The 72089-nt window shown below is 38.4% G+C and overlaps 2 long non-coding RNA genes across 2 annotated transcripts; both read right to left on the minus strand.

Annotated features, from left to right (window-relative positions):
• Positions 1 to 16089: 16089 nt before the first annotated feature.
• Positions 16090 to 22527, minus strand: LOC140712087 (uncharacterized). Its single transcript, XR_012093540.1, has 2 exons — positions 20816 to 22527; positions 16090 to 16353 (listed from the first exon to the last, which is right to left on the minus strand). It is a non-coding gene; the product is annotated as an uncharacterized lncRNA (long non-coding RNA).
• An 11970-nt stretch (positions 22528 to 34497) lies between these two features.
• LOC140712088 (uncharacterized) lies at positions 34498 to 54225 on the minus strand. Its single transcript, XR_012093541.1, has 3 exons — positions 53957 to 54225; positions 35723 to 35780; positions 34498 to 34964 (listed from the first exon to the last, which is right to left on the minus strand). It is a non-coding gene; the product is annotated as an uncharacterized lncRNA (long non-coding RNA).
• Between the last annotated feature and the right edge of the window lie 17864 nt (positions 54226 to 72089).

Raw genomic sequence — 72089 nt, forward strand, 5'->3', positions numbered from 1 at the left:
AACTTATTCATTGATCCATGCAATAAGTTATGAAGCATCTACTGTGCACCCACCTAATCCTTAAAGCACCAGATAATTCCTTACAGTTCTTACAGCTGAGCATATCAGTTGTCATTCTGAATAGCTCACCATAAAGTGCTTTACCAGATTAAATGCAGACTTCAATTTATTGTTTACTTTTGCTCACATTGCGAGATTAGAGAAATGTGATACATATTAACCTTCAAGGTTTAATAGGCCTCATAGATCTGGAAACACAGGGACCAGGATTTTATTTAGAGATACATAGGTACAGAAAATGTTCAGGAGAATTGAATATTCTCCAAAAGAAAGGCGTAAAGATACTGATATCTTACCATGTTTTGGTTTTCCCTCTCTCTCTCTCTCTCTCTCTCTTTTTTTTTTTTTTTGAGACAGGGTCTCACTGTCTTGCCCAGGCTAGAGTGTAGTGGTGCAATATCAGTTTACTGCAACCTCGGCCTCCCAGGCTCAAGTAATCCTCCCACCTCAGCTTCCCGAGTAGCTGGGACTACAGGAGTATGCCACCAAACCTGGGTAATTTTTTTGTATTTTTTAGTAGAGATGGAGTTTCACCATGTTGCCCAGGCTGGTCTTGAACTCCTGGGCTCAAGCAACCCACCTATCTCAGCCTCCCAGAGTGCTGGGATTACAGACATCAGCCACCGTACCTGGCCTCATGTTTTGGTTTTACACAACAGCAGAAGAACCAGTTGAGATGAGAGCAGTCAAGATTTCCCAAAAGAAGCTTGGTCCTGCTCAAAGGTTGGAGTGAACTCACAGATAGGCTATGTGTGGAGAAGCTGGGCCAACTAGAACACCCCAGGATAATCATGAAGAAATTCAAGTCAAAGTTAAAAGGAACTATACAGTTGTACAGGTGGGGTGATATAAGTAGGAAAAAGAATAATGAGGTTAGAAATTGGGAGTATCTGAAGGTGCAATCTAAAATACATAAGTGCAAACGATTCAGGGCTAAGATTAAGCAAAAATGTTTGAGACCCATTTTATGAGTATTGAATACTCATAAATACTCAATCTCGCCTCTAAAGGTGAGAGTCTGGAGGCTTAAAAACATGATAGGACACGACAAGGGTTGCTGATAAGCCCTATGTATTGGCTCCCTATGGCTGCTAAAACAGATTGCCAAAAAACCTGGTGCCTGGTGGTTTAAAACAACAGATATTTATTCTGTTATAATTCTGGATGCCAGAAGTCCAAAACTGGTTTTACCGGGCTGAAATCAAGGTATTGGCAAGGCTGGGCTACCTCAAGAGGCTCTAGATGACTTCTGGTGGTTGCCACATTCCTTAGCTTGTGACTGAGCCTTTCAGATCTCTGCCTCTGTGATCACATTGCTGCCTTCTCTCTGTGTGTTAAATTTTCCCCTGTCTCTCATTTAGTAAAGACACATGTGATAGCACTTAGGACCCACCTAGATAATCCAGAACAATCTTCCCATCTCAAGATCCATAACTTAATCTGTAAGGCTTCTTTTTTCCTATATCAGGTAACAGGGATTAGGACATGAATGTATTTTGGGGTACCATGTTTTCAGCCTACGACATTCTGTAAGTTTCAGATGATGGAAAAACCCAGATTCGATTGGCTCAACGGTAGGAGAGAGTTCCATAAAACTTTACCCACTGAAGATATTTCACCTTACTCCCATTTTATCTCCTCTCACATCTCCCAGAGGTGAAATGTGGAAGCCAGATAAACAATTACAGCTATTTACTGTGGCGTCTTGTCATGATTGTCATTCTAGGAAGCTTCTTAAAGAAAATTCTAGAGTCATGTTTAGAAATGTAAGTTGAAAAAGGTCTTGTGGTGGAGAAAAGGGGGTAGGGAGGGAGAAGAAGAGACAAGAATAGAGAGGAGGAAAGGGAGGTGATATGGTTTGGGTCTGCGTTCCCATCCAAATCTCATGTCAAGTTGTAATCCCCAAGGTTGGAGGTGGGGCCTGGTGGGAGGTGATTGGATCATGGGGGCGGATTTCCCCTTTGATGCTGTTCTCATGATAGCACGTGAGTTACAGCAAGATCTGGTTGTTTAAAAGTGTGTAAGACCTCCCCCTTTGCTCTCTTCCTTCTGCTCTAGCCACTTAAGATGTGCCTGCTTCCCTTTCACCTTCCGTCAGGATTGTTATTATCCTGAGGCCTTGCCAGCCTCAGGATAATTCCTGTATAGGCTGTGGAACTGTGAGGCAATTAAATCTCTTTTCTTTATAAGTCACCCAGTCTCATCTATGTCTTTACAGCAGTGCGAAAACGGGCTAGTACAGGAGGGCAGGAAGGAATAAGAACTATTAAAGGGCAGAGTAATGCAGGAGATAGGAAAGGAAAAGAGGAGGATCTTATACTTTCACACGAGTATTCAGTTCTTAAACCAGAAGTTTTAATCATTTTGATTGAATTACACAGCCATTTATAATTAAACATTAATTAATAACATTGTTTGTATGGATTTATGCATGTTCACACAGCCTGAGTAGAAGAATCAAAGGCCACCTCCTCTCCAAAACGTCCTTTGAATTCCCCTGATAGAATTACTCCCTCCCTCTTGTGTTCTGCAGAGTATTTCGTACATTCACTCGTAGCACTGCATTGTGACTATGCATCGCGTAGCTTTCTCTCTATAAGATTATGAGCTTTGTAGGAGAGGAACTAGTCCATATAACTAATATTTATTGAGCACTTTTTATGTGTTAGGCATTTTGAAAAAGACAATCCTATAATATAAATATTTGTATTCTTATTTTAAAGATGATAAAACCAAAGCAATGAAAGTTAAGTATTATCACGTTCACAGAGCAAAAATAAAAAGAGGTAGAGCTGGGATTTGAAGGCAGGCAGTCTGATTCCCAAGCCTTCACTCTTAAGTAATCTAATGTATTATCCAACTTTGTACCTAACACAAAAGACACTTTTTACTTGAATTGTTAGTAGTCAAATTCTTTAAAAGTTGAATGAGCTATTTTCTTTAAGATGTTACCTGACTTTATACTTAACTGGAGTTTTTAAAAGCATTTATTAAAGGAAAATTGTGGGCTAGTCTCTCTCTCTCTCTCTATACACACATACACACACACACATATACACATACATATATATACGTATGTGTGTGTGTATATATATATATGCCATCTCAGGTGAAGTGAAAAATGCCTCTGATTAGATGCATCAAAGAATGAAGCTGTAAGCCACTGTGATAACTTCAAACTTCAAGCAGCTTCCATTGGTGTTAGAGTGAGGCAAGGACGGGTAAAATGAAGATATCATTTTAAGTTTATTTGTTAATGGGCATAATGTATTTTGCACAACTAAAAAAATGGTCTCAGAAGGTAGAAATATACATGTAATCTGTATAGTGAATAAAAAGAAATGAACAAAGTAGGGTTTGTGGGAGGACTGAGCTACTGTATTTAACTCATTGCTGTATTCAATAAACATTTATTGGGTGCCAATCTGTTTAGAGGCCTCCAAGGGGAAATTCCAAATGTGAGTCACTGAATAGTATCTCTACCTGCCTCTACACCATCAGGAAGTCTGGGAATGTCATCCTGTAGTTTGAACTTTGTTTGATAATTTTTTTGTATAACATCTATTTTTCTTAGAGAACCTAATAGCAACTTGAGGATAGGGATTGTGGCTCATAGTTTTCCTGTCTTCTGATGATGTCTACAAAGACTGTTCTCACAATTGTTGGTTAATAAATAGTTGCTGAATGGATGAATAAATGGGGGAATCAGTCAATCGACAAAGCTTGTTTATTCCCAGTTTAAAAAAAAACAAAAAACAAAAAAAACAGCAAAGGGTAGAAAATGTTACCAGGCTGAAACATTGATTTGATTCAAAGGTTTCAGGTATTGTCAAGGAATTCAAAATCTCTCTTCATCTTACCTTCATTACTTGTCTTTCTTTTTTTCCTTTTCCCATGTTTTTCCCCTTTTCTATTTCTCACTTTTTTCTTTCTTTCTCCAGCTACTAATAGTTCTCCATGATCCCTTTCGTTAACTGAATAGATATGTGTGTTTATGCGGAAAGGAATGAGATTTTAAAATGTGATTCGATTTTAGATTATTTGGGTTTACGATACAAGTGAGGTATCAGAAAGTTATGATAGGGAAACACTAATTCACAGGGGGTGGAGCTCTTACATAGATTTGGGATTTATCTACATGAAGGTAATATTTGAAGGTGTGGGAGTAGGTGTGACCACATTGACTTAAACATGGCACCAGAGTTTACTTTACTCTGAAACACTCCTTGTCCTATTTCTATCAATGCTTATAACAACAAAACTGTTAATAGCAATTACTATGTCTCAGACATTGGTTCTAGTGATACAGTTATTTGCTTCTCAAAGCAATGTTGATACTGCGATCTGATCTTGCAGTCAGCTGGTTATTTGTAGTATTTGCTGAATTGTTATTAATCTAATTTCCTTTTTTCAGATTGTGTGACACAGGATAAATTGTTTAACTTTTCTAATATATATAATTTTCTGTTTGTTTGACTTGATGTTCTTCATCATTACCATTAATAAAAACTATATTTGGTTACTTTGTCACTTAATGTTTATGCATAATAATAAAAACAGAGATCATTAAATGAGTGCTGCACTTTCTCTCTAATAACCATTATACTATGCTTTTTAGGTATACATTTATCTTCTATAAGCCTCGTAATAATCATATGAAAAAACAGAGACTTATTGAATATTGTTAATTTGTTCAAGATGGACAGCTAGTGAGGTAGAATTTGAAATAATGTGTCCGGTTACAAATACCTTGCAATTCACCAGAGGTCTACTTTTCCTGATGGTACTGTCTCTTCTCTACTTTTTTCCATAGCCTATGAACATATTTAAGTCTCTTGCATTATAAAAATGACAGCTTCTTTACTCTATTCATTCTTTTGTTTCCATTCTTTCTTATGACTTATTTTCTTAGCCAGACTTCTTGAAAGAACATCCTGCAGTCACTTATTACCTGTACTTTCCTTTCCCACAGCACTTTGGTGCCCCTCCCACCATTCGACTTACCCTGCTTTGCCAAAGCTTTCCAATGGCTAAATCTAATGTTCACTTTTCCATCTTTATGTCTTTCTTCATATGCCTCTATGACTCTCTTTTTTGAAAAGGTTCTAATCATATGGTTCCTTGACAATTTTTCTTCATTCTCCTACCTTGGACTCTACTTGCAACTGCCAATACCCAACATTATTTTATAGTTTATGATAAATCACTATAAATACTCCCTATGTGATCTATTCACCTTTATGATATTAACTATTGTCTCTATATTGATGACTTCTAAATTGATATATTTGTGAAATTTCCTCTGAGATACAGATTCAGGCTGATTTTCTTCTGCGCATATACATTTGGGTGTCTCATGAACACTTAGGACTAAGTCTAGCTTGATTAATCATATTTCTTTTATGATCTGGTCTTCCTCTTGTGTTTATGATCATAGTAAATAGCAACACCATCCATTCACTTATCCAGACCAGAAACCAGGAGTCATTCTAGATCCTTCCCTCCATCAACTTCCACATTTTAAATGCATCATAAATCAATTCTATCCTCTACATTTTGTATTATTCAAATTCATCTCTCTAGTGTCCTGTTTTGCCCTTATCAACCTATCATTCATGCTGTTGTCAGGATTTATTGGTAAAAATTCTTCACTCCTGCATTTTCTTTGTTGGTTTGTATTATGTGTTTGGTAACTCCAGTTTACCACGTGGTGCTATGGTGTTCTCTTCGCACCATAGTATAGGCTGCATAGTATCCCATGGTGTATATGTATCACATTTTCTTTATCCAGTCAGCCATTGATAGGCATCCTGGCTGACTCCTTGTCATTGCTATTGTGGATAGTGTGGTGATGAACATACAAGTGCATGTGTCTTTTTGGTAGAACAATTTATTTTTGTTTGGGTTTATACCCAGTAACGGGACTGCTGTGTTGAATGATAGTTCTGTTTAAGTTCTTTGAGAAATCTCCAAACTTATTTCTACAGTGGCTGAACTCATTTACATTTCCATTAATGGTGTATAAATATTCCCTTTTCTCTGCAGCCTTGTCAGCATCTGTTATTTTTGACTTTTTAATAATAGCCATTCTGAATGGTGTGAGATGGTATCTCATTGTGGTTTCGATTGGCATTAGTGTGAGAACGTTTTTCACACAAACTCATTGAGGCCTGACAATAACTCAGTGATGGGATTGTAGGGACCATCATCTCCACTTGCTGAATGAGGAAAATCAACCTCAGAAAGGTGCAGTGCTGCTGACTCACACCTAGCAACTGGATAAACTGTGGCTTGACTTCAGGTGTTCCGATTTCATTTTATACTGCAACACATATAAGAAGTTTTGGTGTTTTGGCTACTTCTGGGATTATCCTGAAATAGTTTCTAGAAACTTAATAAAACATCTAATAATTGTTAATTTTTTTTACATATTATCACTTGTTATTCAGAAATGTTGGGGTTGGAAAAAAATTAAAAAATATTTTGTTTTAGAACAATGGGCAGTCATCTTTATTGTGAGTACTTTTTTCAAAATGCATCAAAATAGAAGCTATTCATTATAAGTAGGTATTATCCATTTATTTATTCATTCAGCTTTATTGAGGTAAAATTGACAATAAAAAATTATATGTATTGAAAGTATACAATGCGATGTTTTGATATATGTACAGGTATACATTGTGAAGTGATTACCACAATCGAGCTCATTAATATGTGCATGCTTTTATTTATTCTGGTAAAGAAGAGTCTTGGGTTTTAGCTCTGCTAATAACGTAGAGTGTGAACTACCTACCCTTTGTGCTTCAATATTATCTCCACCCACACCTCAATTCTCACCATCTGAGCCATCTGAGAATATTTACTTAAGACAGACAGTGTGTAAAAATTATTTTCTCTAGCCCAAAGCTCATGCTTTCTAATAATACTTTTGAATTCTTTTTCAATGAGAGGAATTTAAAACAACGACAACACTTATTTAAGGAGATGTATTTTGTACTGTTGCAATGATATTAAAATATAGTCACTGACATTGTCTAGGGCCCACTTCATGTCAAAATAAGAAACTCCTCCCCAACTCTTCAAATTGTTCAACTCCTAAAAAAAATTTCAGCTTGATATAGCTATTTATTTTTCTCATTGGTAAGAGCTTATCTATTGTCTACTGCTGTATAAAACCACCCAGATTTAGTGGTGTGAAACAACAGCCATTCTAATATCTTTATGGCTTTTGTACCTCTAGCATTAGAACTGGGCATGATTGGGATGACTTGTCTCTTCTCCACCATATCTGGAGCTCAGTTGGGAAGATTAAATGAGTGGGGCTGGAATTGCAGAGGTTTATTTGTGTACATGTCTGGTTCTTGGGCTGAGATAACTTGGATCTTGCATTCAACTGGGCCTTGCTACTGCAGTGTCTACCCTTGGCTTCTCCCTGTGGCTTAGGCTTCTCCCAGGTGGATAGCTGGGTTTTGAGAGGTACATCTCAAGAATGTTCAGAGAGCAAACACACCAGGAGAACTGCATGGAGACTCTGCACAGACTTTTATAACATAACCTCAGATGTCACAAACTCCTTTTTCCACCATACGTTAGAGGTTGAAGAAGTCCCAAGCCTGCCCAGATTGAAGGGGAGTGGATACAGTCTCCACATTTCTGTGAGAAGCATGTCAAGAAATTTGAGAGAATTTAAAGAAAAAGAACACCACAGGTGTTATGGAGCATTGAATTTCAAAGCAAAACCCTAACTTTTATCAGTATTTTGTTTTAACTTCTTCCTTTTTCTCATCACTTATAAATGTGTAGTAATGTTTACCTCTTTCTACCTAATACCATTGAATCAAAATATCATTGGACTATGACATGCCCAAGAACAAGCAAAAACAAGGCCTGAGATAATTCACAAATGGGAGAAGACATATTCTTTTTCATTCACCAAGATAAACAGAGAACTGAAGACTTACTTTTTTTGTGGGATAAAAGATATAAGACAAATTGGGACTCTTTTTAGACTTAATTGGAGCAGGAGGCACAATTATCTAATTCTTTTTATATATTAAACTTTTCTACTTGCACTTAGCTTGACCTATGAAAACTTTGCCTCCACCTGTCTTTGTTTCTCCACTTCTCTTCTTCTGACTCTTTGTAAATTATAAGGAGAACTAAAGAAGTATCTTCTTTATAAAAAATCATTTCTATTTCCTGATAATTGCTCTCCTCTTTCCTTTAGGTGTCATTTACAAACTTTCTTCCTTTCATTCTTTTCCTTTCTTTCTTCCATCATTCCTTTCTGTCCTCTTTCCCTCCTTCTTTCCTTCCTTTTTTCTTTCAACAAGATCCTGGAATCTGACAAGAATGTGGCTCTAACGGAATTTGAACCACTATTTAAAGAGAATGTCAAAGAGCTTCTGTGTTTCCCTTCCTGGGTTTCACAGTGTCAGTGTTGGGGACTGCCCTTGGCTCTTCCTTGCTTTGCCTCTGAGAGTCTCATGTTACCGTTGCCCCTCATGATTCACATTATCCCAAGTGCAAATCACTATTAACTAACAAAGAGGTGCACATCAATTTCTAAGGGAAGGAAGTAAGAGATCCGTGTGGAATCTGACCAGATGGTACCAGGCAAACACCCCAACTCCACACCAGTAGGTGGAAAGAGGAAAGACCACTGGAGGGTTTTTCATCATGGATTATACTTTGCTGATTTTTTCCCTCTTTTTTCTGCTCACCCTTAGTCCTCCTGATTTTCAAGGGCTCAAGGATCATATCTACCAGGATTTCCAGGTTGAACTTTAGTGTTAATTTTTCTATCTTCATGAAGTTCCAAATCTTCATTTATAATTGCCTTTGGGCCTTGCTTTCTATTTATCAATTTATATAATATTCCATATTGATCCCAAAGGATTTATGGAATCCTTTCATGATATATCTTCATGTGAATTTCCCTGGAGGCCCCAAGACTGTGTGTCCTAAAATGTCTTAAAATAAATTCTACCATTTATCTGCTCCCCGTTTTATTATTGTCTTTCTAGTTATTGGGCTACAAACTCATTTTTAGCTTCTCCTTTTTGATCAGTCTCCCTGTCCAATTGATTATCTTGTTCTGTTCAAGGCTTGCTTACTCACTGTCTGGATTTTTGCAAGAGCTTCTTGATTATGGTCTCTGCCTCTACTTCTCACCAAGATCTCTACTTCTCACCTACCCTATCTCTGCCACCAGATGCTCTTTTAAAAACAGAACTGCATATATTAGTTTGCTGTTTAAAATCTTTCAGTGGCTCTCCCTGGCTTACAGAATAGAAAATATATTTAAAGTTCTCCACAATGCATGCCTGCACTTCATAACTTTAACGTTTGCTAAGTGCTTCCTAAATATTTAACTGACACAATTGTTTTCTACGTGCTAGCTGATTTAATCTAACTGATGGGGCAAGAACTACATTATTCCTATGTTAGAGTTGAGCAAATTGAGTTACAGAAATGTTAACTAACTTGCCAGTCTTACAGCTAACAAAGTATACGATTTTTTAGTTGATATGTTTTGCTGATGTTTACATTCACTTATTTGTTCTTCCATTTATCAAACAGAAACTATTATTTATTTATTTATTTATTTATTTATTTGAATAGCTACTTTATGTTAGGCATTATGCTAAGCTTTGAGGAAGTAGAAGCATTCAGTTGCCCACATTAAAGGGGTGTACAATATAATGTAGCATGATAAGTTTCTTGATAGGTGCTCATGGGTTCTTAGCCCTGTATCCTGTTGGATACAGGAGAGGAGAGATCCCAGAGGCATCCAGGAAAAAAATGGCATCTTTCAGAATCAAAGCAGTTGTTCAGGTAAACAATGGGGAAAATAGTGTTCTACACTAAGGGAGGAACATATGCAAAAGCATGGAGATGAGAAAGTATGGCCTGCTTAGAAAACTGGACGTCAATGAGGTATCAGGGGCATAGTCTGGAATGGGCAGAATGGAGACACATGTGACTCTCAGCTGTGCTCAACTGCAGTCAGCTTATTGTGGGCATCTTCTTTAACCCTAGAGAGCTCAAACACTGTTCTGTATGTACTAAGGAGAACAAAAGAGAGGAATATTGTCATCTTTATGTTTCATAGGATAATTCTAACTGCAGTGTGTAGAACAGAGCAGAGTAGATTAATACTTGAGACTGAGGTAATGTGAATAAAATTAGGTTCTTTTCATATTGTTTGAATTCTAATTTAATTTGATGAGATCTATTGATCATTTTGAACTCCTAATCTTATTTAATGCTGACTAGCTGTTACACCCATGAAGTATTTAATTTGGTCAAATATTTCAGATAGGGTCAAATCTCTCCACTGCAGTGAAAAGGAACAGAAAAGTGCATAATACAAACTGATCGAAAATGTCAGCTAGTTAATTATAAAAGAATGCATATTGTTGACATCTATGTTTTGACTATTTTAAAATTTAGGAACTTCAAAACATTTTGAAAATTTGTTTCCAATCAAACAACAGAGTGGCGGTATGGAGAAACTCTAGGAGAAGCTAAAGAAGTGTCCTATTGTTCCATGCTGATCCTGTCTTTCCATAGCCTTCCTCTGCCAGATCTAGCCTGGAAATTGCTGTTTGACTTCTCAAAAGGGTGCTTAAGAACAGCTCTTTCTCACCTCCTTCTGTGATGAAAATATACTAAAAAATTGCAATCCCCACCCACTTTTTCTCTACAGAACATGAAGTAAGAAAGCAGAAACAGAAGATATCAAACAAATTAGTCAGTGTTATCAATCCTCTAGGCAAGAGCTGTACATGGATTTATAAATCTTTATCTGTACTTCTAAAATCCAAAAATCTCTGAAAAAGTAAAAAGTGTTTTTATGGCTAATTGGGCAGCAAAACCTGACTAAACCTGAACTCATGTGGTCACAACACCTGACCCAAGCTGACAGGTGGCTTTTTATCATCTACATTTCACTTGCGTGTGAATAGTCACACACTTTGCTGAAGAAATATTAATGTGTTTGACACTGCTTGGCGTGTTACATAATATGCCAGATATGCACTTTTTAAATGTTATTGCCTGTTAAAATTTTTCCCTTAAAATGTATTTTGAGAGAATTAGATTCACATGTGGTTGTAAGAAATGACCCAGAGACACAGTATACTCTTCACCTAATTTCCTCCATTGGTAACATTTGCAAACTATAGTACAATATCGCAACAAAGACATTGACATTGGTAAAATTCATGGACCTATTTGTATGTTTTACATACACTCACTTTGTGTGTGTGTGTGTGTCTGTGTGTATTAAAATTCTGTGCAATTTTGTCACATGTAAACTTGTGTGACCACCACTACCATCAAGATGCAGAACAGTTTCATCACAAGGATCCCTTGTGTTACCCTGTCGTAGTCACAGTCACCACCTTCACTACCTCTCTCCCTGATGCCTGACAACTATTACTCTATCATTTGATACTTCAACAATACTGGATAAATGGAATCGTACATTATGGAACCTTTTGTGATTGGCATTTTTCACTGAGCATCATTCCTTTGGAGATCCATACAAATTGCTGTGTGCCTTTTAATATATGAAACATCTGAACTCCAAAACACATTTAGTCCAAAGGTTTTGGATGAGGGGCTGTGGAGCTGCTCTGAACGTCTGCCTCTAGCCTGCCTGCTCTTTGAACCATTGAGGAGTGGGACTGGCAGGAGCCAGGGGCTGTTGTTCTTATCAGTGAATGTAGTGTGAAACCCAGTCTTCAGTGTCTGGTGTGAATGCACGGCCTGCTGCCACGTGCCATGTAACAGTTGGATCCTATTGCAGCCTCCTTATTCAATATTCATAGTCATCTGCTTCATTTGCCTTTGACTGGGTTTCTCCTGACTGCATTTTCCTTCTGGGCCCAGATTCTAGCTGTAATGTGCTCTCTCGTTTCCCTAGTCTATCTAGTTGCTCCCAGCCCCATTACCTGAGACCGCACCTGGCTTCCTAGATCACTTAACATTGACTCAGATCAGTATGTGGATCTGTGACTCAGGGCTCAGATTTCAGCACTTGCCTGCCTCAGGCTCACCTTTGGGCCCTCTGATTCCCAAAATTGGCTACAGGGTTTTCCTTGGAGAGCTTTCTGGTATGTATAGTCCTCATCGGTAGAGTGTCTTGATGTCAATAAACTCCAGCCAAAACTATGGTTACTGCTAATATTTTCCAAAGTGAAATTTGCCCCACTTAAGCTGACATTGTAGTTCAAAAGGTACTTTGGTAAATTCTATAGTGGAAATTGTCACTAAATGTAATAACTTAATCTTCTCTTATTGACATTTGACTTAAACACATCTCTGAGATGCGTGTGTGTGTGTGCGCGTGTGCGTGTGGCGAAAATTGCTAATAATGTTTAAGGCAGAGAAACATAGTAGAATGGTGCAAGATAGGGCATTAATCACACCTGTCCTCGCATCCCGATTATCTTTCTTGCATCTCTACCTGCTGTGATGAAAGATATAAAGATAGTTAATGTTATAATACTATTGTCCCAATCAACCTTGGTTAGTTTATGTCTTCCTCTTGGAGAAACTGAGGAGGTCATTGTAGGTTCACTAAGACATTCTTTCTAGCCCAACAACTGTTATAAAAACACACATCCAAGTGGAAAGCAAAAATTTCGTTTCTAATAATTCAGATAATTTGTTCGGGTGAAACAATTATCCAAGAATTTCCAGATGTTTAAGTGTTTCACTTTTCCATCTGGTGCTTGCTGTTGTGTACAGCAGTCCAGAGTTGCTTTGTGATACTGTTGGTTAACACTGACTTGCCAGAAGCTTGTCCTGGGACTATCAATAGGATCCACTGACTCCCCGAAGAAATCAATTAGGAATGAGGAAAGAAGAGAAGAGGAAGAGGCAATATTTAACCCTTACTTATTTTCTCATCTAACACATTTTCAGTCCTCTTCCTGAAGAGAACAAATGACAAGGCTTTGGCAACTAAAACAGAAAATGATGGAAAATTGAAAAGTATACTGTAGTTTAAACAATCTTTTAAACATTTGTACAAAATAAATGAAAAAACTCTGTATGAGAAAGTTATCTATTTTTTAGCTTACATGGAAAAAAAAGAAATAAATAATTAACCAGTTTTTCCCCATTAAAAATGTTTTCTTTAAATCTTTTTGTCTCAATAAGAAAACTTTTTGACAATGAAAATTGTCCCATTTTTTATGAAAAGTTTTCTGGACTAGCAATGCACTCAATTCCAATGCTTTTTACCTTAAGTTTAAACCATTATTTTCTTACGCAAAGTGCTTCAGCACTGAAGAAGCAGCCATATTGATAGGCCTCTGCTTTTGATTTGCAAGTCAAAACCACTTCCTGAAAACTAATTCTTGTTCTACTTTGTGAATCTTTCCACAGTTGAAAGAGTCATAAAACACATAAAACAAAAAGCACACAAAAAAGTGCACATTTCTGGCTGGTTGCCCATGATGGAATGGCGAGGATAGGGAAAATAGACAAAAAATAGAAACTGTCCGTCTATATTTTTTACTCTAAATCATATATATATTTTATGTATATGTATTTTTATATATATGTTGTTACCATTTGTTTATCTTAAATATTTAAATCACAACTTGAAATTGATCTTAGAACTTTACCACAATTGGATGCCCAGAGGAGTGACTGACACAAAAAGTGGGTGTGAAATAAATATCTATTCCCTAAATGCATGCATGAATGAAGATTTTTGCATTTATTTTCTGTAAATTCTTATAAAATATTATATGACAACTCCAGAACCTGGACCAAAGCAAGTACTAATTTCTAAGTTGGGGCCTACATTTTAAATTATTAATTTTGTAAAGTGTTTGAAAATGCTTTGCTTATGGAACGTTAGTTGCACATAATATAATATCAGTCTTTGTTTTATATCTGCAAAAATAAATAAAGTTTTATGCTATCTGGTTTAATTATCTCAGTAGAATGTAGTAAGCTATGTAGAGGCTGCCCTCTGGGGCTCATTAAGCCAAACTTCCCCATCAGTGTTAGGAATGTTTCAAGTGAAGAAAATACATTTTAGAGCCGAGAATGTGTTGTTGCTGAAAAGTCATTTAGTCCCTACCATACTGCTTGCGAGGAGGGAGCGGGCCTTCGGGCCAGATGGCGGGCAGGTACCTGAGAGGATTACATGGTGTGCAGCTCTGTGCTGCAGAGCAAGAGATCAGCTTACGGTGCTGGGACCAGACCCCTGTGGCAGCCGGTTTCTGAGTGTTGATGTACAGGGTCAACAACCTTAGTCTTTTGAGCTGGCTGATCCCAGTTTTACTGAAGACATGGGCTGAAACACAATGGTCTTTGAATTGAAATCTGAGTTCCAACAGAAAAATGCAGGCTCCTTACCACGGCTGCAGCAGCAACAGCATTTGGTGCTGGTGCTGGGAAGTGTTTTAGTCTTCGGGGCTTGGGATTGAAATCTGTCTACCAGATTGAAAGTCTCATCGTTGTTTGTTTTTTGTGTTTGTTTGTTTTTGTTTTTTTAAATAAAACATACAAAGCCACACGTCCTTCCCATTTAGTTATGCTGGACAATGAATCACATTAATTTGCAAAAAGACTGTATAACTTGTGTTTTATAAACGGAGACTTTTATTCTCTTTCTGTGTGTTTTAAACTTGTCATTACCATGCCACAAACTTCTTAATCTGAAAACAAAGGAAGTATTTTGCACCTGAATATGAAATGCCACATGTCTTGATAATCTCCCAGTGTGCCACTGTCTTACCAAAAGGCCCGTTCTACTCTGTTGAGTTAACGTTTTCTAACCGTAAAATAAGTGGACTCGTCAACAGATACTGCTCCAAATGACTGGATTTTAAAAATCCTGAAGAGATTTGTCATTTTGATGTTCCTGACTGTATGATATGCAGCTATATGAAGGCTCTTTTTATCATATGAAATGGTTTTGTTTAGTGAGGTTCTTGCTAAAATAAAGTGCATTTCCATGTGAATTTACGGTGGTTTGCAGCCCCAAACTGGGACTGCCTTCCTCGATTTTGGATTTGCTATTGATTCCTTTTATTGGCTTTTGGCAAGTTGCTGAGGGCATATGTTTTGCACTTTGCTGCCAGATTTGTAAGATTCTGCTGACATCCAGGAAAGTGCCACAAAAACCTGTTGCTCATAGCCAAGCTTATGTGTTTTATGGCAATCCACTGAGCTCAAGTTTCTTGACAACAAGTCTTATTTATGGAGTAACAAACGCAGGCAGTATTTTGTGGAACCATACTGCTCTCTTTCTGGGAGTAACGTTTGGCATTTCTATGCAAAAGGACAAACGTTATTTTAAACATCTCATATTTTATGTGTGGTGGAGAAAGCGCTCCTCTTGCTGCTGCTGATAGACCCCATTTGTTGAGCACATGCCATACGCCGAGTAATACACGTTGGCTTATCACCACAAAATTGCAAGGGAGATGCTATTGTCTCCGTTACAAAGACAAAGAAACTTAGGCTTAGAGAAGATAAACAAATTTCCCAGATTTTTACAGTGGAGAAGCTAGGATTTTAATTAGTCGTCTCTGAAGTTTATGTTTTTCTCAAAAGAGATTCAAGATACAAATATTGCCCTTAAGTTTTGAATATAGAAAATTCTATTTTGTAATTTTCATTCTATTATATTACAGTTATTAAGTTTATACCATTTAGAGTGTGGTTAGTGCCGTGGAGATGCAGCAATGACTAAGATATCATTCCTGTTCTTTAATGACTCATAGACCAGAGCAGTGGTTGTCAGCTGGGGGTGATTTTGCCCCTCTAGGGAACAAACATTTCCCAAGGTCTGATGCCATTTTTGATTGCCAGTTTGGCTGAGTGAGTGCGTGTGGAGCCTACTGGCATTTATTGGGTAGAGGTTAGAGATGTTGCTAGGCACCCTGCAATGCACAAACAGTACACACAACAAAGAATTATCTAGTCTAAAATGTCCATTACAGTAAGTTGCAGACACCTTGGTCTAGGAAAAGAGTCAAGACACCAAAAACATGGTGGGATTTATGGTGTACCTTTAATGATGGTGTGGTAGATTGTATTCTTTGTTCAAAATGCTTGCTGATATGTTTTGGAGGTCTAGGAATTAGGCTTCCTACTCCATTAATGCCAGGCTTGGCCATTTGTTTTGCTTGGCTATTTGTTTCATTTACAATGAAACGTATGTAGAAGCTCACAGAGCCATTGTATAGTTTTGCCATCAATTTTTTCTCTCTGTCACAGGACCATCAGATTCCAGGCAGGGGCTCCTTCCTCTGGGACCTGAAATGAAGACAACATGAAGTTGAGAACTGGTATCATAACTAAGAAACAAGTATTTGCTGAAATCCACTGAGATTTTGAAATGATTATTACTGCATAACTTAGTCCATGCTGACTAACTGGTGTGGTTGCTATTTCAACAGATGAGGATGAGGTAGAATTGTAGTAGGAGGAAAGATTGGAGCCAGTGTATACTGGGTTAGATTTTAATTTTATGTGTGGAAAGTTTCGCAGGAGTGAGAAAGGAAATTACTACTGAGAGCAGAGGGAAAGGGACAGATACAGAAGGCAGGGGAACAGGGAAACCAGTTAAACTATGATAATGGAGTCCCAGTGAGAGAAATGAGAACCTGTATATGGGCAGGGCCCATATAAGTAAAAACTTGGAGGCTTATGCAAGAGCTATTGGGAAAGAAAAAATTACTGGCCATGAAAATTTACGTGATGTGGACAATGATAAATTGACTCAAGGATGACATTAAGATTTTGAAAGTGATTATCTTGGAAGATGATATCATACAACAACATATTTTGGAATGGATATGGTACATTCCTTCTAGAGCCACTGAGCTTGAGATACACATGGGCCATGTAGAGAGAGATATTCAAAGACAATTAGCTGTGAGGGCCTGGAAAATGGGAATTTTGGCTCGATTTACATATTTGGGCATCATCTGCATATGAGTACAATTTGGACAATATTATCTAGGGAGAGTGATAGGAAAGGAAAGAGAAGGACAAAGAAAAGGAAGTCAGAGTTTGGGCAAAGAATGAACCTGATAATAGGAATGTCAGGCATTTCCAGTGGAGAGGCCATGGCTGCCTGGTAAGAAGCAGAGGTAATCGTGAGTGTAAAGGAGGCAAATTAATGCCTACTCCTTGGTTAACTGCAAATAGGTGCTTAAATCCCATTGATATTACTCTAAAGCAGTTAAGCCTTGGTTAAGAAAAAAGTAGTGCACAATTATAGGGTCAGGAATTTATGAACACTCATTATAAGAGTATAAGTTCAAAGTTTTCCTCAATACAAAATGAACACCAGAATAACAGTAGCAATTATTTGGAGGTAAAAAAACCTTTAACTTATGCTTCAAAGTTTATAATTTTGAACTGTATTTTTATGTCTTTGCTGTGCCTATTAGTTTGAAATGAGTTTACTACATTCTTTGCTTATTTATTAGTTATGCTTTTAAATAAAAATATATTCTTGATTAGATCATGACCTATTAATCTTTCTTTCTCATTTCCATACTTCAGGGACATCTACCCAGATGATGTTTACAATCATAACTGAAGGGCTGAGCTTCCTGTCCATTTCCTGCCCTACTCTTCTAGCTTCACAGAAAACATTCCCGTGACTTTTGAAGTTTTGTCAAGGGCTGTTCCATGGGTGAAAAAGATCGGTGAAATGCTGTATCCCCTAAGAATAAGTTAGAACACCACCCATTTTTCCTCCCCTGTCTTCACACTTTAGTATGTTAGGCTCCTGGGACATTTTGTTAGAGAAATGTTCACTTAGCAGATCAACATCAACTGGCTAGTGGCTACAGGAATTACAGAGGCAATGCTTAAGAGAAGTCACAGGTATACATGATATTACCCAGGAAGAGACAGCATTAAACATGTTAGTGTAAAATGTCACTCATCTGTGTGAATGTAACTTGCCCCTCTTCTAAAAACAGTACTAACCTGAATGATTTCATCTGGAATTTAATTTTCTTCCATTTCCCTGTCTAATCAATCTGTCAGTTTGCATTTACCTTAAGATCTTAAGGCTTTTCTCAAACTTAAGAGTTTAGGACATAGTCTTCTTCTAGGCATTTATCAAATGATTAAATAAGGCCAATTATTTGGAGATCTAGCTGTGTACACCAGAGAAGGCTGATTCTCTAATCTTTTATTTCCTCTGTCTAAACTGCCTTATCATCATCAGTAAAGCATCTTCTGATCGCACAGTGAATTGGAATGTTGGAGTTTAATTGTGGAGACTCGTGTGTCCAGGTCCTGGATAACAACACTCTACCTCACCTCCTTTGTTAGGAGCCCAGCATCCTCATGTGCCTCAGGCTCCTTCCCTATAGCGCATCCCACATTTTGCTTCAGGTTCCTGACCTTTCGTGTTCCATCTCTTTGAAAGTTTTGTATTCATTGTCACATAGTCACATGGCAATTCGTTGACATTCGTGGCAGACTGTTAATTTGATGAGCTAATCGCTGGAATATATTACTGAGAGTGGCCATCTTAATGAGCTTCTTTTTTGGTTGTGCCTTTTCTGTTAATGGAGGTCATTTGGAGACATAAAAACTTAACCCAAATAACTGTCATTAACAGTGCCATGTTCAGGAAAGTGGAGGAGATATTTCTGAGATGCCTGTAGGCCTGCTTTTAATTACACCACATTAGTAATAAGCTCTTTTGCCGCTCCATGATGTATGTGTGAACAATGAAAACTAAATTCCATTTTGAGCAGAGATAAGGCCATGACCCATTATTAATATTGTGGCATTTTAATTAATAACTAGGGCTAATCAGATGATTTAGTTTCAGGCAGTTTTCTAGATTCAAACTCTTCTATCATAATTGATATTACAAAAACCTTCTGAAGAAACTGCATTATTCACAAGACTCAGTTAAGACAGCCAAGGAGCCCCCTCAGGGTAGGTCCTGTGAGGAGAGTGGAGTCTCTAATCTTGTTTTCTTACTAGTGATCATCATTGCTTCTCTACACTGGTGACATAGTCAGAATGATATGGCAAGCCATCCTATGAGTGGTGGTGGAGTGGTGGACCACTCTAATATTTAGAATGAAACTAGAGAAAGTGAGGATAGGAAGATGAGGATAAGGAAAACGAAGGTGCTATGGGTTCTAACCTCACAGCTTTTTTTTTTTTTTTTTTTTTTTACATTCACTCTATTTGTTAAAACTACATAAATACTAATGCTTCAAATACTAAAGTATATCTAGTGGTATTCCTTATGTATCTTCTCTTTCCTAGGATGTACACACATTATGGGTCACTCCTGTGGTGGCTGGTATAGACCAGACAAGGATTCTGTGCCAAAGGCTCTGCATGGAGGTTTTAGGTCATCAGGCTAGCTGGATAAGGAAGCAATTTTCCTGTGATACTGACAGCATTACAATGGAGAGAATTAGTATCTTGGTTTAAGAATGAATCAGAGCCAAGTGCCAAATCTAAGAAAAATCAAAGCAACCGGAAAAGAACTTTCTCAGACTCACCAACCCATCTAACCGAAGACAGCATCTCTAGTGTCATCGCTTGCCTTCCCACTTGCTTCCATGGATGAACTTCTGTGTCCTCACTATGACCAATCTCTCCACTTTTTCACTAGATCACATCAACTCTTATCTACCAAAAAATCACTTCAGCAATTTTTTTTCTTGTCTTTCCTACATTATCAAGTTTTGCTCTCTACTGATTCTTAGCCGCAATCATACATTCTATTATTGCTCACATCTTAAAAAAAAAAAATCTTCCCTTGACCCCACTTCTACCAGTGGTTGTGCATTGGTAGCAACATTTTAAAATTCCTTTTTTTTTTCCTTTTTCAATCCCCTCTAATTTGACTCTGTCTCTGACCGTTCCACTAGACTGCTCTCATCAAACACAGTAATGACTTTCACAGTGCTAAAGCCAATGGTCAATTCTCTGTGGTCATCTGACCTGACCTAACAGTAGCAGTTGACACTGTTCATCACACCCTTCTCTATAAAATGCTTTCTTCACTTGGTCTCTATGGCACTACAGCATCTTAGTATTTTTTTTCTTTATACATGTTAGACTCTCCTTTTCTGCTTTGTTGCATCTTTCTATTTTCCCTGACTTCCTATTGTCAGAGCCTCAGAGTTCAACCTTGATCTTCTTCACTTTCCTACCTACTACACTTACTTTTTTGATGTTATAATTCAGTCTCATGGCTTAAAATGGCACCTACATTCAAAGACTTCCACATTTATATCTGTAGTCTAGATCTCATATAGTAAACTCTCTCCTTGAAATTTCCATGTGAAGGTCTAATAGACATCTCCAACTTTATATATCCCAAACTGAACTTTTGATCTTCTTCCCCAAAGGTGTTCTATTTGCACACTCACCTATTTCATTTGATGGCAGCTTCATCCTTCAAGCTGCTCAGGTTGAAAAACCTTGGTTAGTCTCACACCTAAATATTCAGGAAGTCTCGTTTGCTTTACCTTTCTACCTCCTACACTGCTACTGTGCTGATGTGAGTGGCATTGCTGCTCACTTGGATCAATGCCATTGCCTTCTAACTGTTATCTTGGCTCCCATCTTGCTCCTCTAGAATCTGTCCTTCACAATGAAGCTAAATTGATTTATTTTAGAAATGTAAGTCAGATCACGTTGCTTCTCTGATGGATGAGAGGAGCAAAACCCACCAATGGATTCCCACCTTAATTAGAGTAAACGCTGAAGTTCTTACCTGGCACCATTGTCTCTCTGAGCTGATTTCCTGATAGCCTTTCTTCTTACTCCATTTTAGTCACACAGTGCTTAGGACTTTTGCACTGAAATGCTTTGCTCCCATGTAGCCGTGCGAGTAACTCCTTCACCTCCTTCAAGACTTAATTCAAATGTCACCTTCTCAATGAGGCCTGCCCTGACAAAACCACATAAAATTGCAAATGCTTCCACCTTATTCCTAGTGCCCTTGAACCCCTTTGCAATATTCTATTCATTCCTTTCTTCTACAGCATTTATCAACCTTTAACATACCATGAAATGTATACATTTATAATGTCTGTTTATTGTCTGTCACTTTCTTCTAAAATATGAGCCTCATGATACCAGAGATTTTTGTTTGTTCTGTTCACTGATTCTCAAATGCCTAGAAAATTTGTCTGGAATGCAGGTGATCCATAAATATGTGTGAATTGAATCAATGAGTAAATAATTACCAGGGACCATTACCAGGGAGAAAAGTATCATAAGGTCAGAAGCTGGGAAGATCGGGAGGTGGAGAAGGGGAAAAGCAACAAATAATTCAAGATGGGGACCGTTAACAAGCTTAAAATGTCAGAACTTTGTATTAAGTAGTGGTGGTGAGCGAATAGCTACAATTTACTGTATAGCATAGAAATTCTAGTTTCTTCACTATTCTACATATGATGTGGCATCCTTCATCTCCACTACCTGATTTTCCTCTTTGCTCAAAATTGAACATGATATTCCAGATGCAGTCAAACCAGTGGCCCATTATTTTTCTTTTGTCTGAACCTACATGTCCAGGAATGTAGTGAAAGAGATTATTAACTTCCTAGGGTTAAATGACACATGACTTATATTGAGCCTTCTGTCAGCCAAACTAAAAGTAACTTTTGTTTATTTTTTCACACAAACCATACTTAAACAAAATCTGCTCAATGCTACTATTTTAACCTGTGTATGACTTTTTCATTTTTTTCCTATTAAATTATAGCTTTTCAGTGAAGATCCATTCTTCCAACCTGTTAAGATCACAGTTCAGCATTTTAGTAAGACTTCACGACTTTTCATTGTCTGGAAATCTGAGAATTAAAAAAAATATTTAAGATATTCACAAAATAATTTCCTGGACAGGGCCCAGGACAACACCTGTGCCAAACTACCACCAATCTTTCTTCCCACAATAACAGGATCTATTTAAACCAGCTATTTCTTAATCTTGCCCACAAAATTGTTACTGAATAATATTTCAAATGCTTTGCTGAAACCAAAGTATACTATGTCTATGGGATAAAGAGAAAATGAAGCCAGTCTGGCATGGTTCTATTACACAGCCCATGGGCCCTTTGTATGAGCTCAGAAACCATCTTTTATTAATTCTGTGTTGAGATTGGGCTTATTATCTGCAATTTGAAGATTTGATCTTTTCTATCACAGTGACAACTTACCTCTGTTTATTTTGTGACTTATATTTGGAAGAAATCATTCATATACTCCTTCTGGATGGGTGGTCCTTGCCATTTAAAAATATGAAAAAAATTACATATTATTTTCCATAAATGCATATATAAAAACTTATTATGTAGTTTTTAGTGTCACCTTTCTTTTCCTATTTGGTTTGGCTATTTTTCCTCTCCATCCCTCTTTCTCCTCTCACATTGACCATCCACTCCTCCTCCAGGTATTCCACATTAACACCTTGTATACGTATTTCTATATACCACTCATATATAATTGTAGGTGATCCTTTTTTTTTTTTTTTTTTTTTTTGAGTCAGTCTTGTTCCGTCACCCACGCTGGAGTGCAGTGGTGCGATCTTGGCTCACTGCAACCTCCGCCTCCTGGGTTCAAGCAATTCTTCTGCCTCAGGCTACTGAGTAGCTGGGACTACAGGCACATGCCACCATGCCTGGCTAATTTTTGTATTTTTAGTAGAGATGGGGTTTCACCATGTTGGCCAGGATGGTCTCGATCTCCTGATCTCGTGATCCACCTGCCTCGGCTCCCAAAGTATGGGGATTACAGGCATGAGCCAATGTGCCCGGCCTGTAGGTGATCTTCTTTAAGAATTCTCAGCTAGCTTATTTCAGAGAATCAGTTTATTCTTCTCTGAGGCATGGTATTACCCATAAAACTGTCCTTATTTCAGATAATCAATTTATTCTTCCCTGAGACATGGTATCACCCATGAAACTGTCCTTGAAACAACCTTTATACTTCGAGGCTCCACCTAAAAGTTATCAAGTAATTCATTTTTCTGTTTGTTCAATGAGATTTCTTGAACTCATCCAATGTAGTAGGCACTGTGCTGGGTTGTATAGTGATTCTAAGCCTTGACAAGGTTTTGAGTTTAATTCAACTCTCTACATTTGCTCTTGCCTCTAGAAAAAACAAATCTCTTTTACTTAGAAGGTTTCTATTATGAGCTTAATGTTTGTGTCCCCCCAAGTTGATAGGTTGAAGCCTTAACCCCCAGTGTGACTGTGTTTGGAGATGAAATCTCTGAGGAAGTAACTGAGTTGAATGATGTCATAAGGGTAGGGTCTGGATCTGATATGTTTAGTGTCCTTATAAGAAGAGACACCAGAGAGCTCTCTCTTTCTCTCTCTCTCGTGCTCACAGAGGAAAGGTCATGTGAGGACAGAAAGACAATGTGTCATCTACAAACCAGGAAGAGAGCCCCACCAGAATTCGACTATGCTGGCACCTTGATCTTGGACTTTCAGCCTTCAGAACTATGGGAAAATACACGTCCGTTGTTTAGGCCACAAGTCTGTGGTATTTTGTTATGACAGACCAAGCAGATGAATGCAGATCCCCTATGGGCTTAACCCCATGTTTCATTGTCTATGGCTGTGTGCCAAACTACTTCAAAACTTAGTGGCTTAAAACAACAATGGTTTATTATTTCTCATAATTTTCTGGGTTGAGTGAGGATCAGCAAGGCAGTTCTTCCGTTGATCCTATCTAGGGTCTTCACTCAGCTGGGAAAAATCTCTAAGATGATCTCCTCCTTCAGTCCAAGAGGAGATCTCTTAAGAACAGTGCTAAGAAGTCTAGAATGTCACATCAGGCACAATCTACATGCCAAAGTAGGTCTCGAGGCCAGCCCACATTCAAGGGGAGGGGAAGTATGCCACAACTCTTGGGGTGAGTAGTAACATGCTGGTACCAGGAGAAGAGAGACTGTCTGGGGCCATTGAGATAGTTTGAATATATGTCCCCACCAAATCTCATGTTGAATTGTAATCCCCAGTGTTGGAATGGGGCCTGGTGGGAGGTGTTTAGGTCATGGAGACAGACCCCTCATGGCTTGCTGCTGTCCTTGTGGAAGTAAGTTCTCTCTGGTCCTTTAAAACTGTGTGGCATCTCCCGCCTTCCTTGCTCTTGTTTTTGCCATGTAACATGCCTGCTTCAACGTTACCTTCCACCATGAGTAAAAGCTACTTGAGCAAATGCCAGTGTCATGTTTCCTGTACAGCCTGCAAAACAGTGAGCCAATCAAAATCTCTTTTCTTTATAAATTACTCAGTCTTAGGTATTTATTTACAGCAATGCAAGAATGACTGAACACAGCCATCTTTGAAGACTATGTGCCACACTTTTTGTCATCTCTTCCTTCTACAAAATTCTCTGTTCATTTTGTCATACAGGATGTCCTTTTTCTTGACTTTGCCACTCTAGCCCAATTTGTGTTTAATGCCAAATGTCTGAAAGATTCTCTCAAATCAACTTCCTTTTCCCATTTTCATTGCGGCCAAGAATTTGGCCTTATATTAATTCTTCTTGGCTACTTCAATCACTTCTAATCCAGTATCCCTTTCTCCAGACTCCCCTTCCAACCCATTACGTATATTGCTGTTAGATTAATCTCTATAAAACAAAATGAAGACAGCCTGACACCTTTCCTAACAACCTCAATAGCTCCCCATTGTCTACTACATTATCACTAACTGATATTCAAACCAAGTGTAATATGGTTCGCATCTGTATTTTCCTGATTGTACTACATACAACGTGTTTTTCCTGTTTCATGAAATGTTCCTTTTTTTCTCTATTTCCCAACTTCTCTATCATAGTCATATATCTTTATCAAAACCCATCTTCCAGCTTTTCTGTGGAGCTTTTTCTGACAGCCCCAGCTGGAGATGATCTCTTCCTCTTATATATTCCAAGCAGTATGTGTTTCTTGTTTTTCACTGAAGTACTACTACACAAAGTATTTGTTTCTAACTCTTCCTACATTCATTCTGTTCTGCTTTATATTATAGTTGGCTATCTTTATTGGAATCATTCTCCTCTACAAGAAAAAGAGTTCTTTGAGGTCAAAGCCTCATTCAAATCAGGTTCCATGTCACCTTCAGTGCTTGACATAGTATCTGGTCCAAAATATTTGCTTAATGCATTCTTGATCTATTGAATTGGATGGAATGTATGAGAATTAGAGCACCACCTATTTCTAGAAGTCAAACTTAGAAATCTCTACTTTTTGGGAGTGGAGACAATTAGGAAGAGACCTGTGGGGGAGAAAGAGGGGCCGCAGGGATTCCGAGTGCTCCCCACCCCCCTTTCACTGCACCCTTGCCACTTGTATCAGGCATTCCTTACTTCCAGTTCTTAGACCAAATGGAAACAGAGCTTGCTGGTTGACAGCCACAGAGCTTACCATACCATAGAGATTCTGGGGGGTGAGGAGCAGGTGGCAAGAGCGTATTTTGCAATGTACAGGGACGATATCTTTATTTAATAACATGATTATAAATTATGATTATTCATTATCTGAGTATTGTTATCTATGTGACCTACTTTCTTTTAAGACCCAAATATGTAGATTATGGCTATAATACTCAGCAGCGTTAAATATTGGTGTAAGACACTGTTATGGGCTGAGTTGTGCCACCTCCTAACATCCTCTTACCTCAGGATGTGGCTGTATTTGGAGACAGTAATTTAAAATGATCTTAACCTAATATGGCTTGTGTCCTTGTAAGAAGAGACCGTTTAGACTCACTTAGAGACACCAGGGATGTGTGCTCACACAGGAATGACCACGGGAGAACACAGTGAGAAGGTGGCTACCTGCAAACCAAGGAGAGAAGCCTCAGGAGAAATCAAACTAGCCAACACCTCGATCTTGGACTTTTAGCTCCATACTTGTAGGAAAGTAAATGTGCGTTGTTTAAGTCAGTCTGTGGCATTTTGTTACAGCAGTCCTAGCAAACTTATACAGCAAAGAGATAAGCATTTTGTTGATGTGGTTTTTCTAAACCTCCCTTCTCTAATGTTCTGCAGGTACTGCAATGACCTTTTGGTCCCTTTGGTATTTAAAGAAGTTCCTCTGGTCTAATCTCAGGTATCCTGAGCACAGTATCATTTCTATGAATATTAAGTTTTTGCAAAATCACATGAAAAACACAATTCTCCTAAGCTAACTGAAAAGCTAGTCACAATGGGGCTACCATTGTAAAAAGCGTGTAGAGTGCAACATTTTGTCTATTTCAAAATTCAGTTATTTTCAAACCGTGCATAACCTTGCCTGGGACACACTCTGAAAGTACTTTCTATTTATGAAGTTCATTGTTCTATTTACTTGAATTTTTCTTCCAAATTCTGCCTGTGACATTTTTATTTCATTTGTAAAGACAAAATAATGGTATACCAGGAGGTTGGTAGGAACAGATCCTAGAATGATTTTCAACTCTTAACCATGCGCAGATTTCAAGGCCAAGTGACTCAATGTAGCATGCAGAAATACTGAGTTAGGGCCCAAGGATCAGGCCATACAGAATTAAAAAAAAAAAAAAAGAAAAAAAAAAAAGAAAAAAAGGACACAGAGAGATGGGAAATGGCTGGAGTGACTCAGAACTTATTCCCTGTAGCCCAGACCTCCTTGAGTTTTCTTAGCTGAATTCCCATAGTTAGGGGTGTGTGTGTGTGTGTGTGTGTGTGTGTGTGTGTGTGTGTTTAAGCCAGCTTCTAATCTGTTCCCTGCTTTACCATGGAAGCCTTTGTCCCACAGCTGGGGCTCATTTGGTTTGGATTTTCATCTATAAATTGCTGTCAGCAAGGATCTTTGGGAGCTAATTGGTGAAAGTGACCTAAAAAGGAACTCCAGAGGGAACCAAAAAGACTCAGGATTTTCATCCTTTTTCTCTTCCCCCAAGAATTTGTGTTACCCTTTGCCAAGGAACAACTAGCTTTGAAGCTTGAGTAATCTTTTTTATTTAAAAGGTAAAAACCACCTTAGATGACATGCCATCAAACAAAACCATGTTTCTTAATCCTGTAGCAGAGAGCAAGGAGTGGCTAGTGTCTGGTATTCAAAGTCCCATTTGGACGCACTTCAAAGAAAGACTCCAGGCAGAACTGCTAAAAAGCTTTGCCAACACCAGGATATATACAGATTTCCAGTTGCTGCAGCCTGAGCTCAGTTCCTGCATCTGAGGAGGATCATAATTGCTGTCCTTTTCATCTTTTTTTTGTAGCCTATTAAATGGAGGCCACTTCACAGCAGGACACATAGGTTCACAATAATAATAGCAAAATCTGTAATGATTTGATTTCCCTTTGGAAAGCATTTTTGCAGTAATCCTGGAACTTACCAGAAGTGCAGAAATTTAAGTTGAAATAAAGGAGTCTGGTAACAGCTCAGGTGATGGAAAAGCAAATCTGGCATCTAAGACCTGGTTGTGAAATAGGTGTAGTAGGTGTGAATTTCAGTTCACAAACTAAGGCATGCAGACATACAACTTTTAATTTTTGTGTAACAACTATTGTTTATCTCTAAATCTCCATTTCATGAAAGAAGTGTTATTTCATCTCAGTCAATTCAGTGTCTTCAATGTCCTAATGATTCCTAAATAGCCTCTACCCAATTCTCTGAAATAGGAAGTTTCAAGGTCTCTATTCTCCTGTTGGGACTTGGTCATTTGCCTCTATGGCTTGCTGTCCTGGTGTGCCTTGTGCCTATGTCTAGCCCTGTTGGCTCTGGCTCTGTTGACTAATTGCATGTAGAGTCTGTGAGCACAAGAACTATCACATCATTTCACAGGGATGTGAGACTCACCATGTGTATCTCAACCAGCCATTCAGCCAGTACCTCCCCAACGGTTTTGCCAACTCCTTGAGGTTCTATAAGGAAGGAATGCTTCGTTATTTTTGGGGGATTTCATACCTCTCTTGGACTTGGCCACATTTTAGGGGCATAACGAGTGCCCCCTCTAGACTCACTCTCATTGTTTTGTCACCAACTCTCTTCTCTCCCTTCCTCCAGCCAGGGGGATATTTTGTACATCTGAGTTGAGACAAAGGCATTGTGGGGAACTCTACCTTCCTCAGTCTCCTTGATTTGGGAAGCTCAATATTCCTTGTATCCCTTGGTCTGAAACACTTGCTTATGTCAGGAGTGCTTTCTGCACCTAAAGACTTTATCTTCAGAAACGTTATCCAGGAAAATTTTTTCTGTGCTTTGCTTTCTGCTCGGTTATAGTCTTCTCCTATGCCTAGGAGTATAGGCTTCCCAGGGACTGGGATGAAAGTGTGGGAGGTAAGAAGAAGAGGAGGGACAACTGAGGAACTTTTAAGGAAAAAAATCTTACTTATTAACATTTCAGATATGATGGCACCTTAATAGCTGCTTGTTTTAGTCTTAGGACTGTGCTGGGACAATGCTCAGCAGCGATACCTCATCTTTCACTTGTAATTTAGAGACTTTCCTTATCTGTTCTCATGCCCATCCCAGTCGCTACCTCTGCCCTCCCCACAGCCCTTAAACTCTATTATCTTAAGCAGTTCTCTGGCTGGACAAACATTATCCAGGAAACATCATATTCCACAATTTCTCCTTCCTTTGTGTGTGGATTCCCATTCCTGATGTCCTTTCTAACCAACCAGGCAAAAGATTAGGGAAGGATCTCCCTGTTATTCACTCTTTTGGTGCTCTATTTTTCTTTCTTCACATGTCACGGTAGTGATTACTTAATTTTGCTACGATTTGCTAAATATTCATCTTTCCCATCATGAAAATAGAAACTATTCTTTCTTGTCTACTACCGTACCCATAGCACTTGGCATACAGTAGGTATGTGATAAATAGGTATTAGGTAATGAATTAATAAATGATAAACTAGCTAGTCATGTTGCAGGGAGTTCCTGTAATGTCAATAGTAGGAACTTACCACATGAGCTCCTACTGCTTCATGCACTTTCACATAAACCTTATCCATATCCTCACCCCAGTTCTCTGAAAGAAAGCTTCATTATCCCTGTTTTGGAGCAAATATTCTGAGGGTCTAAGAGTTGGGGGAGATTGTGTCTAAGGTTAGTCAGCTAATAAAGGGCAAATGTTTCATTGATTCTCTATTACCATGTGTTTTCCTTAGCATCTGCTTGTCTTTAAACATAATTTCATACCTTCTATGAGTGACTGACACCTCACTAGGTGATATTTACTTTTTCAAAAAGAATGATGATTAAACCAAATGAGTCTCCAGTCAGGTTAGTGCCCAGTGGAAAGAACTTTAGGCAGATTATGGTGCCAGAGTTGGTTGGAAATCTTTCCCTACATTACTTAAATCACAATGTAAAGATGTTCTTGTGTTCTGCTTCCTTTTTCCATTTGTCCTAAACACCAGACCTGTTCCATTTCAAATGCTGTATTCATTTCATTTTTTAGGGCCTTTGTTTCAGAGTATGAGTCTGCGACTGTGGCTGGAGTGTCTACTCTATGCGAAACATCGAAAGCAAAGCAGAAAACTCCCCTCTCCCTCCAAGAAAGAACACATTCCTATTTTTTCTATTGCAGCGGTGTGTGTTATCAAATGTAGGAAACATATGACAAGATAAATAATTATGCAAGAAAAATATGATGGATTTTGTGACTTTAAAAGAATACATCAGAGGCAGGGTATGGTTAGTTGGGGGAGATTAACACTGACAGGGGACTGGAAAGCAATTTGAAGGAGAGGAGGTTTACACTGGGCCTCAAAAAGTATAAAATTTCTTTATACTTTGAAGTAGGCAGGCAGATAAGAGGTGATTGCAGCAGTAATGGGCATTCCAAGAAAACCTAGTGGTTTATCCTGGCTCTAGATCTTCAATTTAGAGAACTTCCGAGAAGCACAGGCGGCCCTAGGGTCAGCTTACAAGTTGGAAACTAGCACATTCGGGTTGAGTTTCATTGAGGTTTGAATGTCTCAGGGCCAGCTTAGGTGTACCTCAAACACAGCCAAAACCCTAGATCGGTTTCAGAGCTCTCCTGCTCTCCTGGATGTGTTTCTGACCACAAGACCAGTCTCTGGGTCACAGATGCTGAGATCACGAAGCCCTCCCCAACAGACCCCCCACCCACTGCAGATGGAGTTAGTAATGTTCCAGGTCCCAGCAACCTCGGGAACTCTTGCTTGTCCCCTGGTTGCCATCATGACAGTGTTCACTTGGATTACAGGGCCGCCTTCCCTCCATGCTCTGGACTCCTTGAGATCAGGGTTCTGTTTCATTCTCAGTGTTGCAAGCATCCATAGTCAGCATGTGATATTTTCCTAGCACCTAGCCTAAAGGGGACCCAAGTAATTGAATGGGAATAAAGAGACAACGCTGTCAACCTCAACTTCCTGCTAGTCTTCATATAGGCAATGTATTTTTATGTAAGTTGTATACATCTCATCTAACTATCTGACTTAGATATTCTTATATAGCTATTTTTAATATGCTGTAATTACAATACAGTATATATCATCTTACTATTTCATAGATGAAAGGAGACTGAGTGATTAAATGACCACAGCTGCAGGCAAATACTATACTGTGTGCTCTTCTTTACACAGTTAGCTTCAGCCTTATGCTTAGAAAGAGGGGCAAGTCCTGGAGAAGAATTTGATGGGACCCACAAAACTCACCCACCATTTACCATAAAATCAGATATGCCTTTTTTTCTTTTTTGGAATTTCTCTGTTTGTTAAAGTGTCATCTTCAGAGGGCCCTTTTAAGTTTCATTTGTTTCTTGACAGTGATTACTTGATAATAAAGCTCACATGAGGTGGCTCATTTATTTTTTCAATAACAATAATAAATACTTAATTAGTGCTCTTTTGAGTGCTTTACATATTTTATTTTATTTTCTGTATTTATTTATTTGAGACAGGATCTCCCTCTGTTGCCCAGGCTGGAGTGTGGTGGTACAGTCATAGCTCACTGCAGCCTAAAATTCCTGGGCTCAAGGGATCCTCCCACCTCAACCTCCCAAGTGACTGGGACCATAGGCACTTGATACCATGCCCAGCTAATATTTTATATTTTTTGTAGAGATGGGGTCTTGCTTTGTTTCTCAAGCTAGTCTTGAATTCCTGTCCTCAAATGTTTCTCCCACCTCGGCCTCCCAAAATATTGGGATTACGGGCATGAGCCACTATGCCCAGCCAACATATGTTATTTTAACCTTCACGGCAACCTAATGAGATAGATTCTGCTTTGTCCTAATTTTATAGATGAGAAAACTGAGGCAAATGGAAATTAAGTAGTGTTATAAAGGTAACCCAGTTAAGTAAGTGACACAGCCAGTATTCCGAACTGGTGATCATTCAATGCCATTAAATATTCACTGAAGCCCTGCTCTGTGCCTGGTATTGCCATGTGGTGGGAGATAAATCAACGTGCAAAGCAGACGAGGTTCTGTCTTCATAGAGCTTGCATCCTAGAAGTAGATGCCAGGCTGTATACCAAAAAGTAGATATTATCAATCAGACAAAGTAAAGGCCATAAAGGCAATAGCCAGGCTACCCTTCCCTTCAAGTCTGACTAGGTCAAGGGAGGAGGGTGGCTATGAATGGCAGGGAAGGAGGTGACATTTGAAATGACACCCATGGATGGGAAGGTGCCACCTGTCAAACGTGTTATAGCAAGGGAATGGAGAAGACCTTGTTGCTTGCCCTTGGAACTTGAGAAAGAGGAAGGAGCAAGACTATGTATGTTTTTACAGGTAATGGTAAGAGTTGGAATTTATTCTAAGTGCAGTAGGAAGAGTTTTATTCAGACTAGTGAAGTGATCTGATTTATATTTCATTAATGTCACTCTGTTGATAAGAATGATCTGTAGCTCGTGCAGATATGGGAGTAGGAGAGTGGTCAGGAGGCCATAGCATACCTAGCCCTAGTCAGAGGTGATGGTGGCTGTGGATATGTGGAGGAGGGAGTAAGGGAGGAGTATTTTGGAGGTTGAGCCTACAACTTTTATTGATGGATTATAAGCGGAAAGTGAGAAATGAGAAAACTGGGATATCTTATACACTTTTGACTTTAGTTACTGGTTGAATGTGCGATTTTGATGATGTGGAAAAGGAATGGGAGGAACCAGTATTGAAAAATGAGATGGAATTCAAGCTTTTTTGTGTGGAATATTATTTTGAGTGGCTTTAAAACATCGAAGTGGCATATTAAGGAAGCAACTGTATATAGTATCAGGAATTATCCATGTTACACAGAAGCCTAATGAGATTTAATAACATCACAATAGAACCTTTATGGTTTCAACATTTCTGCTCCAGAGGAGAATTCATTTAAAAAATATGCCTTGACACTGAATATTCCCACTCTTATGAAAACAAATGGACTATAATTTTCACCAGTATCCCAGTACAGCAGTAATGTTAATCGGGCAGCAAGCTAAGTGCAGTTGGGAGATGGCAGATGGGTGCGAGCCACAAATGCACACCATTCCTGAAAGAAGTAGGGAACAACAAGAGCCGCATATTGGAGGTAAACACGGTCTCTTAACAATAATACTGCTTAAAATATTTCTATTAAAATCTGAACCTTGAGCAAATACAGAGACTATGTTTAGCAATAGGGATATAAGAATGTACCCATTCCCAGGCAGTCTGGTGTAGGACAGGAGTAGATGATGTGTGGAAGATTAGCAGGATGTGATAGTACAGAAGTCATTCTCTCGGTCACACCTGACAAAGGGTTTTCACTGACTCTTGCCGATGAGGAACTGGAAATATACCTCACAACCCCTGTTGTGCATCCTTTATGATCTGCTGACTGCATTTTTGCCTAAGTCAGTTGTATAATAAAATAAATATGTATCTAATTCTAGTTTAGGTTCAATCCTTTAAGGCTCATCCATTTTTCCTTTTGTTACTCACTAAGTTCAAAATAAAGAGAACTTCCAGATTTTCTTAGAGCCCTCCTGGCAATTAGTGCAGTTAAGATTCTTGTTTTCAGGATGGTCAGAACTAGTTGGTAGAACCTCTCACATGATGCCAGGTTAATTCTTTCCTGGATAGGTTACAAGTTTCACTAACACCATGAAACATGAACTCAGATGTGCTGGTCACATTTCCTGTCTGAAAGCTAACAGAGAGCAGTCCTAAGCAGTGGGATGTAGCTCAGGTGGCCTTTGTGCTGGAAAAAGGGAGATGTGCAAAGGTGTGGAGCAATGAGCACTTCTACAAATTAAATAAATAAAATAAAAGGCCTGGATGGTCAGTCTTAGCTGCTATGGGATCTGAGAGCTGGCCAAATGCACAAGGCACTGGGTGCTGGGAAGCAGAGCTGTGGGGAGTTAGGGGTCACGTAGTGGGGGAAATTCCAAAATTCATCTTTAGATTTTCAATTTTGAATATGGCATACTCTTGCACAAAACAGATCTTTATCTCTCTTACTTGACTGGAACCAATCTATTCTCTGGAATTTGGGAACCCAACAATTCATGTCAGGCCTAAGGCTGGCCTTAGTGTTAACTCTTCCTTAGACCTTGCCCAAGTCACTTGCTTAGGAAGTCAAGAAGAATCATTCATCCTTGTTAGTTACTGTTCACGTATCATTGTATGCTGGCCATTTTACTGACTAGACAACTTGCTAAGAACTACATTCTCTGAGTCACTGAGGGATTAATGGAGCAAGACAGGAGATTTGGCAAATTTGGCATCCAGCAGCCTGGTTAATCTCCTGCATTTTTCGGGACACCAAGAACTTCTTGGACAATGACTAAGTCAAAAACTCATTTTCCATAGGAAGTTTTACTTGGTTTCTATTATTTTATACCACAAATCATGCTCTGCATTTACAGAGTATTCATTTGCCTGCCTATATGTCCATTAGCAAATATGAGAAAACATATCCAATAGCCTGTTAGACGAAGAAACAAAACTGGATCCCGTGTTAGGCCTTATCAAATGCATTCACAAGAGCACATGAACATATATATGGTGCATATTTGGGTGTTCGTGAGAAATGCACCTTTAAGTTATATGAACAAAAGAAATAGCATGGATTTATGGCACGCAAAAGCTAAAGGAATCTTAGAGGTGATGTAGTCAGGTGTTTCTCGAATGGTTTGTAAAGTTTAGAACATTTTCTTCAAGTGAAAGTTTTTGCAGAAGCCCAAATATACTGAGCGGGTGGAGGGAAGGCTGTGCTTTTTCTTACCTTCTCTGAGACAACTCCATAGAAACGGTGGGATTCAGCAGGCTCTTTCTGCAAATCCAGCTGACTGGTATTATTGCTAAGGAAACTGTTACCCAGGTTGACCCAAGGTTATGTTGTGAACAATTAAAGTTACCACAGCTAGACCTTGGTTCTACTGACTCTTGGTTCATTGCCTCACTTTCTGGGAATCAATTCCACTGAAAATGTGTGTGGAATCAGTGAAGGAAGGATTATATAGTTCTTGTTATTGTTATTGCTTTTGTTTAGCTATTTCTCACTTTCAGGAAAGAGTTAGATGATTAGAAGGAATCACATGCTTTTATGTTTCATTCTTTTCTATCTGGTATTTGGGAAAAACACAGCTTCATTAGATAAGGACATGAGTTTCTCCAGTCTATTCCTAGGTTATGTCTTTGACCCAACTGACAATGCCACAATCCATGCTCCAGCTTCTCAGAGTCCGGCCGACCACTTCCTTCTCCCTAGACTGCACTTAGTTTGGTTGGCATCACTCATATGCTTCTCCCTTGTATGCCCTTTTCCCATATTTCTAGCCATGACATCCTGAATCTCATATCTCAACTGTCCCATAAGACTTTTCAGATGCCCTGCTTGGCTTTCACCCTTCTGCTGCTGTTTCTGTAGACTAGCACTTATCACAGTGCACCTGTTTTCAGTGTTATTTGGTGCCTTTCTTCTTCCTTCTCAGTTGTGAACTCCTAAAAGAGAGCAGAAACATGTCAGATTCATAGCACTAGATAAAATTCTCATACCAGAAGCCCCCAAACTGTTAGCTGAATTGAACTGCACATAATAAATAGAAATAGTCCTACAGCCAAGTTTTAATGACATGTGACAAAAAAGGTACAGATGGGTAGCAGAGATGGGTGGTAGATGCTTTAAAAAATAACTTTTATTTTTTCAAATAAAAACCTGAGGTTTTGAGTATGTAGGACTTAATTAAGAGTTATTCAGCCCGATTTTGCAGTTTTCTATAAAATTCCTCCCGTGCTTTGCTCTCTTTGGGGTATTTCATTACAATTGATATGTAATATCATGATTTAAAAAATTTATTTTCTATTTTAAAGAATTAATTCCTTAAATATACTGTTCTCTGACTCAGTTTTCCTCAAAATTATGAAGGTACTTCCTACTTTTCGTATATAAATGTATGCATTATCTATGTACTCTATCCATCTATCATCTATCATGTAAGATAATGAGAAGCAGGTTTTAAATTTTTTTATTTTGGTTCCTTCTTGATTATAGACTTCAGCCATCTGTGTTGTTATCCTCCTGGGATAATCTTTTAAAAGATTCTTATTTTTAACAAGACAACACATGACATTATAATTAAGAGCATGCCGGGGTTTGAATCACAGTTCCACTACTCATTTGTGTAAATTAGGGCAAGCTACTTTATCCCTCTGTTTCTGTTTCCTAACTGTAAAATTGGGATGATAATAATAGTACTTACCTCCTAGGGGTGCTGTAAATGCTAAATGAAGTCATACTTAAAGTGCTTAGACCAGAACCTAGGATAAGAGAAATGCTGTATTAGTTTTAGGGGTTATTCTAGAACCCGTTTTTTTTTCATTTTCCCTCTCTTACTCCCTCCCACACACGTGCTTTTTGGCACATTCTAGAGCATTAGTTATGTGGTTAGATGAACATGAGTAAATATAAGCATGTACACCTCTCAGAAGTATTTCTGTAGGGTAGATGCTAATGTCAATGTAAGTGCTCTTGTAGCAAGGCTGCTATTAAAGAGTAAATGGTGCTGCTCATAACTGAGAGTACAATATGTGAAGGGATAATTACAAATATAGTCACTACGTTAAAAAAATTCAGATAATATAGCATAGGCTTTTACCATAGGCAACTTTGGTATATTATTAAAGTCTGAACAGAGCTGCATATTTTGAAAAGCCATTTTAGACTGAGAAGTTTGCTGATGTTAAATAAGTGCAAATATATTCAACCAATCGGTGAACAGCGGGGAGAAGTGTCTGTTGACTCAGCCCAATGTTGAATTCCCTCAGATTATTATTATTTACAGGTCTTTGGGAAACAAGGCTTCCTGCATGCACTGAGTTGCTTTTAATGATCCCCTTGCTTGCCATCAGTCTGCATAATAAGACTAGCCTTTGTGGGCATTTTTCCTGAGTTTTGAAACTCTGCAGGTTTTTTCTTTACCCTCTTTATATTTCTAAAGCATATGTGTTTAGTAGAGAAAGACTCCAAATTGTGCTCACTGTGCTTGATTGGATATGTAGTTTTTCTGCTTTGGATTTTAAATAGATTTGCAGATTTAGGAATCTGTAGAGGTAAAGCTGCCCAAGCCTTCCTGAATGGACTACCCACTCCTGTAGCCAGATAATTCAGCACCCACCAACACTTTCCAGTTATGTTTTCCGTGCTTATTCAGATGCAAATCCCAAACCATATGTTTACCTTTATGTTTAACATCATTATTTACAGCAACAAAATTGTAAATTCTTCATTCATATGAACTCTAGTAGGCAAGCAAAGGGTAACAGGAAATGGGGTTTATATACACACACACACACACACACACACACACACACAATTATTTTTGACCCATAAAAGTTGTGGGATGGCTAAGGAGCTTGGCCAAGTAGTTGTATGGAAAAGTACAGGCTAATGCCAAATAGCTAAATAAAAGCTAAATAACTCATAAAAGTGTTCAGACAGTCTGTCTCCATAATATCAGACAGCCAGATATATGAAAATATCTGCATAATGAACTAAGTTTTTCTAGATTTTTTTTCTGATTGTGATGTCATTCAGAGGCCCACCTGACTCTAAATTATTAAGTTAGTTCTTGGCGTTTCTAGTGCTACCTTCTGTGTATGTGACCCAAGTAGGTATTAGACGGTTAGAGGCTGACCTAATACTGTTAGTGCCCTAGGTGGTCTCCACTTATCTAGGCATGATACTACCTTGAGGAAAGGATCCCTTAGTGATCTACTAAGTTAATTCATCTCTAAGGGAAACAATTGCCCCAAAGATTAGTTTAATAACAATGGCTCTGGGAATGTTGTAAAAACATCTAGGGGAATTTGGTTTTGTTTCTAGAAGAAATCAAGACAAATCTTATGTCATGCTATCTAGAGTTACTATTAAGCATGGCCATCTGTGTATTTCTGAATCTATCTAAACTTTAGTTCTTTCGTTATGAATGTGGGCGTGAAAATATCATTTTGGAGTTGATATGAGGTTAATAAGAAAATCTGTGTTTAAATGTCTACTCCAGGACCTGACACATAGTAAGTATTCAGTAAGTGGTAGTTGTAGGGTAGTACCGAATACTTATTGACAAAACGCTGAAGTTGTGTAGAGTAGCTGTACTCAATCATACAATAGCTGTAGCATAAGTGTTAGATGCTTTTCTCTCCCATTACTGAGTAAAATTTTATTTTTAATAGCTGAGACTTGAGGATGCTCCACTCTTCAGAGTCTTCAGCTGAGAATGCTTGTCTAGAGCACTCTCTCCTTAAGGGAGCTCAGGTTCACAGTTGATAGCCCTTCGATTTGTCTCTGTTGTCTAAAGACATTTCCTTCTCTGCTTTCTTTTTCTCCTCTAAAAGAGGTTAAGAGAAATGATGCAATAGAATGGGAAACAATCATTGATGATTATGCTTACTACTGCAAGATCTGATTTCAAAATTACTTAGGACTTTGAGGAATTTAAAGAATTCTAAGTAGTTTTCATCTATTAATTTTTTTCTGTTTAAATTAATTACCAGGGGAGTAAACACCATATAGAGATAGATTACTTGCACCTATATTAATTCAGTACCATGTACTACCATGTTCAGAACATTGGCAGATATACTGCTAGGAAACAGACACAACTGTGGGATGAAATGAGTTAGGAATGACTTAAATTATAGACTTCTGAGCATTGATCATGTGAACACTGATAAGAGGGTGAGAACTTGAGTCCTGAGTTCTCTTTTTCACTCCTTTACTACAAGGTACGGAAGAGTGTCTTGACTAGGGTCCAGTCTTGAGATAGAAACCATACCTTTTTTCAATGTTATGAATTGTTAATTTTATATTAAAGCACTGAAAATGCCAAAAAGGTACATTGCCATATACCTTTTTGGAGGTAGTCTGAGTCAGCAGGGCTGGTTTCACGGATTTGTGGCCCCTGCATTTGCACAGTTTCCTTGTTAACACAGGTCATATGCTTGGTTTAATGCTCTGCTGCTGCCATCTTAAAATTCTTAATAATTTTTGAACAAGGAGCACACATTTTTGTTTTTCACTGGGCTCTGTAAATGATGTGGCTGGTGACACCTGTAGGAGGCAGCTAGTACCTTAAAGGTGGGAGAACAAAGGGAAATAATTGAGTTAATTAGACAGGGAGTCTTGGAGAAAGGGCCTCCCAAGTGTAGATGCAGCCTGGTGTTTGTGTCTCCAAGTTTAAAGGAGGGGGCCTTGTGCAGCTGGGGCACAGACATCTGAGAATGGGTACTGTTCGACTGGTGCTGGAGTCTTGGGAGAACATACTTGTTCTAGAATCTGTGAAGTGACACCATGAGGCTGGTTCTGTGAATGCTAGAACTTCAGACTTCTGCCGCTGGAGGAACTGCTGTTGCTGGGCTGAAGAAGTATTGCTAGGTAAGCCAAAGGCAAAGAGGAACAGGAAACAAATGAAATTCAAGAAGCAGAGAAGTAGGAAGAGATGTTTTCTTCCTCCTGCAGCCTTCACCTTTCCCCTATTGCCTACTGGTAAAGTCTAATGGAATCAGCTGTCAAAGCAGAACTGTGGGCTGTAGAGCCCCAGCCTCAGGAACACAAGATACAGAAAGGTGTGTTGGAAGCAAGAGCTTAATAACCCCCACAAGCAGTTAAGTAAGAGACTAAGATTTGTAAAATGCCTTGGGTCTCTGTCCTCCCAGTTGTATCTGTAGCAGCTCCACCACCACCTATCGAAATCCTCTGATTGTCAAATACAGCACTCAGGAGGCAACTAACACATCTTTTCAAATAGACTTACAATCATCGTAGCTCCAATTTTCTCTGATAACTTTATGATGATTTATGTAATAAATAATTCTCGTTCAGACTAGTAAAGTCTGAAAAGGGGAGGGAATATTTTATTATGCAGAATGTTTCCTTTCCCTCTGAGTGCTTCCTGGCAGAAAAAAAATCAGACTTTTCCCATTATGTTCCCTGCAGATTTGGAATTGTGTTTATGCCAACATTTAGATAACATTGGTTGAACATCAAGTTTACATCTAGTATAGTCTTCTCACCTCCTTTTCCACCCTTTTCTCCTTTCCTTTAGTTCTTTTCATTGTACTCAGCTAAAGTAAGATTTTATTTTAAATAAAAAAAACTTTTGCATTGAAGGATTTAAAGTTCCTATAAAGAAGGCCATTCTCCAGATGAATGGATATGTAATTTTCATCTTGCCCCATTTCATTGGGCTGTTCCTTGGCTACCATTTTGTTCTGGTAGTCAAAGCTGTAGCAATGATGAGTTCAGCTATCAAGTTTGGTAGGTTAAAGAAAATAAGGTTCTTAGAGAGTGATTTATAAGAGTGGTATCTTCATCAACATTCTTTCCCTTACAGTTGCTTTTATTTTTTTTAACTACTGTTTTTACGAAGATTGAGTATCACAATTTCCCAACACAAATATGTGCTAAGGGAAAAGGGTTTTATCAGAATGATGGTGTCAAACAAGGTAATAATATGAATTTAAAGTTAATATAACCTTCACATGGCTAATTTACTTACCTTTAGGGTTGCCTTTCTAATAATGCCTTAAAAAAATCAAATGCCTTTAAAAAATCACAGTTGCTTGATTTTTAGCAGCTGTGGTTGCTAAAGGGCCAGAGGAATGAAAACTATATATGTGGAAGATAAAAAGCCTGAAACATAATTTTTTTTAGAATTGTTTTCAGATGAAGCACAAGTATAGTAATAGTTCATATACTTGTCCTCCATGTCGATCCCAATTTTCCTCAAAGAGGAGTAGATGGCACATTATACTAGAATGTCAAACCTCTACCTTGAGCAATTTAGCTAAGCCCCGTTGACACATTTAGTTCACAACTGACGTTAAGGGTACATGCAGGCAGGCTGACAGGTTAACCTGATACACTCAATTTCAACATCATGCTGGATCACTCAGGGTGCTGAATTCAGTGAAGTTATTGCTTAAGAAATGCGAAAGGTGGGTTCTTTACAAAAGTATCTAAGAGAAATCTATCTGTGAAATGTATTTGCTTCATAAAGTGCATAATTTGCCACAAAGAACACAAGAATCAAGGACCCTTCCTGCTGCTTTGCTTGTCTCTCTTTTTCATTTAACAGCAAGAATTCCCAAATTATGTAAACATGGAGAGGCTTTGGCACACTTTTGGAGAAGGGGAAAAAGAGACCCAGCTGAATCAGCTTCCTAAACGACTGCATTATTTTACTCTGATGGTTTTAATTAGAGAAAAAAAATAACTGCATTGAGACCATCTGCATATTCATAATGTAGAACATATGGCTGGTTTTCAGGATTTTGAAAAAGAAAACACATTAATAAGCATGCTTCTTTCCATTCATTTCTCACATTCTAGGTTATTTCTTTGAGAAATAATATATTTGAAAAATCTGTTTACTCTTTACATAAGCCAAATGTTCTCATTCCTTTAGGGTTTGTGTGTGTGTGTGTGTGTGTGTGTGTGTGTGTGTTGTGCGTGTTACTTACTACTGTACATTTTAGCAACAAATGTTGAAAGATAATATGGTTGTTTATGATTGAGAATGCCTCATGAGTGAGTTCATAACACTCTGTAGATGCATATTTACATTAACACACTGTCTTTTGTTAGCATAACTTACCGGAGTTGGATTTATGGGAAAGTCTTGTTAGAATTTCCCAAGAGCATAATAAGGACTTAAAACCAAGATAAGTGTGTAGTATGTGTGTTCACACACACGTGTGTATACCTGTGTGTACAAAGGTCTGTGTATCTCAGATAGGATACAATGTGCATCTCATTTGACCAATGCAAATAATCAGCTATGATAAAAACTAAAATGTAAAAGTATACTTAGGAATAATATGTAAGTATATTTGTAAGTTTATTTATAATATATGTTTACATAAGTATATAAAAAGTATTTCAGACTTGAGATAATTTTTGAATTTTAAATTCTTGGAAGAAGAAAAACATCTCTAGTTATGTTAGAAGAAAATAGAAAATCAATAGAACTTTCACTTTTTTCCTGGCTTTGCTGGTAGTTGCTGGATCAATAAATCCAATTCCCAATGTGAAATAACAAACAAGAAACAACCAAAGAGCTAGAATTGGCATAGCTACCTTAATAGCAACTCAGAAAAGGGTATAAACACTGGGAAAAAAGGATTAGAAAAGAAATGAAATGTTGTTCCTTTGAGACCAAGCTACCATGTTTGTTGAGCAAAGGTAAAAGGAAACAAGGGAAGCGGAATTTAGGTGGCAGAGATGTGTGTGCTGGGAAGAATTGGAGGAAATCACCCTGCTCTCTGGGAGGCTGCCTCTGAAACTCTTGTCTGGCGAGCCTTGATGCAGCTTAGTTGTTGCTAATGCTCCACCATGCTGTAAGAGGTCCAAGGGCTCAGAGATAAAACTTCTTTCAGTATTTAGCAAAGGGTATTAGAGCCTTGAATGAAACAATCTACAACTTGTTGCCCAGTTCAGAGATTTAAAAAATTGAGCTATTTGAGCAGGTATTGTTTATTGAAAAGGAAAGACTTCAAGGCACTTATTGGCACTGAAATAAACAACTTGCTTATATTGAAATCATGCTTTTATGAAATAAGTCACTATTTTGCAGAAGAAAACAATCTGACTTTTCCATTTATTCAGTAAGGGCATTGGAGATTTCCAGTATTTCACAAAATCTACTATGACAACTGTAAGATTGGGAATGAGTTTGCTTTTAGAGACATAGTTATTGAATAACCCCTTTTTCAAGGAATTGAGTTAATTTCAACTAGTTTCCTCTGTCAATTTTTTTCTCTTCCAGCTAAGACATTACACCTTTAATTTTACCAGATCTTGTTTAGCTTCTGTTTTGAACTAGAGGATACTAATTCAGCTTCATTGCCATAGTAATTTTTTTTTTTTTCGTGATGGAATTTCACTCATGTTGCCCACTGCCAATGCTGGAGTGCAATGGTGGGATCTCAGCTCACTGCAACCTCTGCCTGCAGACTCAAGTGATTCTCCTGCCTCAGCCTCTCAAGCAGCTGGGATGACAGGCATGCACAACCACACCCAGCTACTTTTGTATTTTTGGTAAAGACGGGGTTTTACCATGTTGGTCATGTTGGTCTTGAAAGCCTGACCTCAGGTGATCCACCCGCCTCGGCCTCCCAAAGTGCTGGGATTACAGGCATAAGTGACTGCACTTGGCCTGACTTAGATTTTGAATAGCAGACAGGATATATTGCATTGCTTCTTGGCCTTTTGTCTAAGATCAAATACAGGATATCTTCCATGTTTTATCTATTTTCTAATTTCTAGTGATGAAGTTACAAAGTTAATCATTTTCTATGTATGATTTTGAAATTTGCCTCATATTTACGATCCTTTTATATGCCTAAAATTCCCTTTGCTTTTTTCTTTACTGTTAATATCAAACTTTTTCTTTAGATTCATTATAGTTTTTATTATGTATATATTTACCTTTGATATAAGCTGTGCGATACAAGTATTCTTTTTGCACTGAGTCCCATGTTGAATTATGTATCCTACTAATGACATTTTTTTCTCTATGAGTTTATAGTATTTGGGACTCAGTTATAGCTGATGAAATTGTCTCCACTCCGTTCATGGGGACACAGTGTACTTAGATACAATAAAGCTACATTTTAGTAAAATGTGGACAATTTGGTCTTTTTAAAATTTGCTTATGGCTGTATGCCAATCCAGAAGTAATAATAAGATAAAAGATTTTCATTAATAATTGTTTTCTTTTTCTTACTGTCATGTGATAGAACTTGATGTAGATCATTAAGTACTGTGCATTTAACAAATCTGTAAAAACCTGAATCAAATCAGTTATTTAATATGAAGTGGCCAAAATATCTGAAATAAAATTTTCTTTTAAAAATTTTTAGTAAAATATACTAAAATATATTTCCATATATAAAAAATATATTTCCATTCTCATCATTTTTAAGTGTATAGTTCGTTGGCATCAAGTACATTTACCACTGTTCATGTCTAGAACTTTTCATTATCCCAAATAATGAACTTTTCATTATCCCAAACTGAAACTCTGCAATCATTAAACAACAATCTCCCTACCCCATCTTCGGGTAACCACTATTCCGCTTTCTGTCTCTAAATTTGACTACTTTGTGTGCCCCATGTAAGTGGAATTATACAATGTGTATTTGTTATTCTATGTAAATTTCCCTTTCTAAACAGATATTGCAGCATTAAGGAGATGATGTAGACCCCCAAATTGCTCTTCCACCTACTTTAAGTTTCCAACTCTGTTACCAGTCAAGGGAATACTGTGTGTGGAATCATGATGACTTCTTTGTTAGTGCCAGTGAAAATATTCCTCAACTTCATCGAAGACAAATTCATTTTGCATCTTATCAGAGGCATAGAATACATAACATAATATACATAACGTAATATAAGACTACTTTAAGTTACATGTGGTAGGCAAATCAACATATACTAAAATAATGAAGTAACTTAGATTCCCCCATCCCTGCTTCGTGTGTGTGTGTGTGTGTGTGTCTGTGTGTACTGATAAATGATACAAATTTGCTTGATAACATTAATAGCTAATAATTATAATGTATATTACATTATAATTTGCAAAGAACTTTTTCACAGACATTTCCCTATCAAATAACAGCCTTGAAAATGTTAATGTTTATTATCATATTTAGATGCTACAATTAAGGCTCAGTGCGATTAATTAATGCTCACCAGGCAGGTGACTAGTGTGCTAGGGTCTAGTGTTTTCGCACCTCACTCCTCTTGCTAATTACCCCCCAGTGGTACAGGAAGCCGAGGTCCAATGTGCAGCTGTGTACAGAGTCCCAGTCTGATGCAGTAATCAGCAGTTACAGTACTCTTCTTTTAACTTTACCTTCCAAGAGATCTTTCCCTGTTCCCAACACTCTGTTACTCACTCTAAGGATCAGATACTTGACCTACCCATTATGAGGTTCCTTAAGGGTCAGAAACTTTCCATGTCTGGCAAACCACTTTCCCTAAGCTACAACAATAAAGGATCATGAACTCTTTCCTTTCACCAAAACTGGATCACATTATAAATAGTTGGGAGAAATCACGTGGAACTATTTCAGAGTGGCAGCTGACCAAGTTCTGTTGCTGGCAAAAAAAAAAGAAAAAAAAAGAAAAAAGGAAACCATTTTATGTCAAAGTCCAATATGAAATTGCAAAGAAATAAAATAATAATACAAATGCCGCCAATGTGTATGAAAAAGAAACTCTTTCAAAATTTAAGGAACATAGCATAGAATTTGTCAATTTATTCTGTGATCCTTCTGCTGTAACTGTGTGTCCAGTCTGTGCAGCAAACACAGCAAAGGAAAAAAGGTATGAAGTAGAAACCTCAGCTCCGTGCTTTCTTGACTCTTGGAAACTCACATTCCCAAGGGCATTGTCAGAGTGGTTTTTAATTTTTTTTTTAAATGTAGGTTGGCAGGGCTGTAGAAGTGTTTCATTTTTTCAACCCTTGCTGGACATGTCCACTGACAGAACCATGTTATGCTGGTCCTGAAAAGCTGCCAATAGAGGGAAATGAGTTATGCTGTATGGATTCATCTCAGCTCTTTCACATTCGCTCCCATTTTCCATGGCACTTTGATCCTTTCTTGTTTTCCACTCCAAATTGGTCCCTGTGTATCCTGTGCCAACTGGCACACTTCTGTTAAATAAGTATTTTGCTAATAATATCCTAGCTGTTTCTGAATTCTCCTCCACAGTCCCTTTTATTCTATCTGGGTATAAAGTTGATTGCTCTAAATCCCACTGCTGAATCTTGCTAATACAAGCATGACGACTTAGTTTCAAATTCAATTTGTTTATTGATAGATTCACCAAGCATCTTTATTCTAGAGTTCAAATTTTTTCAAAAGAATTTTTTATTAGATAACATTTTATTTTAACAACTTGATGAAAGCATAATTATTATTTATAGTGGTTTGTTAATTTGCTAACGTATCCTACTATGCTTAGGCTATGCAAAATACAGTTTTTATTAAATAGTTTGTAAAAGTAAATCTTATAAAGAGATACTACTCTAATGGAACAACTCAGAAGGCTCTCCTTCTAACCAACTGTCCTGCACTGAGTGAGTGACTTAACCTTACCAGGTTTTCAGTCTGCATAAAAAAATAAGAGGTGAAAGCTTCCGCTTGCCTCTGGGCATTAAAATGCAACGATTCTATGAATGTATTAAATAAAGAGCAAACTTGGCATATTGCCTGATGACTCTTAGGAGTGATGTTTTAGATGCTCTTAGCTGTGTGTTTCTGGAAATCAGTTTCCTCATTAGACTTTTTTCAACTTATTTTGAATTCCTGCCTCTGGATTTTTACTGTCTCCTTCCCACTGCAGCCCAACAAAACTCATTTATTTTTAGAAACCAGCAGCTTCTATATGTGCTTTGAAACAGAGCAGTATCAACAATCAAAGCTACATGTGGAATCTTGGTAAAGGGATTTCATAGAAGAGTGACTTGAAGGCAGTGACCTTCTATCCTTTGTTTTCTTTTTTAGGACGTTGAACTTTGCCAGACATAAATATGATTTCTGTGCTTTGTATGAATTGTGTGACTTGGTTTACATGAATATTTTATCATTATACATCAACTGTATCTGGAACATGATTTTTAAAAGAGTTCTGTTTGAGTAAGAATGTTTTTATTATGCCCTGGGCCTAGTCTTTCTATGGAAATGTACTTTGAATATTATAATAGAAGTCAGTTGAAAAACAGAATAAAAATAAAAGCATTTCATTAAAGAAAACTTTTCAATAATGTTATGTAGAGAACCTTGGTAAAGTTCTTACTAGTGTTTAGGCTTTTGATATTTAATAAGGTATTTTATAGGTTTGAGTGAATGATGCTTATTTCTTAGAGGTAGTATATTTTTATTTTTCATAACGAAAGATGTCTTAAGCTTTCAGTTAGACAGCTTTGGGCTTAAATCTCATGCCCCACCCCACCTCAGCTGCATGACCTTAGACAAGTCATTTTACCACTTTGAAGCTCAGTTTTTCACCTGTAATGTGGGGGCAATAATTATCACTTCCCAAAATAAGAGTAGAATGCCATCTAGCCCATAGGAGGTACAAAGCAAATGATCTTGGGATGATTTTCTACTAATAGATGTGAGATGAGTACACACAGTCATAAAAACAAAACAAAACAAAAAACAAAAACAAGAGATGGGAGAGATTTCAGTTCTCCTCCCTCCGGAGTACCACATTTTTTTTTTCTTTTGGAATTGAAATAAGAATTCACTGAGTACAATTGTGCAAGTTAACTATCACTTATTTTAGTAAGTTTGCTTTTAAATTAGATCTACTAATTATTTCCTTCATACCTGAAACCACCTTTTATCACATACTTACCCTTCTTTAAGATTAAACTGTCAGAAGAGTAAGTCAGTGATTCACCAGATGCTTTTTTTTAGCTGAAAAATATTTCTAGCATATAGTTTAAGTCTTCATTATATACTTCAATTTGGTTTCCTGACTTCAATCAAAAGCATTTCTTTCTCTCTGCTTCTCTCTCCTGTGCCTTTCTTTCATCCTTTGATTCAACATGTATTTATTGAGTGTCAGTTACTGGCCGGACACCGTTCTAGGCCCTGGGGATAGAGCAATAAATAAACTAGGAGATTTCCTTTAAGTTAGATGGTCAGAGAAGGCCTCTCTGAGCAGGTGACATTTAGGCTGAGCAATATTTATACTATGATATCTATTCTACTCTTCTACCTTTACCCAGAGGCTGCTGAAATACTTCTGGTTCTCCGGCCATATCTTACTCTCTGAGACTACATCTGCTAGACATGCAGGGCCACCGGGCTTTGTCTTATCCTTATCTTGAATTCTATCTGATTGCTTCTCAGAAATGCTTGGGAGGTCACATATGCCAAAAATCACTTTAGCCAATTTTTCCTTTAAACTCCCCCAGTTGAACTTTTCAACAAGAATGAGAAGCCATTGGTGGGTGGATGTATAGATGTTGGGGACAAAGAAGCAATGTTTACCAAGCACTATGTCACAGATGCTATGCTAAAACATTCCCACTGGATTTTCATAATCTGATAAAAATCCTGTGAGATTAATATTACCATTATTTCTAGATGTGGAAGCAAGTTCAGAGATGTTAAGCCACTTGCTTAGGTCACCGGCTAATAAGAGACAAAGCTCAATTTCAATCCCACGGCCTTTCTACGGTTCCTTGCTACCATCTATATCATGGTGCTTGTTTTAGTGAGTACAGCTATTTGCCTTGAATCCTATAACGATGATTAACAGGGCTACTTTTCTAGCTATTTGACATTGTACATTATACACATTTAGCTGGAGCTACCTTTATATTAAGAATAAAATTGAACTAAATATCCATAAAAATGAGCATGAACAAGTGTCAAACAGTATAATTTTATTAACATGAAGAAAAAAATAAAAGGAGACTCAAAGCCATAGCAATAGGCATCTATTATTTTTGGTTTGTCCAACATCCCTTTCTTTGGGAAACCACTCTCCTCCACATTTCCATGTGGTTATGAACATATTTTCAATCAGAGTATTTGCCTATGATTGATAGCACCCCATCTTCTTTCCTGCTGTACTCATGGAAATGTGACCCAGGTCTGAGCAATCCTGGTACCTTTCATCTTAGGCCAAAGTGATGCTTCCAATGGGTAGAGTCATGACTCAAGGTGGGCCAATAGCAATCCTTTGCCAGGACTGGCATATGGATGTTAGGGGAAGAAAATTCATTTTGGTCAAAAGTACAAAATTGGGAGGACATAAATTTCTCCAGAAAGTGGTCCTTTTTTCTGAAACATAGCAAAAATTTGTCTGGAATATTAAAAAATTAAATTTTTTCCTTCCTTCCTTCCTTCCTTCCTTCCTTCCTTCCTTCCTTCCTTCCTTCCTTCCTTCCTTCTTCCTCCTTTCTTTCCCCTCTCCTTCCTTTCTCTCTCTCTCTCTCTCTCTCTCTCTCTCTCTCTCTCTCTCTCCCCCCCCCCACCTCTCTCTTCCTTGAGAGGAAGGCACCATTCCCTGGGGTGAGCAGGCAGCTACCAGGTGGCAGATTGATTACACTGGACTGCTTCCCTCATGGAAGGAACACTGTTTTGTTCTTAACGGAATAGACACTTACCCTGAATATAGATTTGCCATCCCTGCACATAGTGCTTCTGCAAAAACTACCATCTGTGGATTTATAGAATGCCTTACCCACTGTCATGGTACTCCACACAGAATTGCTTTTGATAAAGGAACTCACTTCACAGCAACAGAAGTGTGGAAATAGGCCTGTGCTTATGGGGTTTACTGATTTACTACATTCTCCATCATCTTGAGGCAGCTAGCTTGAAACAATGGTGGAACAGCCTTTTGAGGACTCAGGTACAGTGCCAGTTATGTAGTGATACCTTGGAGACCTGGAGCAAGCATCTCAAGAAGGCTGTATATGCTGTATGTGCTTTGAATCAGTGTCCAGTATATGGATCTATTTGTCCTATAGTCAGGATTCATGGAGTACAAGAATCAAGGGGTGGAAATGGAGTGGCACAGCTCACTACTACCCTTAGTGACTCACTAGCAATTTTTTTGCTTCCTATTTCTATGACGTTATGCTCTGCTGGCCTAGAGGTCTGAAGTTCCAGAGGTAGAAATGTTGCCACCAGGAGGCACAATAATATCGAATTGGAAGGTTCACCATGCCTCTGAATCAACAGGCAAAGAAAGAAGTTACTGTGCTGGCTGGGGTGATCGACCCTGACTACCAAGGGGAAATTTGACTACTATTCCACAATGAAGGTAAAGAAGAGTATGCTTGGAATACAGGAGATCCCTTTGGGCATTTCTTAGTATTACCATGCTTTGTGATTCAGGTCAATGGAAAACTACAACAACCTAATTCAGGCACGACTGTTAATGGCCAAGATGCTTCAGGAATTAATGCTTGTGCAACCCCACCAGGTCAAGAACCATGACCAATTGAGGGCCTTGGAGAAAGCAAAGGGAATACAGAATGGGTAGTGGAACGTAGTTATAAATACCAGCTATGACCATGTGACCAGTTGCAGAAATGAGGACTAAATTTTCATGAGTATTCTTTCTTATTTTGTTACAAATACCATACATATATTTAAAAATCTGTTTTTTCCTCCTCTTATTTCCTTATCAGGAACCATAAGATCTGCATTAGTCTGTTTTCACGCTTCTGTAAAGATACTATCTGAGACTGGGTAATTTATAAACAAAAGAGGTTTAATTGACTCAGAGTTCTGCATGGGTGGGGAGGCCTCAGGAAACTTACAATCATGGTGGAAGGTGAAGCAGAAGCAAGGCATATCTTACATGGCAGTAGGAGAGACAGCAAGAAGGGGGAAGCACCGGACACTTATCAAACAGCCAGATCTTGGGAGAACTCACTATCATGAGAACAGCAAGAGGGAAATCCACCCCCATGATCCAATCACCTCCTACCAGGTTCTTCCTTCAACATGTGGGGATTACAATGCAAAATGAGATTTGGGTGGGGACACAGGGCCAAACCATATCAGATATATTGCCTTTATATTATAATATTTAAATATTGTTAATTTTATATCATACTATTTGAATTACATGAGGTGAAGGAGAAGAGTAAACCTCACTCAAGGATTTTACCTCTTCTTCTGGGGTGGGGATTAGTGAATTTTCAGTTGTACGCAGGATACTTGTATAATGTTCAGTATAATTATGATTTTGTTATTGTCTTTATTTGAAGATGAAATATGGTTTCAGGAGATGCATGTGGTTGACAAGGAGTGGATTTGTGATGGCTAATTTTATGTGCCAATTTTACTGGGTTATTCAGTGCTTAGATATTAGGTTAAACATTATTCTGGGATTCTTGGTGTGTATGTGAGGGTACTTTTGGATGAAATTAGCATTTGAATCAGCAGACTGAGTGAAGAAGATTGAACTGCCCAATGAGAGTGAATCTCTTCCAATCTATTGAAGGCTTGAATAAAATAAAAAGGCAGAATCAGGGAGAATTTGCCCTCTGCTGGACAGTCTTTGAGCTGGAAAATTGGTTGTCTCCTCCCTTTGGACTCAGACTTGAACTGGAACTTACTTCATTGGCTCTTTTGGTTCTTGGGCTTTTGGACCCAGGCTATGAATATCATCACCATTCCTGGGTCTCCAGCTTGCAGCTCTTGAGACTTTTCAGCCTCCGTAATTGGAGGCATTCTTGACTGACAAAACTTTTGTTGTTGTTGGACTTTAGTAGTCCAGAAAAACTTGTGTGATTGTTGTGTTGTCTTCTTTTCTTTCCTTTTCTTTTTTTTTGGGGGGGGGGCGGACAGGATCTCCCTCTGTTGTCCAGGCTGGAGCGCAGTGGCAGTCTCAGCTCGCTTCCACCTCTGCCTCCTGGGCTCAAGCAAATCTTCCACCTCATTCTCTCGAGTAGTTGGGACTACAAGCGCATATCACAACTTTCAGCTAATTTTTAAATTTTTGTAGAGACAAGGTCTCACTATATTGCCCAGGCTTATCTTGAACTTCAGGCCTCAAGCCATCTTCCCACCTTGGCTTCCCAAAGTATTGGGATTACAAGCATGAGCCACTGTGCCTGGCCCCTAGCTGTTGTTTTCTATTGCTATCTAATTAGCAGTGGCAGTTCTGCATTCTTACCCTTCAAACAAGAATTTCTGAAACCTCCAGTCAGATGATCATACTGCTGTCCATAATGACTCTTACTTTGGGTCTAAATCAATCCTTTTCTCTTCTCATGACAGATGTCAGGCTGCTAAAAAGGAGCCTAAATTCTTAAAAATATGAACCTCACAGTTATGTAGCACATTTCTATTGAGGAATTCAAGATACCTTGCATGTTTTAATTACCTTTAATTTAAAATAACCCTGAGATTTAAGGTGGAGATGGCAGTTTTCTTGCCTACTAAATGGAGAAGGCATGAGCATGGGGTACTTTCATGCTAACACTCTATTCTGGAAAAATGACACCTAAGCTGGATGCTTGCAAATCAAGCAGATGACAGTGGTAACATACAGCTTGTAAGGTAAATAAATTTTATAGTGAAAAATAGTGATAAAATATATTACCCTTCAATTTATTATTTTTTTTTTTTACTAAAAATTCAGATTTTTATATGTTTAACCTAAGGAAATATGCTTTGCCTGGAACTACATTTCTTGTACTAGAATTGTCAGTAGAATCTTCAGTCCAGGGCTGTTTGTCCTGGTTTTGCTGAAAGGCCAGTGACAAATGAACTTCCATTTAAAACATTCAAACTTCTAAGCCCCTCTAGGACTTTTTAGAATATGGGCATCACTTATGCTTTTCAATCTTATTTTCTACTATATGAACCTTTTTCTTTTGCCAATGAAGTAAATGTATTGTTAGTTTCTGCATGTCCCAGTTAAACCAATTGGCAGAAAGTACTGAATGCTGTGGACTCGGTACTACCCTTGCCCTGTACCAAGAAGCATGAAGTTTGGCAGGTATATAAGGAACCTTGTTCTTCTGGGACAGAAATTACTTTGCTTCTCAGAGCCTGAGTCCCTGAGCTAGACATCTGGGTACCAGCCCATTCACAAGTATTTGCCTCCTCGTGCCCTGTGGAAATCTGCCCCACAGTTTCCTACTGGATTCAAGTCAACCCAAACCCACTCTTCTCTAGCCAGTCTCTTCTCCCTGGTCTTTGGATCTTCCTCTTTCTTAACATAGCATGCAAAGCTGTCCATGAGTTGCTCTGACAATCTCTATTGATTTCCTGCCTCAACATTCATCCTCTAGTAACACACATCTTTTTATCTACATATTTTTCTTGTCTCTAGAATTTTGTTAATATTGCACTTCTGTTTGGAATGTCTTAGCTGATAAAACTTTCACATCTTTGAAGACTCAAGTTAGATGTCATCACCTCCAGGAACATTTCTCAGATCTTTCCCAGACCACGGGCTAGGTGAATTTCCTTCCTTTATTCTTTCATAATAAATTGAATTGTAATTTCCTGTTTGTGTATATATTTCTAATAACTTCTCTGCTTAGTCCTATCCACTTAAATTTGATTTCAGGTTCTATCTCCTCTGTGAAGTTTCTCTGAACACCAAAATCCATATTCATCCCTTCTCTTTTGCATTCCTCTTAGTTTCTAGACCCCCACATTGGCCCTTATTTTTCTCCGTGTTGCCAATTTCTAGCCAACTTGACTATAAGAAAAATTATAGTCAATTGGACTATAAGCCTCTCAAGTACAGATGTTTTAACTTAGGGGAGATCTGAGTTCGAGCATGTGGGGACCTCAGTGACACAGACCCCTGGGGAAAGGGGTGGGAATGGCAGGATCAGGTCAGAAATAGATGGGAAAAAGTTGATCCAGGCTGACCAGTGCTCTATATCCCAGAGACAAAGAGGTCAGAGGTAATTCATGCCAATGTTGGGATCAAGGGATCTGATCTCCTCTAGGGAGTGGGGCAATGTGGAGGGAATCACGGCAGCAGGATGAGTATTGTGGTTCCAGTGAAAAAGTCCTTTCCTGATAGGAAGCCAGGCAGGCTGTGGAAGCAGGGAAGGTTCAGGCAAGATCTAGGTAGAATGGGAAGAAAGGCTCCTAGTTTAGTAGGAAGTGGGGTGTTGGTCTAGCAGGTTGAGGCAGAAGCCCAAATAACATGATGGAGGTGAGGAAAAGATGGGAGGAAGTGGAAAAAGGGAGAGAAAAGGAGAAGAGGAGGCAGGAGAGGGAAATGAGAAGAAGGTAGAGAAAGACTGTTAATGAAAGCCTCAAATGAGTTGAAGGGAAGGGAAGAGAAAGAGAAGAAGGGTAATGGAAGTGAAAGGGAAGAGAGAAGATAAAGCAGAAAAGTGATTTAAAAAAAGAAGAAACAAAGAGAAGAAAGGGAAATTAGAAGGCTCATTCCTGAACACCATCTGCCTGAACAAATTCCCACTAAGTGGTCATGCCAAGGGGTTAGGAACAATCACATTATTTCCCTTAAAATCACTATCAGCTTTTGCTTCCCAAACACATACTTTGACATGAACAATTGCCATTTTTTCTCACCTTCTAGAGTATGAACAAAAGCATTTTAAGAAAATTTGATTATATATAATTTTTATTCTCCATACACCATTATATATACATTTATGCACATTAAATATATTATGCATACATTATTCATTTGACACAAATGCAGTGTGATTGCTATAGAAACCCTGCCTTAAAACTAATTCCCTAACTAGCTCACAGAACCACATTTTGCCTACCTTAATCACATTATGTTCTTAAGCTTAAATTCTGTGTGAAATTCTAGGACTTCCATAGTTCTAGTAGTAACTTACTTGTAGATTTGAGGCCACCAACTATATTAGTTTGTTTTCAAGCTGCTGTTAAAGGCACACCCAAGACTAGGCAATTTACAAAAGAAAGAGGTTTATTAGACTCACAGTTCCATGTGGCTGGGGAGGCTTCACAATCATGGTGAAGGCAAAAGACACTTCTTACACTGTGGGGACAAGAGAGAAAGAGCTTATGCAGGGAAACTCCCATTTTTAAAACCATCAGATCTCATGAGGCCCACTCACTATCACGAGAACAACACAGGAAAGACACTCTCCCATAATTCAGACATCTCCCACCAGGTCCCTCCCACAACACTTGGGAATTATGGGAGTTACAAGATGAGATTTGAGAGGGGACACAGAGCCAAACCATATCACTGACACACCTCCTAGTCTCCTTAAAATTGGCTCGTCACTGGGCAGAGTAATGATGAAAGGTGGTTGAGAAGGTGGTCATAATCAGTTTTAATATACATGTAAGAACAGCACAAAGAGTAATGCATTCTTAGCACTTAAATATATTAAGTATAAGATAGATTAATGAAAATAAAACAATTCTTATTTTATTGTGCTGCAAGGCAGTTACAGCTTAGCACATGGTGCTGCTTAACATCTATTATTACCTTTTTTATTTACTATTGTTTAATGCTTATACTTTAACATGCAACATCTTATGTGATTTTGACAACTACTTATAAGGTAGTCAGAGCAGGTGTTACAGCCCAGCTTTACCAGTGAGAAAATAAAGTTTTGCCTCAGGTTGTGCACAGGCCTGTGGAGAGCAACACAACCCTGGAAGTTCTTCAGTGGCTTAGTTCAGTGTTATCTGTGTGCCTGTGGGCTACAATCAACTAGGTCAGCAAAATAAAAATGGTTGTTTCTATATTATTTCTAAATGGCCACAAAATAATATATAGTATGTCCTGACAACCCTCTGGTAAAGGATTTCACAACTATATATTGCTTGATATACTTAATTTTTTTTTCAGTTTCAGCCAGGGTTTATTTCTGTCCTCTCTCTCCATTATCTTTCAACATTAGGAAAGTAATACTCAACATTTGAAGGCTAAAGGGCCACGGGGAACAAGTGTTCAAAATAAAACAGGCTTCAAAACTGTTCTGAATTTTATTAGTGTGTATAAAACTGACATTTGGTGGTGACTGTGCATGGCTTTAAAGCTATCCTTTGCTGAAGTGAAAAGACAAGGCAGTAAATCCAGGGGTGAAACCAGGACAGCCAATTTCTGACTTGCTCTGTGACTCTTGACAAGTCATTTAATATCTATCCCTTGTTATCTTCCAAATGTAAACCGGGGCAACTGATCAAAAATGACAGGGGGCATTGTGATTACCAACGATCAAACTATATCAAAACAATTTGTCCAGGAGCAGTTTTTCAATATATGAATCAGAATATTGGATTGATTTAAAGTTTCACAGAGCAGATTTCCTAAGGGAGACACCATCAATGGCATTGCTATTAAGTATTAGACACAAATTCTTATTCAAAAGCACCAAGACTGCTTTGGGGACTGTGATTTTACCAGGAGACATGTTATAAACATAACTACTGTTGCTGGTGGATTTGTCTTAATTCTATTCCCTATGGCCTCCAAAGGATTGCGAGGAAAATCTTGAGATATTACTTTGGATTAGACGCAGACAAAAGGTTTTCCTCCAAAAAGCCTAAGTACTGGTTGTGCCTCATTCATCTTCTGGAAACCCTGATGAAGCATTTACTAAGCACTTTCTGGCATATTTTTAATGTGTGAAACCTGAGGGAATAAAGAAATATGTCTAAAGAGATTGTGTCTTCTCTCATATCCATGTTCTTTTTCATTAACTCTAACATGATGTTTAGCAACCTTAAATAAGCATGTTATATAGTTCCACTGAGAAACAGAGTAGTCTCCAGACCTTTCACAATTTTACAGAGCCTCAGAATAAACATGTATGGATGAAATTTGCTCATAGGCTGATTCATATTTCAAATTTGTGGTATTCTTTTCTATTGATACTCACTCCTTAGGTGATCTCATCTAGTATTGACTTTAAATATCATCGATGTGCTAACATTCCTATATTTATATCTCTGACCCAGACTTCTCCCCTGTACTCCAGACAATACACCCAGTTGCCTACTTCACAGCTCCATTTGGCTTCCTAAAAGCATTTCAAACCTAACTTGTGCCAAACCAAATTCCTGTTTGTCTCCACCAAACCTGTTCTTTTCATAGTCTTCCCCAACTCCGTCAAAGGCAAATTTATTCTTAAGTTAGTCCAAAAGCTTTGGGTTACTTTTTATTTCTCCTTACCTCACAGTTCATATTAAACTCCTCAGCAATTCCTATCAGGATTACTTTTCAAAAGTTATTCAAAATCTGACCAACGTTTGCCACCTCCACCTCTACCATGATGGGCCAAGCCACCATTGCCTTTCACCTGAATTAATTCTAATTGGTTTCCATGTTTGTTGTTTACAGTTTTCTGTGTGATTCTTCTAAAATATAAATCAGATTTTGTTATTACTCTGCTCAAACCTTTTGGAATCTTGCCACCACATGGACAGTAAAAACAAAACAAAACAAAAACCCTAAAAATGATCTACAAATATTAAAATGTCGACACCTTTCTTCACCTCCTTATTCTCTTTCCTAACAGCTTTTCTCTTATTCCCTCAGGTTTAGATACCAACCTACTTGCTCTTCCTCTAATATGCAAGGTACACTCTAGTCTCAGGACCTTTACAGGTTTTGTTCCCTTTTCCTGGAACACTCTTTCTCCAGATCCTGTCAAAGTGGCCATCCACACTTGTACCTCAATTTTCTTATTCTGAAAATTGTTTCTTCCCTTCATTGCCACCTTTGGATTGTGGGTGGTAACAAGCAATCTGGAATAATACAGTTTCACTTATGGTTTACTCAATTTCCCATTGTGGCAAATTGTCCTTTTGCAAATATGCCTTCTTTTAATTATCCTAAATTAAATATGCCACCTCTAACCCTGAATAATACAATAATTAGTACTGGTACCGGACCAATACTAATTGGTACTGGATATCCTATGGATATCCAAATGGGATCCTGAAAATGAATCTCTGTAAAATTTATGGAGTACAGGAATAATAATCTTGTCAGGGGAAGGTAAAAATGGGTAATTAATGGCATGGGAAAATATTACCATTATGCCAGTGATAATTGATGGGGGAACAGGATGATGTGCCGATTGAGGCATAGCATTGAAAGACCACTACTACGGCAAGAGTAGAGAGGATAAAAATTATGGAGTAAACTGGCTTCTTCTTTTCTTCAGGAGTGTACTTAGTGAAGAAAGATATTAAGAGATAAAAATTTATATAATACTTCATGTAATATTTACTATTAATAATATAATATTTTTTATTATATAAACATTTATAAAATACTTCTTGGAGAACAAGAAGACCTCGAGAGCAACTTTGATGAAATTCTCTTATTGTTGCAGGACATAATTGGCTAAGGCTCAAGGTGTGGATTTGGTTATAAGAGATGTGGTATGGCAGCATCAATGAAATCTTCAAGTCTGCCAGATTTCTTATCTAAGAAAACTGGGGAGGAAGGAGTTGTACCCTAAGGCATGGATTTAAGATTTTTGAGCAGACATTGGCAGAACTGAGACCATCAAGCTTACAGATTTTTCTGGAAATTCTCTTGCTTGGTGAAGCAGTCGCTGCCCAATCCCCTCACCAAACATAGTCCTCTTCTGCATAACAGTTGTTCAGTGATTGAATATAAGGTAGTAGACTCAGCTTGGTGCTGATTTTCTTTCAGATCCAACCTCATGAACTCTCTTTCCTTTTATGCTTGTAATGATAATTATTTTCCAATGACATAGCACAATTTGAGAGATTCAAACCTGCCTCTGTGAGAAAAGCATATACAAAAGGAAAGCATAATTGACCAATCTGTACCACTTGTGTATTTCCAGTAGGTGCTGAAACAGTGTAGGAATAAATTCTAAAGGTTTTAGAGCATGGGAGAAAAATACAAGGACTGGTCAAGCCGAAATCATTGACATGGTTACCCTTGTCTGGAAGGCTGAACTTAGTATGTCATCTCCAGGACATGAGAATGGCATTAATAGTGTGCTAGGTTTGTTAGTTGAATTCTGGACTCATCTGTGGAACTTGTGTGGCATATTGCAGAGGAAAAAGACTTAAGGTTTAGGAAGATGGAGATATTTGAATAAATATAAACAACACTATTTAGCAACTCTCCATTCATACCCTTTGGGAGGGCCCAAAGGACCCAACTTTCACCAAAGCATTAAAAAGTGTATTGGGATAGAGCCAGGGGATCCTCCCCGACCCAGGGAAGTGGTGAGTGAATGAGTGACCCTGGAAAACCACGCTTCTCCCCCAGATCTTTGCAACCCTTGGGTCGGGAGATCTCCTTGTGAACCCACTCAACCAGGGTCTTTAGTCTTCAGTCTGACAAACAGAGCTACGTGGAGTCATGGCAGAGCAGCCACTCAGGCATGAGTGGAAATACTGGAGCCTTAGACACTTGGGCTTTCTAGCAAAAGTACCTGTAGCTTCAGCAAAGTGGGAGGTTAGATTCCTATACATATCCCTAGGAAAGAGGCTGAATCAAGGGAGCTGAGCAGCAACAGTCTGCAACCCCACTTCCATGGCACCTGGTAAGATAAGACCCACTGGCCTGGAATTCCAGCCAGCTACCAGGAGCGGCATTGCACCTCCCTAAGAAGGAGCTCTGGTGGGAAAGGGCAGGCCACTATCTTTGCTGTTCAGGTGCCGTAATGTTCTAGCCTTCATGCTTTGGAGAGTCTGAGACCACCCAGGGCAGAAGGGATCCCCCAGCACAGCACAGCTGCTCTACCGAAACGTGGCCAAACTGCAGCTTTAAGTGGGTGCCTGATTCCATTCCTCCTCACTGGGTGTGACCTCCCAGCTGGGACTTCCAGACACCCCTGCCCGAGCTCTCCAGCTAACAGGGATCTGAATACACCCCGGGACAGTGCTTTCAGAGGGAGGCAAGGGCTGCCATCTTTTCTCTTTTGGTGACTTATCCATTCCAGCCTTTGGGCTTTGGAGTATCTAGGGTGACTGGGGACTGAAGTGGACCCCAGCACAGCACAGCACAGCACAACTGTTCTACAAAAACATGCTGAGACTGCTTTTTAAAGCAGGTCCTGATCCCATTCCTCCTCACTGGGTACGACCTCCCAACTGGAGTCTCCAGACATATCCTACAGGTGCCTTTGGGGCACCAACAGGTCCATATCTCCCTGTGACAAAGCTCCCAGAGGGAGGAACTGGCTGCCTTCTTTGCTGTTTTGTAGCTTTCACAGGTTCTGAAAAATCTGAAGTGACTAGGGACTGGAGTGGCCCCCAAACACATTGCAGCAGCCCTATGGAAAAGCCCAGACTATTATGTGGGTGCCCATTCCCATATCTCCTCACCAGACAGATCCTCCAGCCACCTCCTGCCAGAGCTATTGAGCAAGTATCAACTCAGCAACTCCCTAGACAGAGTCTTCAGGGGCAACTGAAAGCCTCTCGGCCACTGCCTCTGCATGGAACTGCCCTTGCCACCCTCAGACTAATGAAGGAGCAAAGACTTTAAAAGCTTTATCCAGACCTCCAATAAGCTAAAGTTAGTCCAAGGATAGGAAGCCAATCTGTCTCCCATGTGTCCCACTCCCTCCCCACATGGCTTATCACCAGACAGGAAACCCCTTACTTGGGTCCACAGCATTAACCCTCCATCTTGGGCTGACTGCACTAAGCAATTGCTGACCTGTGTCTCTATGTGGTGGAGCCCCCAGGAGTCAAGCAAATGACCCTTGGCCCAAACCACTACTAAGATGTATTCCTCTGCTCCCTCTAAGCTGCGGAAGGGACAAAAACATTGAGATCACACCAGAGCTGCAGTGGGCAGTCCAGGAGTGCCAAGTCATGAACTAAAGCCAACACTTAATGGGGAGAGGAACCCATACTTTCAGAGTACTGAGAGGGAACACAGCTGCAACTGTGAGGAAAAATAAGGAAGCCACACAACTAAGCAAGAGTCTACCAACTGACCAATACGCCTCTGTGTCACCTGCTGGATCACACCCCAAAGCTTCAATGCCAAAAATACCTCACTAGCATATCCCCCTCTGAAACCAGAAACAAGAAGTTAGCTTCAAATAAAGACTCTACATAAAGCCTTGGCCTAGTGAAAAGAAGAGACACCCAGAAAATAAGTCTATTGACTTTACTCAATCTGCACTTCAGTTAAAGGAACACCATCATGCAGGGATGAGAAAGACACAACTCAAGAACTCTGGTAACTCAGATGGCCAAGATGGCCAAAGTGTCACATGTCCTCCAAATGATCACACTCGTTCTCCAACAAGGTTCTTAACTAGGCCAAACTGGCTGGAATGACAGAAATACAATTCAGAATATGTTCTTGAATAAATACAATTCAAGAACAAAGATCACTGAGATTCAGGAGGATGGCAAAACCCAATTCAAGGAAAATAAGAATTACAATAAAGTGATATAGGAGCTGAAGGACAAAATAGTTGGTATATAAAGGAACCTCATGGCTCTGACAGAGCTAAGTAACACAATACAAGAATTTTGCAATGACATCACAAATATTAACAGCAGAATAAATCAAGTTGAGAAAAGAATCACAGAACTTGAAGACTGGTTCTCTGAAATAAGACAATCAGACAAAAATAAAGAAAAAGAAAAAAAAAAAGGAATGAACAAAACCTCTGAGAAGTATGGGATTGTGTATAGAGACCAAACCTACAAATCACTGGCATCTGTGAAAGGAGGGGAAAGAAAGCAAACAAATTGCAAAATATATTTCAGGATATCATCTATGAAAACTTCTCCAACTTGCTAGAGAGGTCAACAGTCAAATTCAGGATATGAAGAGAACTCCTGCAAGATTCTACAGAAGAAGATCATCCCCAAGACACATAACCATCAGATTTTCAAGGTCAAAATGAAAGAAAGAATGTTAAATGCAGCTAGAGAAAAAGGACAGGTCACCTACAAAGGGATCCCTATCAGACTAACAGTGGACCTTTCAGTTGAAACCCTACAAACCAAAAGAGACTGGGGGCCTGTGTTCTGTATTCATAAAGAAAAGTCTTCAACCAAGAATTTCTTTTCTTTTTCTTTCTTTTTTTCTTTCTTCTTTTCTTTTCTTTTTCTTTTTTTTTTTTTTTTTTTTTTTTTTTTTTTTTTTTTTTTTTTGAGATGGAGTCTTGCTCTGTCTTTCAGGCTGGAGTACAGTCACGTGATCTTGGCTCACTGCAACCATTGCCTCCTGGGTTCAAGCAATTCTTGTGCCTCAGCCTCCCAAGTAGCTGGGATTACAGGTGTGTACCACCACGCCTGGCTAATTTTTTGCACTTTTTGTAGAGATGGAGTTTCATCATGTTGGCCAGGCTGGTCTGAAACTCCTGACCTCAAGTGATCCTTCTGCCTCAACCTCCCAAAATGCTGGGATTACAGGCACAAGACACTATGCCTGACCAACCAAGAATTTCGTATACAGCCAAACTAAACTTCCTAAGTGAAGGAGAAATAAGATTCTTTTCAGATAAACAAATATTACAGGACTTCATTATCACCAGAACTGCCTTACAAGAGATCTTGAAAGGAGCACTAAATATAGAAAGGAAGGACCACTACCAGCTAATGCAAAAACACACTTAAATACACAGACCAGTATCACTATAAAGCAACCACACAACCACACAAACAAGCCAACATAATAACCAGCTAACAGCACAATGACAGTATCAAATCCACACATATCAATACTAACCTTGAATGTAAATGGGCTAAATGTCCCACTTAAAAGACACAGAGTGGCAAGCTGGATAAAAAACTAAGACTCAATGGTATGCTGTCTTCAACAGACCCATCTCACACATAATGACACTCATAGGCTCAAAATAAGGGGATGGAGGAAAATCTACCAAGCAAATGTAAACCAGAAAAAAAGCAAAGATTACAATCCTGATCTTAGACAAAATAGATTTCAAACCAACAAAGACCAAAAAGATGAGGAACGGCATTACATAATGGTAAAGGATTCAATTCAATAAGAAGACCTAACCATCCTAAATAAATATGCACCTAACAGGACACCCAGAGACATAAAGCAAATTCTTAGAGACCTACAAAGAGACATACACTCCCACATAATAATAGTGAGAGATTTCAACACTCCACTGACAGTATTAGACAGATTATCAAGGCAGAAAATGAACAAAGGTATTTAGGACCTAAACTCAGCGTTGGACCAAATGGATCTGATAGACCTTTACAGAAGTCTCCACCCCAAAACAACAGAATATACATTCTTCTTATTGCCATACTCATGACATGTACTCTAAAACTGACCACATAATTGGACATAAAACGATCCTCAACAAATGTAAAAGGTTTAAAATCATACCGAACACGTTCTTAGGCCACAGTGCAATAAACATAGAATGCAGCACAATAAAAATTGCTCAAAACTATACGATTACCTGGAAATTAAACAACATTCTCCTGAATTACTTTTGTGTAAATAATGAAATTAAGGCAGAAATCGAGAAGTTTTTTGAAAATAATGAGAACAAAGGTAATGCATACCAGAATCACTGGGACACAGCTAAGGCATTGTTAATAGGGCGATTCATAGCACTAAATGCTCACATAAAAGTTAGAAAGATCTCAAATTAACAACCTAACTTTACAGACGAAAGAATTACAGAAGCAAGAACAAACCAACTCCAAAGCTAGCAGAAGATGAGAAATAACAAAAATCAGAGGTGAACTAAAGGAAATTGAGACACAAAAAATCATTAAAAAGATAAAAAAATTCAAGAATTGATGATTTGAAAAAAATAAAATTGATAGGTCACTCTCTAGACTAATTAAGAAGAGAGAAGATCCAAATAAATACAATTAGAAATGGCAAAGGAAATGTTACTGCTGATCCCACAAAAATAAAAACAACTGTCAGAAACAACTATGAACACCTCTATGCACACAAACTAGAAAATCTAGAAGAGATGGACAAATTCTTGGACACATACACCATCCCAAGACTGAGCCAGGAAGATATTGAGTACCTGAACAAATCAATAACATGCTCTGAAATGGAATCAGTAATAAATAGCCTACCAACCAAAAAGAGCCCAGGACTGGATGGATTCCCAGCTGAATCCTATGAGATGTATAAAGAGGAGCTGGTACCATTGGTAGAGAAACTATTCTAAAAATTCGAGGAGGAGGGACTTTTCACCCAACTCATTCTATGAGGCCAGCATCATCTTGATACCAAAGTCTGGTAGAGACACAACAAAAAAAGAAAACTTCAGGCCAACAGCCTTGATGAATATAAATGCAAAAATTCTCAAAAAGTACTTGCAAACCAAACTAGCAGCACATCTTAAAGCTAATCCACCATGGTCAAGTAGGCTACATCCCTAGGATGCAAGGTTGGTTCAACATACAAAAATCAATAAATATGATTCATCACATAAACAGAACTAAAGACAAAAACCACATGATTGTCTCAACAGATGCAAAAAAGGCTTTTGATGAAATTAAACAATGCTTCATGTTAAAAACTCTCAATAAACTATGTATTGAAGGCATATACCTCAAAATAATAAGACCCATAGATGACAAACCCATAGCCAATATCATACCGAATGGGCAAAAGCTGGAAGCATTCCCCTTGAAAATTGGCAAAAGACATATATGTCCTTTTCACCACTTGTATTCAATATAGTATTGGAAGTCCTAGCCAGAGCAATCAGGCAAGAGAAAGAAATAAAGGCATCCAAATAGGAAGAGGAGAAGTCAAACTCTCTCTCTTTGTACAACATGATTCTATATCTAAAACACCATAGTATCAGCCCCAAATCTCCTTCAACTGATAAACAACTTCAATAAGGTTGCAGGATACAAAATATAAAAAAGTCACTAACATTCCTATACACCAACAACAACCAAACTGAGAACCAAATCAGAAAGGCAATCCCATTCACAACTGCCACAGTAAAATAAAACTCCTAGAATACAACTAAGCAGGGAGGTGAAAGATGTCTACATTGATAATTTAAAAACACTGCTCAAATAAATCAGAGAAGACACAAACAAATGAAAAAACATCCCATGCTCATGGACAGGAAGAATCAAAATCATTAAAATGGCTATACTTCCCAAGGCAATTTATAGATTCAATGCTATTACTATCAAACTACGAAAAAAGTTCTTCACAGAACTAGAAAATAAAATTTAAACTTTATATGAATCCAAAAAGGAGTCCAAATATCCCAGGCAATCCTAAGCAAAAGGAACAAAGCTAGAGAAATCATGTTACCTGACTTCAAACTATATTACAAGGCTACAGTGACCAAAACAGCATGGTATTGGTACAAAAACAGGGACATGGATCAATGGAACAGAATAGTGAGCCCAGAAAGAAGGCCACACATCTACAATCACCTGATTTTTTTACAAAGCTGACAAAAACAGGCAATGGGGGAAGGACTCCCTATTCAATAAATGGTGCTGAGATAACTGGCTAGACATATGCAGAAGATTGAAGCTGGACAACTTCCTTATACCATATGCAAAAATCAATTCAAGATGTATTCAGACTTAAATGTAAGATCCAAAACTATGAAAACTGAAAGACAACCTAGGCAATACCATCCTGGCCCTTGGAATAGGCAAAGATTCCATGACAAAGGCGCCAAAAGCAATCAAAACAAAAGCAAAATGACAAATGGGATCTAATTAAGCGAAAGAGCTTCTGCACAGCAAAATAAACTCTCAACAGAGTGAAAAGACGGCCTACAGAATGTAAGAAAATATTTGCAAACTATGTATCTGACAAAGGTCTAATATCCAGCATCTATAAGGAACTTAAACAACCCCATTAAAAAGTGGACTAAAGACATGAACAGAACATTAAAAAGTGGACAAAAGGCAAAAGACATGAACAAAAGACACTTCTCAAAAGAAAACATATCTGTGGCTAACAAGCATTTGAAAAAAACCTCAGTATCACTGAACATTAGAGAAATGCAAATCAAAACCACAATGAGATAGCATCTCACACCAGACAGAATGGCTACTATTAAAAAGTCAAAAAATAACAGATGCTGATGAGGTTGCGGAGAAAAGGGAACCCTTCTACACAGTTGCTGGGAGTGTAAATTAGTTCAACCATTGTGGAAAGCAGTTTGGTGATTCCTCAAAGGGCTAAATGCAGAACTATCATTTGACTCAGCAATCCCATTACTGGGCATATATGCAGAGGATTAGAAAGAATTCTACCATAAAGACAAATGTACATGAATGTTCATTGCAACATTATTCACAATAGAAAAGACATGAAATCAACCTAAATGTCCATCAATGACAGACTGGATAAAGAAAACGTAGTACAAATACACCATGGAATATTATGCGGACATAAAAAAGAATGAGATCATGTTTTTTGGGGGAACATGGATGGAGCTGGAGGCCATCATCCTAGCAAACGAATGCAGGAACAGAAAACCAAATACCACATATTCTCACTTATAAGTGGGAACTAAATGATAAGAACTTATGGACACAAGTAGGGAAACAGACGCTGGGGTCTACTTGAATGGGGAGACTGGGAGAAGGGAGAGGAGTAGAGAAGGTAACTATTGAGTGCTGAGCTTAACACCTGGGTGATGTAGTAATATGTACAACAAACCCTATGACATGTCTTTATCATATGACAAACCCTCACATGTACCCCCAAACCTATATAAAACAACAACAACAACAACAAAAATGAAACAAAACAAAAAGAAATGCATTGGTGTGAGGGATATCAGTATGCTTGAAAATCAGTAGTAGGATAGTTCCTTTTAGGTCAGAGAAGATGGAGGGGATAATGCAATGTAATTGGGTTCACTGATATTAATGTGAGTAGTGGGATTCTCAGACTTGTAGAAGACTTTAGTAACAATTATTCTGCTAATACTATAATAAGCTGTAGGATTAGAATGGTAATCATAGAATTTTGATCTGCAGAGATCTTTAACAACGCTTACCTGATGATGGGGCCCCTCAAAATAAATAGATGGGCAGCTTGCTACAGGGATATTTGACATATATAAGTCGAAATATTTTTGGTCCACAGTGAAGAAACCTAAGTTGAGTCCTTGAAATGGGCTTCATGCCTTCTATCCAGTTTCTAAATCTAAATTTCTTCAAACACCTAACGTTTCTTAAATGAGGTGTTGTCCAGGCCCCTTTGAGGAAAGACGTTGTAATATGGACTTATTAATCCTGTAAATCTTTTCTGAAGACTTCCTCACGGTTGAGCTGAAGACATTTACTATGGTAACTGTTCACTGAGGGAAGGCAAATGCTCTGACTAGTGGTTCTTAGACATTTTTTATGAGAGGAAGCTGTTCCCTGGAGACCCCTATTGGCTCTGTCCCCTAATGAGCAGAAGCTTATAGAAGACAAGTAACGGACGGAATCTTGCTCAAATCTAATAGTAGCTCTAGGAGGACTGGGGATAAATATTACAAGTATTTATTATCTAGAAACTTTAGGGAAATTGATGTATTTAATAAAAAGCAAATTCCCTTGTTGGTGCCCTGGCTTATGAAGTAGAGGATGTTATGGTAGGAAAAGTCAAGGGAAAACCTTTAGAACTGCCTTCCAATCCTTCTCTCTTTCCCCAATAATACAATGAACCAAAAACAATGTCCCATTCCTGGGAATATTGCATAGATTAATGTCATTATCAAAAATTTGAGAAATGAGATGGTAGTTATGCTTATCATGTATTATTTAACATAACTGACTCTTGGAAAAGCAGAAGTGTCATGGGGCATAACAGTGGACTATAGCAAACTTAATCATTTGGTGATTATGTTTGCAATTATGGTGTGATTCTATTTCAATCTGTAAGGAAAATTACAATTTGCCATTACATGGCAGGGACTACAGTGTACCAACACTATTTTGCCCAAGGGCTATGCCAACTCTCCTACCATGTAAGCAGGAAGTAACAAACACTCTTGATGTCTTCATAAGGTATATGCATTCCAGAGAATAGAAAAAATAGCAAGGTTTTAGGGTCTGAAATATGGGTGGGTCAGTAGGCATAATGTGATATCCTTTTTGAAGTGAGAGACAAATTCCTACACCTTACACAATACCCACCACTTAGAAAAAGGTATGCATCTAGGACCAGTTAGAATTTTGTAGGCAATGCATATATTTGGTATAATCCTCTCACCCATTTATTGGTAATTCATAAGGTTACCTGTTTTGATTGGGACCTATAGGAAGAATGGGCTCTGCCTCAGTCTACATTGGCAGTGCAGGCTGCTCATTTACTAAGAAAGGAAGTCTCCACGACAGATACAGATACTCTTCAAGCCTCTGGCAAACCCAGCAAGAAATTCAACAGCACAGATATCTAGGGTTCTGAAATAAGGCTACATCTTTTTAAACTGACAACTTAAACTCTAACCGGCAGTTTTGGGCTTGCTATGGGCTTTGATAAACACTAAACACTTGACCATGGAATATAAATGACCATGCAATTCAAACTTCATTTTATACATGAAGTATTATCTGATCTACAGAATTTAAAGCTGAATATCAACAACAGAATTATACTAAAAAATTGAAGCCACATACACAAGTCCAGTCCTGAGCATATTCACTGACTACAGGAGCAAGTGGCTCAGACACATATTGTGGCTGCTTCTGCTGCTTTTCTATCTTTTTGTCATTCACAACAACGACTTCATGGGGAGTTCAAATTATTAGTTAATTGTAGAGAAAAAGCACAGGCCTGATTTATGGATAGATGACCATGCTTTGCTGATACCAGCTAAAGAAGTATAGGCAGTGCATAACAATCACACTCAGTGGTGACTTTGAAAGACGGGTGACAGTGTAATGGAACTGATATCACTTAATGATTATATGAAAGCTGATGGGAATTTGTATCTCTCTTGAGAGAAGACCATGTATTTGGATGAAGGACAAGAGAGAGAGGGGCAAAGTATATAGGTTCTGTTGGATATCTTTCACTGGAAACTGCAAATCAATTTCCACCCTCCAAACCTCATTCTCTGCTCTGGGAGGCAGATTTGTGTGGATGACATCGTAGGCTACTCTGACTTTCAGCTGAGTATGGTCAGTAGGAATACCAGGCAGAAGATTACAACCAGAGTGAGGTTGGTGTATTTACTCCTTGGTTCTTTTCCTGTGAGCTCACTTTAAGCTAGCTGTGTCCCTTGACGCAACATCTTTTTTGTTTGTTTTGAGGCAACTTCTTCTACATTAGTCTTCCCTTTTGTGTTTCTGGTTACTGCTTTCTCTCCTTGTCCTTTTAGGCCTAAGAGTGATTACAACACAGCTTTAACCAACCCTGAGTTAATGCACAACCCTTGTGGTTCTGGTCCACCCTGCCTACACTTTTGTAAACAGAACCCAATTTTTAAAATTCTCTAAAATTACCCAATTTGAGAGCGCCATCTGTTTCCTATTGGGAAATATACCTCACACAGTCATCTTTCCTCTGAACCACACACTGTTTATTATTTAGAGCTCACACAATTGCAAGTGATAAAAATATTCCAACTATCCTTGCTTAAACTAAGGAAGCATAGAGATCTATTGGCTTGTATTAGCAGAAAGTCCAAAGGATGATACTGTCTTCAGGCATGGTTGAATCCAAGAGCTCACATGATGTTGGCAGGACTCTCTCCTCTTGGCTCTACTTTGTGTTGCCTTCCTTTTCAGGTGAGTCCTTTCCACAAAGTGACAAATAAGGACACTGGCAGCTTCTGGCTTACAGTGGCTTTACAAATTGCAGTCCCAGAAAAAAAGAACATGAGAGATATTGCAAGTGTTCTAACACACATCATGATGTGATTCCAATGGAGAACTACTGAGTATAGTTGAGGTTGTTTCCCTGGCTGTCATATTGACAGTCACATAGAACAAGTTAAAAACTCTGCAGTTTGGCTGAGGAGTGGTGGTGAATAGAAAAGAACATTGCCTGGCTCAGAAGAGTGTCATCTCCCAACCCTCAGTTGGAGTTCTTTCCCTTTGAAGTATAGGTTTGAAAATAAGGAAGAATACCAATAATAGAGACAGTAGGGCAAGCTAAAGGCCTACTTCTGTTTTAAAGGACCACTCCTCTTTCTAGATACAGTGTCACGTGATCACCTTAGAATAAAAGTTAATTTTGCAGATTCATTTGGAATGGACTCTCAGTCTTAATCTTACTGCCAAATTCATTAATATGGTGAAGAGGGATCCCCTGGGATGAATAGTGAAACAGATCTGTTCAAAAGACTTCATAAAAGTCAAGAAAACCCTTTGCCAACTTTGAATTTCTTTTTTGGCAAACCATTCTGCAAATATGACTTGGAGCAGTTTACATGAACCTTTGAGATGAAGAGGAATGTAAAAGAGCCAGCTTGTCTAAGATGGAGCGGGTAGTGGACTGTATAACACATAATATATAAACCAGCTGGGTTATAGCAGTAGAGGGAGCAGTCAGGTAGGGTGGGGTGAGCTCCTGAAGGGAACTGCCCACATTTCTGTAATTAGTAGAGCCATGGGAAACCTTAGGGATTTCATATAAAAGTACAGCGTGAAAGTGGCAGGTATGGAAAATAGCTTTGGCCATGGTATTAGGAGACTGGCGGGAAGGTTATAGCTGTCTAGGAAAGGAGTTCCTGGGGTCTAGACAAGGGAATTAACAGTTTACAGGGGAAAAGTAAGACAAAGAGGGTAAAAGAATTATGCCAAAAATAGAATATGTGTTAAGAAATAGTAGACAGAATTCATTTGCCACTTACATTCTTGTTTGCACATATCAGGCCAGGAACCAAACTACTATAGAAATGCACATTGTCTCTTTCACAGAACATATAACATTTTGTGTTTGGAGATTTTGTCATGCTTTGCCCAGCAGACTTTTGTTACCTTCTTCATTTATTACTATGTATTTAATAACGCCTATGAAAAGTGTCATGAAATTTAAAACGTGGGTTTTGGTGTCAGCAAGCCCGATTTTGAATACGTGTTTTATCACTTACTAGCTTTTTGTTTTTGGCCAGATAATTGAATGTCATGTGTAACATGTAGAACATCATTCCTACCTCATGAGATTACTTGTAGATATTAAATTAGATAATGTGCGCAGAGTGGCTGGCAAAACATTCACTCAACAAATGGCTGCTAGTCTTACCAATTCCTTAATTAGAAATTGACTTCTTAAACCCAGGATGACATCATACTTATGGTTACTTGGCGTGTATATTGATATTTATTCATCCATCTCCCCACCTCGTTTTAAATTGTTTAAAAAAACTGAGTTTGTTAAGACTCACCATCTTTTACTTCTTAGCCTGTTTGGGAAAAGAGTTTGTGTGTGGCTTTTCTGTGGTCTGATGTTATTCTCCATGTTTGGGTCAAAAGATGGCATATACTTTATCTGTCAGCCTGGCTCACAGATTGTACTAGAGGAGACACAGACCATCTTGGCTGAGATTTGGAAATCTAGCTGCAGTTTGAAATTTCCAGTCTTCACACGGGCTGGTCACTATACATTTCCATTTTCAAAATTTTCAATTTTCATTTTTTTTAACCTAACTAATTTTCCTACTTAGGTAAAAGATAAATCGTAAGGTGTGCATCAAAACATAAAAAGGAACATAACTGTGCAAAGGAGAAGTACCTCACTAAAGTTACATTAAAAAAAATAAAAATGGTTTTATAAAGCTCAAATCTTTTTGGTTTTAATTAGTAACTGTATATCTATTTAAAATCTTTATGTTAGATATAGTCACGTTGTAAAGAACAGAGGCATGCTCAGAGTACAAAGGTCATTATATTTATTGGAAGAGTATATTGGAGAATGTGCAAAATTGATGCGCAGCCAAGTCTACCCAACACTAGAGTACCATTAGGAAAAACAGAGTAGCCGTGACGACCTGGCTAGTGGTCAAACTTTCCAGAACTGGTGCCTATAAAGTTTCACCATTCTGGTGTCTTAGATTCTTCATCTCTATTTCTATTGCCTCCACTTCTGCTGTTAGGGATTGACTGGTTATGACTTAAAGCTTTTGGTTAAACCTCCAGAGGGGGACAGCCCACAAAGACAGAGCTCGCAGGACAGAAACTGGTTGAGGAAATTTGGGTAGATGCCCTTTGGGAGCATCCTTTTTTTGTTCTTCCATCAAAACACCTGATTGTTGGTCTGGTGGTTCAGGTGCCATTCTTTTGTCCAAAGGGCAGGGTCACATGTATAAAGCATTTTGCCACATGCCTCAGAAGCCATCTGGTACAAATTATGTGCATTTATGCCTATTACCTCTTTTCTTAACAGAGGACATGGACATGGCAAACATTCTAAGTAAGATAAACTCTGAAGTTGATGTCATAACTCAGAATACAGAATCTAGAAACTTCTAAGAACTTAAAACACATATCCCTCCTAATAGCCACTAAGAGGACTACTATCATAAAAGCAGTAAATAACAAGTTTTGGCAAGGATGTGGAGAAATTAGAATTCTTGTGCTTTGTTGGTGGGAATGTAAAATGGTGTAGTTTCCATGGAAAACAGTATGGCAGTTCTCAAAAAATTAAAAATAGGATTCCTGTATGATCTAGCAATTCTACTTCTACTTGGTATATATCCAAAATAATTAAAGGCAAAGCATCAGAGAGATATTTGCACACTCATGTTCATAGCAGCATTATTCACAATAGTCAAAAGAAGGAATCAACTCAAAAGTCCATAGATGGATGACTGGATAAACAAAATGTGGCTTATGATACACAATGGAATGTTATTCAGCCTTTAAAAAGAAGGAAACTGGCCGAGTGAGGGGGCTCACGCCTGTAATCCCAGCACTTTGGGAGGCTGAGGCGGGCAGATCACAAGGTCTGGAGATCGAGACTATCCTGACTAACACGGTGAAACCCCGTCTCTACTAAAAATACAAAAAAAAAAAAAAAAAAAAATTAGCCAGGTGCGGGGGCGGGCGCCTGTAGTCCCAGCTACTCGGGAGGCTGAGGCAGGAGAATGGCATGAACCCGGGAGGCGGAACTTGCGGTGAGCTGAGATCCGGCCACTGCACTCCAGCCTGGGCGACAGAGCGAAACTCCGTCTCAAAAAAAAAAAAAAAAAAAAA

Source organism: Chlorocebus sabaeus, chromosome 7 (genome assembly GCF_047675955.1).
Source record: "Chlorocebus sabaeus isolate Y175 chromosome 7, mChlSab1.0.hap1, whole genome shotgun sequence".
Lineage (NCBI taxonomy): Eukaryota > Metazoa > Chordata > Mammalia > Primates > Cercopithecidae > Chlorocebus > Chlorocebus sabaeus.